We start from the raw sequence: 72,089 nt of genomic DNA, 5'->3' as shown, positions 1-72,089 counted from the left end.
TCAAGTTTATTGCGTCAGACAATGGGTTGAATAGGTTACAGTTAAAACTATTTGGGGTCATAAAGAAACCCTCAGGCTTAGTGAGAAAACACATCCTGCAGAAAGCAGACACTGCTATGAACTGATAAGCGAAATCTTGCAGTCCTACGCGGCAAAGCGGGTTTAGAAGAGGAGCGCGAAGTTGCCGTTTTCTGAGGCACCCTCTTTTCATACACAGGCCCCTGCTCACTCTGCCGGCGCCTGCTGCTTGACGTCGAAAATTCATATCATACTATTGGCCAATAGTCGACATAAATCAAGAGCGGTGTTTGGATCAGATGCGCTTCTTGCCACGGGGTGCCGCCTCATGCCGGCGCCATACTCCTTAGTCTGCTAACGTTTCGCAGTAGCCGCACTCACGCACAGGAATTACAACGGAAGAGAGCGATCGCGTGTCATCGCGCACGCTGGCGGTCATGACGCGCGCTGACGTCACTTCTTACCCCCGTGCCATTCCTTTTTTTATTGCTTCCAGCACGCTCGTTGGGCCGAGAGAAAAGAGAAAGCGCTTAAATCGTGCGATGAATTAACTCCGCTAGTTCTTCACAGATTGGACAAACTTTTGCGGCGTTGATTCGACAGGCAATAAACTCCCAAACTGAAGCCATTCGATGGCCACATGGAAAAGTTGTTCCGGACCACTTCAAATAAACTACTTCTGAGTGAGTCTTGTCCGGTCGCACATGCTCGATCTCACACCGGATTGTCATATTTGGCCAATTCAATAAACTTTACTGTCACATGACCTCGGAAAGACATTACGCCTCATTTCACCGCGGAGTTCACCATAAATTCCGAAAAAAAGGTTAATAAATACATCTAAACTACACCGCCCCTCGGTTATACCCCTGTCACACGGCACATGTAATGTCATTCGCTGCGAATGACATTCAAAACGAATGTCATTGCGATCTTGCGTTCCAGGTCTACACGGCCATATGAAATGACATTCGCAATTGATGTCAACGTTTATTGGCAGGCGGCTGTGATAACAAAAAGTTAGAAATTGTGCTTTTAATTTACATATGTTTTTCTTGCTTCCGGAGTTCGCATCCATGGCGTACAACTATCGCTACGGCTACCGCGGCGTCGCTTCACCAAAACAACAGTGAGCGTTTGTAAACATGGCCACATGGCTGACAGGAGGTGGCGCTAGCGTCAAGTCGGAGTATGGGAAAGAGAGTATAGCTGTACAAATTGCTTCCAACATCGCGTTGTACGTAAAAAAAGTTATCGAAAAGTTAACAACAACCTTTAACAAGAACGCTAACATCGTTTACATATACCTTTAACATGCTTTAAGATATCGATGTCGCAATCTTTTGCCAAGCGCCTGTTGACGAGACTACACATGTCGCGCCTGAATGAGTTCGGTGAACTCATTCAACGGGCGAATGCCATTAGGTGTGAATGTCATTCGTTATGCCCGTGTAGCAGCAACAAAAATGGCATTAACGCCTAATGACATTCGCTGCGAATGACATTACATGTGCCGTGTGACAGGGGTATTACACAGGTTGAGGTTCGCTCCCCCACCTTGGACTCTCGTTGAAAAAGTTACACGTTCATTACCAGTCTACCTAACCCGTTTGTTCTATAAGTGCTATGTAATGTCAATAAAGTGTCGCACTCACACAAATTTATTAAAACTTTCTGCAGGTTCATTTGAAGAATACGACGGCAAAATATACCATAACTATTTGTGTATGTTACAGAGAGTCCTCATAGTTGCAAAATAACTTAATGTAAAATTTATTTCGACAGTAGTAAGTAATGGGATCTGTCTTACAGATGTCAGTGGCGTGTTCAGTGAAAACTCGTGTTGCTTATAACGAGCGGGTGCGTGTTCCGCAGTGGGATCTGGTGTGTGAAAATGCCTGGTGGACGGAAAAGTCGCTGCAAGCTTACACTGTCGGCGCCATTGTGGGCATCATCTTGGCAGCTTCCCTGTCCGACAGGTGAGGCCCGCAGCTGGTGAGCTCACAACCCATTTTGTCAAAGATAGCTCCTTACTGTCAAGAATCGCGTCAAAGGTAAATAGCTGGATTACAAGTAACTACAGAGTGAAGGGGAAAAAGGTTAAGTGGGATGGGGCTCCGTTCATTTTTTTTTTGTTAGTCTTGATGTGAACTAGTACCGAAAACTTGCCTGTTGGGCAATCTTACACGCCATGAATTTTCAGAGAACATGCGTGGGTTAAATACCTGTTTAAATGACTACAGAAAGACAAGCGATTCGTTCGCAATCGCTGATAGAATTTTTTTCCGTGCTTTTACCGTGCTTCTGGCTGATAGAATTAACGCAGAACATCAAATATTATGTCAAAGATGACAATGCCTTCGGAAAACGCGGGCGTATGCAACAGTACCCGCATAATAAAGCAAAGTCTGAAGATATTACTACCGGCAAGCACGACCATACTGATTTCTTGTCACCGTGATCCTGATCATAGGCGTGCGCACGGGGGGAGGGGAGGGGGGGGGCGCTAGAGGGGCGCCTCCCTCCCCCTGTCACGTAAGAGGGAGGGCGCAAAATCTGCCTCGTACATTGATTAGTAGGGGGAGGGGCAATGAACCTTTGCCTCTTCCGCCCCCCCCCCCCCCCCGATGGACAACCCTGCACACTTCTACGTGGCTGATTCCGACATTTCATTCACGAACGAACTTCCATCATATCCGATCTGATCATCTCGTTATGCGGCGACTTAAGCTTTCCGGATATTGATTGGTATAATTCCGTCGCAACAGCCCGCTTGTCCAAGGATTTACTTGAAATAGTTCTCATGTGCAGCCTTAGCCAAGTTGTCACCAGACCTACTCGCGGTACTGGCATTCTCGATTTAGCTCATATTACCAGTATTGAACTAATTCAAGGGTGTCAGCGACCATGACATCTTGCTTTTTAGTAAAACTATTGAGCTCCCTGACCGCCAGCCGTCTACCAAATACACCCTAGATTATAATGAGGCAATGTTTTCCGAAATCTGAATCATGTTCAAGCACGGCTCACACTTACGTGAACTGCAGTGGGTAGGCAAATCTGCCGCATCTGTACCTTTTAGTGAAAGATCGTGTTCCCGCGCACGCTGATTCACGTACCTTCCCGTCTGGCCGACAAACGTCTTGCCGCAGGATAGCGGGAATTCATAAACAACATCGGTGGCACATTTTGTGTACAACTTGGCGTGCTTCTTGCAGCAACCACCTTTCTTGCTCCCATCAAATAGGATACGCTGACATAGCTGAAACAGCTTCCGAGATGCAGAAAAAACTTGAATAAGATTCCGATTCTGGGTACAAGCGGGGACACCACGGCTCGAGAGTTGTTGGAGGCATTTCATATAAAAGCACGAGGTTCCGTGTGTATCAGTGATACTTCATTGTCTCTGTCGCAGGCAGACAGCAAGTTCATAGATCACAGGTTATGATTAGGGTGGTGTGCGCTCGCTGTGTGCCTAGTTTACTGCGCATGTCTGTGCCTATATATTTGATTGCACTATCTCTTGAATATACAGGCGAAAGTTTGCGCTCCCCTGGATCCCTTCCCTCCTTATTTCCTTGCGCAAAAACAACCATACTGCCACGCCCACTTCTTGTCTTGTTTTGATGTATTCAGGTTTGACCGGCAGGGACGGTTATCAACGCTCGACGCTGTCCGCGAAGTAGTGTTCTAGAAGCGTCGCGATTGTAGTAGATCGGTTTGTTAAGATTGCGCCCCGCACGCGAATGTTCCAGCTTTGTCTAGAGATAACACCGCCACCAGCGATATTGCTGGAAAGTTCGATAGCGCCTGTATAAAAGCCGACGCGCTTGATCGCTTGTCAGTTGATCGACGGTCGACGTTCTGTCCGCCGCTATCAGAGTATTGCTGTAGTTTGACTATCAGTTTCTCGGCCACAAGTTCGGCCAAATAAACAGTTTCATCTCGGGCCTGCTGACTGCTGTCTTCGTCGACGTCACGACTACGTCACATCTGGTGGAAGTGCTGCTTCTTCCATGATCCGGATGCCCCCGCGAAGCGCTGACCCAAGCCCAAGCCGCGAGGAGGACGACGGCAAAGAAAACCCGGATCGTCGAGCAAGCCGCAGGCAACAAGGTCTACCGCCAGAGCACGGGCCTCTACCTGAAAAGACCCGGCAAACAAAATCCTGACCTCGACGACAGCGACAATGACAGACGCTGTGCCGCACGCACCGATCCTTCTCCGGACGGCCAAGGAGCCGCCAACCTTCCGCGGATCGTCGTTCGAAGACCCGGAAAGCTGGCTCGAAGCCTACGACCGAGTCGCGATTTTCAATGCCTGGACCAGCGAAGACAAGCTACGGCATGTCTATTTCGCTTTGGAAGACGCCGCTCGGACCTGGTTCGAGAACCAAGAGCGAAGTCTGACAACATGGGACATCTTTCGCACCAGGTTCCTAGTGACATTCACGAGCGTCGTCAGGAAAGAGCGTGCTGAGGCTCTGCTCGAGACCCGCGTGCAGATGCCGAACGAAAACGTGGCGCTCTTCACGGAGGAGATGACAAGGCTGTTCCGTCATGCAGACCCTGTCATGCCCGAGGACAAGAAGGTCCGCTTTCTTATGCGAGGAGTCAAACAGTAGCTCTTCGCCGGGCTGATGCGGAACCCCCCATCGACAGTTCAAGAATTCGTCTCGGAAGCAACGACCATCGAGAAGACGCTCGAGATGCGCACCCGGCAGTACAATCGCCGCGCATTTCAAGACAGCACAGCTGTTCATGGCCTCGGCTCCGACGACTTCCGCGAAACGATCCGAGCAATCGTGCGAAAGGAGCTGCGAAAGCTTGCGCCGTTTGCACAGCCCGAAGTTACGTCGATTGCTGACGTTGTACGCGAGGAAATCACACAGTCACTGGGTGTTCCTCAGCCGGCACCGCCGCAGCTGCAAGCCATGAGCTATGCTGCTGCAGCCCGACGCAACGACCCCCCCTCCTCGCCCACGTCAAGACGCCGCGCCACCCCAGCAGTTCCGCCGCCAGGCACCACCTCCGCCACCACCGACGTCATATCGCCCGCCAGCCGGTCAGCGATCCGCGCCGAGGAAGACCGACGTTTGGCGTGCCCCTGACAACCGCCCGCTCTGCTACCACTGCGGGGAGGCCGGCCACACGTACCGCCGCTGCCAGTACCGACAGATGGGACTACGCGGTTTCGCCATCAACGCGCCGCGCCCGCAGACAGGCGAGCGGCCTCGCGACATCGACGACTACCTCACCGGAACACAGTGGCAAGAAAGACGACCTTCCCGCTCGCCATCGCCCGGCCGCTATATGTCACCGCACCGCCGGCCGTACACTGGCCCAAACCGGGGCCGGTCGCCTAGCCCGTATCCGGAAAACTAAGGGCAGCAACCGATGGATGTGCGGTTGCTGTACGACGAACTACCGAAGATCCTCCGCCGCCGACGACGACGCCGCGACGAAACCTTCAGAATACGACGCGAACCAAACAGACCCCTGACGACGAAATCTCGCGGACTGAAGAAGACCCGACGACGCAACATGGAAGCAGCGGAACACACCGACGCAGCCGTGACCCGACGCCGCGACCCAACCGCAACGCAAGACGACGAACTAGCGACCTCGACGTTCTCGTCGACGGCCACAACGTCACCGCTCTCGTCGATACTGGAGCCGACTATTGCGTCATCAGTGGGCCCTTCGCCACGAAGTTGTAGAAAGACCGCTTGGGAAGGCCCCGAAATCCGCACCGCTGGAGGCCATCTAATGACGCCGTCTGGAGTCTGCACAGCAAGAGTCACAATCAATAATCGCACGTATCCTGCGAGTTTCGTGATCTTGCAACGCTGCTCCAGCGACGTCATACTTGGGATGGACTTCTTAAACCATCACGGCGCCGTCATCGACTTAAGAACAAAATCGATAACCCTATCGTCGGACAAAACGACACCGCCGGATACGAGTCCATGTCAACATGCCCTGAACGTGCTCGAGGATCAAGTTACCATCCCGCCTCGCTCTAGCGTCATAATTTCCGTCAGCACCGAAAAAGCTGAAGACATCGAAGGTGTCATCGAAAGCGATCAGCGTTTGCTGCTAGACCGTGACATTTGCGTCGCAAGGGGCATTGCTCGGTTGCATGAAGGAAAAGGAAGCGTGATGCTAACGAACTTCAGCCAGGAATACAGACACCTGAGCAGGGGCACGACGATTGCATACATCGAAGAAATCTTGGCCGTCAGCGATGCGTTTGCCTTTTCAGATTCTGACGAAGCTACGACGACGATCCCTGAGCCACCCTTCGACGTAAACCCAAGTCTTCCCGCTCGCCAACAGCAACAGCTTCGACGCCTTCTGCAGGAATACAGGGACTGTTTCTCGTCGTCATCGCGGGTCCGACAAACGCCCCTTGCTAAGCACCACATCATAACAGAAGAAAATGCTCGACCACTCTGTCAGAGTCCCTACCGGGTTTCGACGCGGGAACGGGAGGCCGTTAAGAAACAAGTCGATGAAATGCTACGCGACGACATCATCCAGCCGTCCAACAGCCCGTGGGCGTCTCCCGTGGTGTTAGTGAAGAAGAAGGATGGGACCCTACGCTTCTGCGTCGATTATCGTCGCCTGAACAAAATCACAAAGAAGGACGTATACCCTCTCCCACGGATAGACGATACCCTGGATCGACTCCACAACGCGAATTACTTTTCGTCGATGGACCTCAAGACCGGCTACTGGCAAATTGAAGTCGACGAGAGAGACCGAGAAAAGACCGCCTTTATAACACCGGACGGCCTGTTCGAGTTCAAGGTCATGCCCTTCGGTCTTTGCTCGGCACCTGCGACATTCCAACGAGTCATGGATACTGCATTAGCTGGCTTGAAGTGGCAGACTTGCCTTGTTTACTTGGACGACGTCGTTGTGCATTCCTCGAACTTCGACGAACACCTCCAGCGACTTCAATCCGTACTTCAAGCAATCAAGAACTCCGGGCTCACCCTGAAGCCAGAAAAGTACCGCTTCGCGTACGAGGAGCTCTTGTTTTTGGGTCACGTGATCAGCAAGACTCCCAGACCCGCAGAAAACAGCTGCCATCGCCGCTTTCCCGCCACCCACCGACAAGAAGGCCGTGCGCCGATTTCTCGGCTTGCGCGCCTATGACAGACGCTTTGTCAAAGACTTTTCACGGATCGCCGAGCCACTATCGCAGCTCACGAAGACCGACGTCGAATTCAGGTGGCAAACAGCGCAAGTCGAAGCATTTCATGAACTGGAACGACGCCTGCAGACACCTCCGATACTTGCGCATTTCGACGAATACGCCGATGCGAAGATTCACACCGATGCAAGCAGCATAGGACTCGGCGCCGTCCTTGTGCAGCGGGTGGGCGGACTGGAAAGGGTTATCAGTCATGCTAGCCGGTCGCTGTCTAAAGCAGAGGTCAACTATTCCACAACAGAGAAGTAGTGCCTCGCCATCATCTGGGCTACGTCAAAGTTTCGCCCCTACCTCTACGGCAGGCCCTTCGAAGTTGTGAGCGACCATCACGCCTTGTGTTGGCTAGCTAACTTGAAGGACCCTTCAGGTCGCCTTGCAAGGTGGAGCCTAAGACTTCAAGAATTTGACATTACTGTCGTGTACAAGTCCGGAAGGAAACACTCCGACGCCGACTGCCTGTCTCGTGCCCCCGTCGACCCAACAACGCCTGACGACCAGGATGATGACAGCTTCTTGGGAGCCATAAGTACCGAAGATTTCGCCGAACGACAGCGAGCCGACCCGGTACTGAAGGGTCTAGTGGAATACCTGGAGCGCAGGACCATCGTTGTCCCAAAAGTATTCAGGCGAGGATTGGCATCATTTTCGTTGAAAAACAACGTCCTCGTAAAGAAGAACTTCTCTCCGGCCCGAGCCAGCCACCTTATCGTTGTACCTTCGGGACTGCGACCAGAAATTTTGCATGCCCTGCACGACGACCCAACGGCTGGACACCTCGGACTTTCCCGAACGCTCGCACGAGTACAAGAAAAGTACTACTGGCCGCGCCTTGCCGCCGACGTCACTCGCTACGTAAGGACGTGCCGAGACTGTCAGCGACGGAAGACACCGCCCACAAGACCAGCAGGCTTCCTTCAGCCGATCGAGCCTCCTCGGCGACCGTTCCAGCAGATCGGGATGGACCTCCTGGGGCCGTTCCCAACGTCGACTTGCGGAAATAAATGGATCGTCGTGGCTACCGACTACCTCACCCGCTACGCCGAAACAAAAGCCCTGCCCAAAGGCAGTGCCGCTGAGGTAGCCAAGTTCTTCGTTGAGAGCATCGTCCTTCGACACGGCGCCCCAGAGGTTCTCATCACCGACAGAGGTACGGCGTTCACGGCTGACCTAACTCAGGCGATCTTGGAATACAGCCACACAAGCCACCGCCGCACCACCGCGTACCACCCACAGACCAACGGCCTCACCGAGCGTCTAAATAAGACCATCGCCGACATGCTGGCGATGTACGTCGACGTCGAACACAAGACGTGGGACGCCATCCTTTCGTACGTGACCTTCGCGTACAACACGGCCGTACAGGAAACGACGCAGATGACGCCATACAAGTTGGTCTACGGACGGAGCCCGGCAACGACGCTTGACGCCATGCTACCAAACGTGACCGACGAGGAAAACATCGACGTGACCACCTACCTACAGCGCGCCGAAGAAGCACGACAGCTCGCCCGCCTACGGATCAAGAACCAGCAGACGACTGACAGCCGCCGCTACAACCTTCGACGACGCCACATGGAATACCAACCCGATGACCGTGTATGGGTATGGACGCCAATGTGCCGACGAGGACTTAGTGAGAAGCTTCTTCGACGATACTTCGGACCGTACAGGGTACTTCGACGCCTCGGCGCACTCGACTATGAGGTTGTCCCTGACGGCATTACGAACTCTCAGCAGCGCCGTGCGCGACCTGAAGTCGTCCATGTCGTGCCCCTTAAGCCGTTTTTTGCTCGTTAGTGAGCCTGGGGACTCTATTTTTTCCTTTGTTTTTTATTTGTGTATGCACTTGTTTTTTTTTCTCTTCTATGTTCTTTTACAAGCATCGGGACGATGCTTTTTCAGAGGGGGGCAATTCCACGCCCACTTCTTGTCTTGTTTTGATGTATTCGGGTTTGACCGGCAGGGACGGTTATCAACGCTCGACGCTGCCCGCGAAGTAGTGTTCTAGAAGCGTCGCGATTGTAGTAGATCGGTTTGTTAAGATTGCGCCCCGCACGCGAATGTTCCAGCTTTGTCTAGAGATAACACCGCCACCAGCGATATTGCTGGAAAGTTCGATAGCGCCTGTATAAAAGCCGACGCGCTTGATCGCTTGTCAGTTGATCGACGGTCGACGTTCTGTCCGCCGCTATCAGTGTATTGCTGTAGTTTGACTATCAGTTTCTCGGCCACAAGTTCGGCCAAATAAACAGTTTCACCTCGGGCCTGCTGACTGCTGTCTTCGTCGACGTCACGACTACGTGACATCTTTTACTTTATGACTTTTACTTCTACACAAATCTGTTTGCCGTACCAATCCATGAGACTACCGCCCTATTTGTTCAACCTGCATACCTTGTTAACTTCCAGAATATATATTGTATTCTACCATTGTATCTCACACGCCACGGTGGTCTAGTGGTAATGGTGCTTGACTGCTGACGCGCAGGCCGCGGGATCGAATCCCGGCCACGGCGGCCGCATTTTCGATGGAGGCGAAAATGCTCGAGGCCCGTGTACTTAGATTTAGGTGCACGTAAAGAACCCCAGGTGGTCGAAATTTCTGGAGCCCTCCACTAGGGTGTACTAGAAAGGTTGAGTGGCACGACCGCCGCTCAACTTCTGAGGCGCGGCACGCGGAAAGGATAGAGGGCGCTGGGAGCGAGCTGGCCTGGAGGAGCAGGGTAAGTTGCGCTGCGGCGCCGCGCTCATCGGCTGCGTTTCTGCAGAATTGCGTCGGCGACTGGCACTGTTAATGAGAGCCGACACCTGATAAATAAAGGAAAAGTGCTCGCGCACGGCAGCAGAGGTTATTTCTAGCCAAATGCGACCAAACTGTTCTTGCGAGAGCTGCTTGGCTGTAGCGTCTGCTACGGTGTCGTTTCAGTGATTATTCTAAATTGGTTCAACCTCAGTAGTCGCCCACACAAGCTTGCATAAAGATTGGCTGCGTCTTTGAAGTGCAAGCGCAAGTATATTTTGACCCTGCGGAAGGGACGAACTCAAACAAAAGCAGGCATGTTTTCACTCGGTGCACCGATCGCTGGGTTCACCGAGTCCCCCAGATAAAAGCTTAGAAACTTATTACGTTTCCAGTTTCTTCTTTTGGCTAGCTATAGCTACTTTAGTCCAATTCAATTGCAATATGCCGCTTACTGTAATGTACATGGGCCACAGTGAAACGCTCAGTCGCGGCCGAGTCAAAGTTTACGACAGACGTTTCAACTTTCCTTACCCAGCTTTCACTCGACATTCCTTCAAAAGCTAAAGAATAATTTTTTATTTGTTACTTTATCAGACTTATGTGCTAATGTCACCAAAACATAACTACTTGGAATTATTCTACTTTTTAATACAGGCGTACAAGACGTGAACTCATTTAAATGATTGCTATGGTGTATGCAGATAAATGAACAGACATGTGCAACGTGTATAATTCTGAGCATAATGTGACAATCTTTATTTGAAAGCAGCGCTTGTGCAACAGCAAACACACAAATGAATTATCACAATAACATTATTACAAGGTTACAACAGTACTGCAATATTATAACAGTACTAGAGAAGTATATCATACAGAAAGCAGAACAAAAGACTGTGGACTTGAAAACACAGACATTTGCAGGTCTGGAGCTGAATGAAGTAACAAACAAATGATACACCTATGCACTTTCACGTCATTTTAGTTATTGCTTACTGTAATGTCATCAGATCAATAAAAAATGTGGGCAACATGCATGTAATTCTGAGCATAAAATGACCGTTTTTTTTTTAAACAGAACTTGGGAAACAAAAAGCAAAATGAATTGTCACCATTAAAGAGCTAGAAAGCAAATGTCACCAAAAAGGTATATCATACAGCAATAAAAAAAAAGTCACAGTTTCGCCGCAAGGGCGAAGCAATGAATGCGATAGCAAGAAATTAATGCTATACGAAGTGAGGCTCGCCAATGGATACTCGCAGTTTGAACAGCGCTCCTGTTGCAAAGGCGGCCGAAGCAGCGAAGGAAACTAGCGTGCTTCAAGTGTAGAGCTGCGACACTTGATAGTTCGCGCTCATCTTCTGTTTGTTCGTTTAGCGGCGTCCCTGAGCTCGAGTGACATCCGTACGCGCCGTAACATGAGCGCGGACATCACGGTGAAAGCTTGAAACATACCTCTTCCCCTCACCACGAGAAAACCGCGCGAGCAGACAGCGGAAGGGCAAGGTTCTCCCATGCGCAAATATAAGAGGCGAGCGAGCTCGCCGACGACTTTTAATTGCGCCCGTCGGGCCCCTAGCGCCATCTCGTTGGTAATGAAGAAACGCTTATTATCGCCTGCCGTCTCTGAGTCCGTCCAGCGGTAAAGAGTGTGTATATAACGCTCGCCGTTAGCTACGTGGAGGATCTGTGTTTCGTGGCGTAGTGGATAGCGCCACTCGCTGCGGAGCAAGAGGTCCCTGGTTCGATTCCGCGCTTCGGAAGCATTTTTCTGAATTATTTTTCTTTGGGGCTTTTATATATATATATATATATATATATATATATATATATATATATATATATACATACTTATACATATACGGTGCATGACGGCGGCGACGGCGACGGCAAAATCCAGCCGAGACTGTCCATATAATTCCTATCTCAATAAAAAGAAACTTTTGAACACAAGAAACAAACATCTACAGCTTTGAAGCTAAATGAAGCGATAAACAAAATCACACACACCTACGCACCTTCAAGTGCTGCAGCATCTTCCGCCGCTCTTCTTTGGCCTTGTTAATTCCCTTAACAAAGAAGTGCAAACGCGTAACAAGATAAAACTTGACTACGTTTGCCTTCACTTCTGCCTCATGCAGAATACAGCCAAGGCTCTTGTCTTCAGCCCTAATCAGGGCAAGCACATCTAAAATGCTCTCAGTGTGAAGCTTGTTTACACTGAAGCAGTCAGTGAATGCACTTTCCAGGTATGCTACAAAATCAAAAAGCTGTTTTGATGGGTATAGCAAACCACCCTTGTCATAAAAGTTAGTGAACTCAGCACACTCAAGAGTTTTGCCCTCAGCTGAAGGGATAAGAAGAAGGGAACGACAAGTGCTACAGCCAGACTTTCTGACGCATTTTCTGGCCACATACCGTGCCATGTAATACACTAAGCGGGCGTCGCTGGATTTTTTTACAAGGCTCAGATGCTCTGCGGGAAGGCACTGTTGCGCAGCACTCTCAACACTAGCAAGATTCCCTTCGGAAATGTGTTCATCTATTGCTTCAAGCATACTTGTTGCCTGAGCAGTGCGCATGTCTGTTGTGTCAAGAAGTGATGTCAGTACCACTGGCTCAACGCTTGTACCATGTACTGGCTTAGCCAAGCTATAAAAGTTCAAGCAGTTCACAGTAATTAGGAACTGTTCAGGGGTCGGGTGATCATTGCACCCTGATGACTGCCGTACCACACCGAACAAGTTCTCAATAGGGTTTTGGCTGAGCCTCGAAGTCATTAGGTATTGGTAGCCATGTCTTTGGTTACATAATTTAGCAAAGAAAGCACGCTGGAAATCGTAACCCTCAGGCCTGTAGCTGTTGGCTTGCTCAAGAATCCATTGCCTTTGTTGGTGTGCTGCTCCCACTTGGAGATGTAGTCAAGGAAACGGGAAAGCACAGCAGCACCATCCGAGTCGGGCCAAAGGGCTTAAGACTTGAAACGAGAAGTCATGGCTTTAATGAGGCGATTCATTATCCTGCAAATGTAAGGAATTGCTATTAAAATGGATGAAAATGACGCATACAGTCACACTGGGGCTATGGAAAGGCGCACATTCAGAATGCTAAGGTATACCTAAAAAATGACTCCGTTGCATCAATAGCGCCCTTTCCATAACTTGCTTCAAGTTGGCTTTTGTAATGCTGCAAGCCACGTAGATCCGAGTCCCCGAAAAGTTGAAAAGCGAGTGAAACTCGCATTTTCACAAAACCATTAGGATTGAGGTGACTGGTCGTCAACTTTGGCATTGCCTTCAGAGTGACGTTCTCTTTGTCAAGGTTGAATGCTTCGCGGACGAAGTACATGGACACCTGCAACATTAAAAAAAGTCAAAATAAGTTGCTTGACAAAGTGTTACGCCACGACACATAGGCACAGTATGAAAAAGGTTGTACCCGGCCACTTGTTGTGTCAAAGCCGCCTTTCAGGAGGCAATTGCGGAGGCACTTGATTAGGTGAGGGAAGTCTGAGAGGAAATGGAGACTCCTCTTTTTATCGACGGGGTGCTTCACCTTGCAGACAGTTCTGCTTGCAGTTCCCTGAATACCCATCAGTGTCCACATTCTCCTATTCCACGACGCCCCATCACAAGTGATGAAGTCCACGAACAGTCCTGCCTGTTCTGCCAAGATTGTGGCTTCAACCAATATTTCACCTTTTACATTTGCATGCGAAGCAAACACTGCTAAAATTTGAGAGCATTTTCCAGCAAATGGTACGAACATAACTACCATTCCATGGTCACACGGAAGGGTTGCATCTTCGGGCTGTGTAAATGGACCAATGTCCACAAAACCTTGCAGACGCCCACATTTTTGAACGGAGAGATGTTCTGAGAGCTTTAGCTCATCAATTTGAATGCCACCATGACGGCTGAACTCGTCCATTGTGCTTGTTTTCAGCTTCAATGTTTCTAGGACTTTCTTGTTGAAGCCAAACCCACTCCTATATGAGGCAGTGTATTTTCGGAGTGTGGTGTCACCTGGGAGGACAAGGATGTTGTGCATTCGGATGTGTCTGTAAAGCTTCGGACTTTTCATTCTCATCATGATGCATTAGAGCATCCATTCATTTGTGAAATGCATCCCGTTGGTGCTCTTTCTTCTCGATGCAGCAAAACAGTGTCGTACACTGTCTTGTTGCTTTAGTGGCAACTTGGAAATTTTCTCTTTCAGTGCCTCCTCTTCCATAGCAGCATTCTGGACTCTCATGTTTTCAATTTGCGCTTTTAGGCTCACCACCTTTCTAGAGAGGCGCCGGTGTTTTTGTAGAGTCTACCCTAACTTCTGGGTAGCTGTCCTGATCTTCTTGCGACGATGGCACTTTAGCCAGGAGATTCTTGTCAGGAGAGCTTTTCGGAGGCAGCGGCAGGACAGGCAAGGCATACCTGAAAGAGTATGACATTGTAGTGTGTGTTAGTAGTTATATTGTGGCAAGCAAATGATCACTAAAATGTACTAGAACAGTGTCCCTGTGAGGGAAAGACATTGCAACAGCTCAAGCATAAATACCTTTGCCTCTATAATGATGGGCAAAGTTGACAACTGTCATATTTTTATGAGCCCCCTATACACTAACAGACACCAACGATGCATATTCCCACGCAGTTAGTACTTCAGCTGCGTTTTCAAGCTTACCTTCTGTTGTTGTTGTGGCCACGCATTTTTTGTTGTAGATGGTTCCCTCCTTGACGTCTGTCTTAATCAGAAGCGATTTTGTCATATCGTCTGTAAAAATTGCGGACGCGGACATGGCACCACGACACGTAATTAAACATTCGGCACGAAGTAGAGCCTCTTCAGCTTGCTTTATCGTCGTCACAGCTCCCTCAGACACCAGTTTCCCCTTGAGAAAGATCTGGAAGGAGACTTCCTGCGTTGTGCCGAGCTTAAAAAGGACCGCTCTGTCCGAATGCACTGTCCCTGTATGTGTTTCAAGGTTTGTCAGAGCATACACAATACCTTCGCAGTTTTGAAAACGATGCACAGACCAACAGGTTGACGGAGCTTTTAGCTGTCCTAAATTCTCAGCGTCAATCTTTGGCGAGCTGCAGTCGTCGTCATCGTTGTCTTGTAACACTGTTGTTCCGCTCTCTCTCTTTTTCTTCCGTCTTTCACTTTGCAACTGTGCAGACGCTTCCCGTTTGCGAGGTGCGCGTTCAGCCGGCACTTTCTTGGTCAAGTACTTTGGCGCATTTAGCAGTATTGTTGGCACTGCATCACACGTTAGCGCCGGCACTCCGCGTGGTATTCGGACTTCTTCCCCGTTCACAACATGGATGTAGTCACGTAGAATATATCGGGCTTCGAAATGCAGCTCACAAACCGCACATTGGTCGTCCAATGGCTTGTCGCTGCGATGCAAGTTCTTCTCCCACAGCTTCCAGCGGTCTTCGTCCTTTGGGACGCTGAACAAGGACACTTTCCGCGTCACTTTAACGCCCGAATAACCGGTGCGACAACCTAGAGCATAGCAGTGCCGATGACGGTTCTTCGGCATACTGCCAGCGGCACGGCGAACAGAAAAAACAATGAGCAGCGAAGCTTCTTGCTCAGCTACTACCACAGCTACCTTGCATCTGAGCGGGCGCGACTCGGCGCTTCCCAAGCCACCTCGACCGCAGCGCCCTCGCGTCAAGTGTCCGTGTGGAGAGAGTCGTTTGAAAGCATGGGCGCCGGCAGGGGACCGCGGCACTCAACCTTTCTGGTACACTCTACCTCCACTACGGCATTAAATCCCAACAATTATTATTATTAATATTATTAGCCATATCCTAGCCATAAACGGCTTCACTGTAAACAGTTCAAGCCTCGCGTAAGCTCGGAACACAACGCCTGAATAAGGGTTTCAGCCTGTGATAGTCCGTGCGACATACACGATTGTCGTGTAAGTTGGAAGTTTCATGCACAAACAGGGCAGAAATTCGCACTTACAGTAGAGCGCCTGTCGCGGATAATTCGAACGCATTATAATTAGGACGGAAGAAAAGAAACAACCTGTGTAGTTTGTCTGTACGCTTGCCTGACGCCTGTGTGTGTAGCTGGTCTGAAGCTTGCTGTTTGTGGCCTAGTTTACTTGCTCACATGGCACCATCACTGGCTCATTTTGGCTATAATGCTCGCTCGCGTTGGATTTTGCCTAATGTTGAAAACAGTACTGGCGATGAGTATATATAAACGTAACTTTATTTATTTATTTATTTATTTATTTATTTATTTGTCATAGTATCCACAGCGTCTATGATCATTACATTAGGGGTAGGGGTAAAGAATACTATGTTTCAATGCATAACACAGATGATAATACTTCGTAATATCGTAAGTAGAGGTAGTCAAAGCTAATAAGAACGCACCTCTCGAATTTACCGGTCCACAGCCATTTTATTTTTTTTTTATTCTAGAGAGTAGAGTGCATTTACCGCATGCTTGTAACTTATGTAGCTTATATTGCGGAACCGATGTCTTACGAATGATAGCGCGTGCGGGGCGCTGCGTGCCGCTGCCGCAGCCTTGGCCGCAGGACTTCGCTGTTCATCTACCTGCTTGCGTTGAGTGCTGCTGGGTTATCGCTGTCCATGGCGTCTTCGCCGGCCGTCTACACCGTGCTACGTTTCTGTGTCGCGGTTTGCGTCACGCCCATCGCCGTCACTTCGACTATCCTCGGTGAGCGCAGGCAGCCATTGTGCCCTTGTATTCTTCTCGCGCCAAACAGGGACGCATCTCACGGAAGTGCCTACGCTAAGTATCAGAGCAAACATGCCTAACAGCGTGACACGATTTTATTGCAGCGCGAATTTTATTGCGATAGCAATTATATGGACAGTCTCGGCTGGAAAATGTCCGTCCCCGTCGCCGTCATTCACCGTATATGTATAAGTATGTATACATATATTTTTAAAGACGATAGTCTTTCTTGGGAACTTAAACGCAGAAACTTCGGTCTGCCTGTCTTTCTGGCTGGCTGTCACACTATTCAGCCACCCAGCCAAAGTTTAAGCACTTGCTGAGCGCCCAGCCATCTTTATCTGGTAGCTGCGTTCATACTTGTGAACATTGTCGATGAAAAAGGAAATATTACGCATATCTGAGGCACAACATCAATACGTAAGTATAAGGTGGTGTGTTCCTTTTCTAGAAAATACATAAATACGTAATTCTAAAAACCCTAGCGTTTCATGGGCTGCACCGAAAATGCTAGTGTTGCTTAGGCTGCGCTGAAAATGCGATGCTATGAGCCAGATGCGGCGATTCAACATAGAGGAAGAGGACTCATGTAGTACGGCCGGCAGAGACTATTATTGTCTTTGGACGACATTTGCAGCGAAGCACGCAGATACGCGGCCAATTTTTTCTTATCGACATTCAAACGCCCGTTACCGAGTTGTCATAGCGCTTGTATAGTCTTTGTCGCACTTTTTCGACCACTGGCATATATGATGACGCGATAAGTGAAACTTGGTTTAAGACTTTGGCGCTGGTAACGTTGATAAATTGAAATGAAGCATATGTTTGCTGATAATACTGGTTACCATCAGTAATTTCATTGTGTAAGACATCAAAAACCAGTGCTTCATACGCGCCCTTAGGATATGAAAAGCAACTACCTTTTGATCATAGACAGCGCTGTTATATTTTCACGGTTGCGTTAGGACAACGAGTGGCATCATAACGGATACATACCATCGTTACGTTTACATTCGTTTGGGGCTGCTGTATACAGTTCTTCCATATGTAGAGTTCACAGTTCTCTAAATTTGGCACTATTTGTTCCGAACACACCGTGTAAGACATCAAAAACCAGTGCTTCATACGCGCCCTTAGGATATGAAAATCAACTACCTTTTGATCATAGACAGCGCTGTTATATTTTCACGGTTGCGTTAGGACAACGAGTGGCATCATAACGGATACATACCGTCGTTACGTTTACATTCGTTTGGGGCTGCTGTATACAGTTCTTCCATATGTAGAGTTCACAGTGCTCTAAATTTGGCACTATTTGTTCCGAACACACCGTGTAAGACATCAAAAACCAGTGCTTCATACGCGCCCTTAGGATATGAAAATCAACTACCTTTTGATCATAGACAGCGCTGTTATATTTTCACGGTTGCGTTAGGACAACGAGTGGCATCATAACGGATACATACCGTCGTTACGTTTACATTCGTTTGGGGCTGCTGTATACAGTTCTTCCATATGTAGAGTTCACAGTGCTCTAAATTTGGCACTATTTGTTCCGAACACACCGTGTAAGACATCAAAAACCAGTGCTTCATACGCGCCCTTAGGATATGAAAAGCAACTACCTTTTGATCATAGACAGCGCTGTTATATTTTCACGGTTGCGTTAGGACAACGAGTGGCATCATAACGGATACATACCGTCGTTACGTTTACATTCGTTTGGGGCTGCTGTATACAGCTCTTCCATATGTAGAGTTCACAGTGCTCTAAATTTGGCACTATTTGTTCCGAACACACCGTGTAAGACATCAAAAACCAGTGCTTCATACGCGCCCTTAGGATATGAAAATCAACTACCTTTTGATCATAGACAGCGCTGTTATATTTTCACGGTTGCGTTAGGACAACGAGTGGCATCATAACGGATACATACCGTCGTTACGTTTACATTCGTTTGGGGCTGCTGTATACAGTTCTTCCATATGTAGAGTTCACAGTGCTCTAAATTTGGCACTATTTGTTCCGAACACACCGTGTAAGACATCAAAAACCAGTGCTTCATACGCGCCCTTAGGATATGAAAAGCAACTACCTTTTGATCATAGACAGCGCTGTTATATTTTCACGGTTGCGTTAGGACAACGAGTGGCATCATAACGGATACATACCGTCGTTACGTTTACATTCGTTTGGGGCTGCTGTATACAGTTCTTCCATATGTAGAGTTCACAGTGCTCTAAATTTGGCACTATTTGTTCCGAACACACCGGTCATCGGAAACCGTGAGATTCGGATGGCTTACCGCTCTCCTATGTCTGAGCGTAGCACTCCAAATCTTTCGTATTTGTGGTAAAACACACACACACACACGCTTTAAGCGAAAGCGCTAAATGTGTGGTTCAATCAAGGTTGACTTTGGTTCAATGCCGTAATACAGAAAATATGGTCAAGAAAAAAGTGAACGTGCCCGCGGCGCGAGTTCATCGTCCACTTCGTCCTCGTGGCATCGCGTGAGTAAAAAAAATCACAGCATATCCACGGGGTGAATGATGATGAGTGGGGCGAAGCTACGGAGGGAATCATCTGTAAACCGTGAAACTCTTCCGTGCAATGCGCCCAGTACATAATATAAAGAGTGTGAAACATCGTGTATATATTAAACATCAAACTTTTATTGTACTGTTGGTTTACGTGGTCCCTTCATTATCACTTGTGATCGGTGAAATGCAAGGAAGAAGTCCGCTCCCGAGCGAAAGAGCGCCAAGAGCGACCGCATTCCCCGCTCGCCCTGTGCGAATTAAAGGCAAGGGTAGAGGGAAGACAGGACGCGCGTTCCACGACGCGAGGTCGGTAGCATAGTGAGAAAATGTTTATTTTCTGAGAAATCCACACCAACAGTGTTACAGAAAGGCACTGAAACCTACAATGCTCATTTCGACATACAGCACTAACACCTGAACACCTTCACACAGGACAGTTTTCTTTACTGTCTAAACATCACAACCAACGATATTGAGGCATACTGTAGCCGTGACAGAAAGTATTGTCCACAAACCTCACACGTGGCCATGGCACGGCCAGAAATTATGTACATTTCAAAGCACTTCTTGGTCGGGGAAAACCACCGAGAGCCTCACTTTACCGTTTACTACGCTCAAGAACGGGCAGGACCAGTGCCGCAGGAACTCGACTTCGCCATGTATTGACAGTTGGGCCTCCAGAAAGCTTAATATTGTCCTCCTAAGCTGAGCTAACAACGGCCACTGTAGCCACAAACGTCTCCGACGGACGCATGCCCTGCAGCGATTGCGCCAGAGCACATATTCGCCCGCGGCTATAGCTAACCTGCCGAGGGCCCCTCGGGGGCACCGGTCTCTCGTGTAGTAGTTCGCTACACGCAAACTGGGCATACTTCTATGAACCAGTCGCCAGAAGGTCCTTGCGACCACACAGGTCGAGACGGCGTGTGCCGCTGTTTCGGTACTGCCGCAGTTGGGGCACCTCGCTTACTGCACTATCCCCCATCGCTGGAGGCGATCCAGGGTCGGCAAGATACGCCAGGCCCTCTGCCACTGTAGGTCGGCAGCCTCTTTGGGTAATCTACCTGACGTCAGTTCCAGCCAGGGGAACGTTGGTGGCGGGCTATTTAGTGTCGTTCTGGCTGACACCAGTTGTTCGCACAGCCTTGCTGGCGGAACTTCCCGTGGATTTAGGTCGGGGTCCAAAGCCGTGAGTTCCCGTGAAAGCGCAACTAGCGCTCGGTAGTAAGCGGGGGTGATCACCGCACTCGGGTATAGGTTTCCTAATGCCCTGGGGACGAGTGTTCTGCGCAGCGGGCCTAGAAAAAACATGGCCAGTGGCCTTGCGGGTGCCCCTACATCATCCAATATTCCTAGCACTGTCCTAAGTGCGAGCAGCTGCGCCATCGTCCCTATACACGGGAGACCGTAGCCGCCGAGGCACCGCGGTAGGCGTAGCGCGTCTCTCTGGAGGCGCTCCGTGCTTCCGTCCCAAAAAAAGGAGAACACGGCTCGGTGAAGAACCTGCAACACTGGTGGCGGAGGCAACGTTACACGTGCAAGATAGAAGACGCGTGCCAAAAAGATACACTTAATGAGGTATGCCTTTTCAGCAAACGAGAAGTTACACCTCATTGCCTTTTGTGTGGAATCCACTACTTCCTGTACCAAATCGTCCCAGACATCTGATGCGACTCCTTTTTGCTCGAACGTGACCCCAAGAATCTTTATCTTTTTTTCTATCCTTAGATTACAAGGTAGGTTCGTCTGGTGCAGCTCGCCCAGCACCAAGGCACTGCTTTTACTGATGTTTAGTTTCGCTCCCGAGAGCCTACCGTAATCTTCAAAGCGCCTCAGAGCCTGAAACAAACTATCTAGGTCTCTAACAAAAACCGTTACATCATCCGCATACGCAGATACTGTCACCGTCTCTGTTCCCGGAAGGGGGAGTCCGCGTATTTTTGCGTCCGCCGATATCGAGCGTATGAAGGGGTCGATGCATAGGACAAACAGCATGGGGCTCAAGGCGCACCCCTGTCGAACGCCTCTGGTTAGCCGTATCTTCCCCTTTGCCACCCCATTTATCACCAGGGTGCTCGTCATATTACCGTATATGATCCGGAACAGATCGATTACTTTTGGCTGGAATCCGTATACTCCTAATATGGCAAAGAGGTATTCGTGCCGAACTCGGTCGAATGCATGTTCCTGATCGAGGGATACACAAAGGCCCGGTGTCCTTGTGTGGTCCATGTAGGCGAGAAGGTCACGAGTGAGCGTCAGGGCGTTAAAGATGTTTCTACCGACGACCGAGCCCGCTTGTTGGGTGCATATCACATCTGGCCACCAGTGTTTGAGTCGGCTCACCAGGACCGCCGCAAATATCTTATAGTCGGCATTTAGTACGGTTATCGGTCGCCATGACCCGGGTAGTCGGTGATCTTTACCTCCTTTAGGTATTAAAATTAGTTTCCCTTCTTTTAACGACTCCGGCACCCTCTCATTGCATAGGATTTCATTTATCATTCCTACAAGGCCTTTACCGATTTCCGGCCAGAATTCCTTATAAAACTCCGTAGGCAGGCCATCCGGGCCCGCGGCTGAACCCACCTTCATCGACCGTAATACCGAAAATACTTCGGCCGCGGAGACCGTTTTCAAGAGGCTCTCGCTCGCTGCAGCCGGCAATTTTGATACTGTCGCGCACAGTCCTTCAAGCTCATTATTGAGCGCGTCCGAATCTGCGGCCATATCTCCTTCGGTGAACAGGTCTGCGAAGTATTCAGAGAAGCGCCTGTCTATATCGGAGACACATTCAGACACAGACCCGTTCGGCATGCTAACTGACATTACATAACTGCTCGGGCCGTCTGGCGAGCGCCGCGATCGCAAAAGTCGGGTGAGCTCCGGAGCGTCTCGGAAAATGGTGTCCTGTGCGTATAGGTTCGCCTTTTGGGTCGTCTTCAGGAAGAGCCTATCGTACCTCGCTCTCAATAGTTCCAAATACTCTCTTGTAGTTGGGGTCAGCGGGGCTCCGGCGTTAACTATCCTGATCCTTCTCAGGGTTTCATTCAGATCGCGCGCGAGCCTCATTTTCGCATTCCTGCCACTCTCCTTCGCCCAGTGCGGCCACTGCGACTTGAGGGCGTCCCACTCCAGGGAAGGGTTTCTCGCGTTTGTCAGCGTTCTGTTGATCCCCGCGCGTAGGATATCTTTCGCTTCGTCGTCTGCAAGCACCGCGAGGTCAAATTTCCAGAAACGTTTCCCTTCTAGGCGACGATCTGGCAAAGCCATAGATAGGATTACGGGATAATGGTCGGATATGCGACCCGATTCTGGCGGAAACGAGCCTACCGCCACGTCAGCTACCACGGGAATTAGGCCCTCACTCACGTAGAACCTGTCCAATCTGGTTTCGGAGGTTCCTCTTTTCCACGTCGGAACAAATGTTCCGCCTTTCTTAAGGACCCACGCGTCGTGAAGGCCAAAGTCCCGGGCTAAGGTGGCGAGTTCTCGTGCATTGCTTGTGTTCCTACCCTGGCCTGGGCCACGGACGTCTCGCATGCTATCTAAGACACAATTAAAATCCCCGCACAAAACTGTGGCACAATCATCTAAGAGATAGGGTGTCAGGGATCGGAAAAACGCATTTGTATATCTTGTCCTTGTTGGCGCATACACACAAACGAAGCGCATGCGCAGGCTTCCTACTGCGCATTTCAAAACCAACACGCGCCCCTCACTATCAACCGTATTGAAGACAGACGAAAAGGGGGCGGTGTTCGTTATCACAACGCCGACCCCGCAGCTGCGTGTGGAAGCGAGGGAAAAGAAACATGGAAGATTAAACCGCCTCTGAAAGGCGGCTACATCCGACGGCGACACAAAATTCACTTCTTGTAGAAATAAAATATCGATGAACTGTTCTCTAGCGTAATGTATAACTTCCGTCTGCTTATCTGGTTTGCAAAATCCTTGTACATTTAAAGTTAGAACGTTAACCATGGCTCTAGAGAAGGTCAAGCGGAAAAAGAACCAAACCAATACCTTCCCGTCGGCGAACGACGGGCCAAACAACGTCCGTTACAGGTCTTGGGTCTCGGGCCCGGGGAGGTCCCCGGGGCGCGACGTTTCCGTCGCCGGCAGCTTGCGGGGGTTTCCGGGCTCGTCGGCACTTGACGACGACGAGTAGTGTGGCCGTTTCAGGTCCGGTTTGTCGACGTGCATGTTATCTCCTTGTCCGAGGACGTCGGTTAACTGCTACAACGGGTTTCGAAGGCTGGGGTCTCGGCTTTGTTTAACCGCCTGAGATATCGGGCTCAGCGGCTGCTGGTATTGTGGTGTGCTTGCCGGTTCGGTAGTGGTCCGCCTAATAGGGGAATCCACCACGTGCGTGCGGTGTTCTCGCCCGGCGGCCACCTGGCTACCGGTGTGCTTCACGGACGGGGCCTTGCTCGGCGCGGACTCGGCACCTGAAGGGGAAGGTGACTGCGACGCTTTCGCGCTGTGGCATGTTGACGTTCCCGAGCTCTCCGATTCCGTTGATGCCGCTTGACTCAGTCCGGACAGCGACTCCGCATCCGTAGAAGCTGCCGTGCCTCGTTCCGCTGGTAGACTTGAGGACGCGTCGTCGGCCCACGTGCTCCAATCCTTGACGCGTGCTTCTTCAGGAGAGCTGTCCGTCTCTCTGGCTTGTGCCTCGTGTGCTTCGTGTGGCGCCGCCATGTCTTGACCACGCGTTTCATCTTCCGTAGCAACTGTCCTCCCACGTGCCTCTGGTCTCTCCCCCACAGCCGCGGCGTACGACCTTGGCTGTAAGCAGTCTGCCGTAGCGTGATCCCCGGCGCAGCGGCGGCACGGGGCGGAGCAACCGGTCGTGTCGTGGCCAAACGCTTCACACCTCGCACATCACGGCGTGTGGCAGTCCTTTCCAACGTGGCCCTCTTGGGCGCATCGGGAGCAAACTTTTGTCACGCCCCTATAGTCACACATAACTCTATGTCCTTGTACAGACATAAAGTTGGGTACGGGTTTTGACATTTCCAGTCGCACGACCCGTAGACTGTTGCCCACATGTTGGCGTCCTTTAAAAGTTTGCTCGTAGATCTCCAGGACTTTACCATACTGCGCGAACGCCGCGGCCAGGGAGGCGTCGCCGACGAAGAGGGGACACCGAAAGGCCGTGACGGTGACAACTTGAGGGCCGATCTGGGCTACTGGTACTGCAGCACCGTTGAGCACGAAGTTCCCACGTGCCGAAAGCTTCCCTGCCGCCGCAGCCGTGGCTACGGCGATACAAAACTTAGTTCCACCTTGGTGCTGTAAAGACTTGAGTCCTCTTGGTCCGGTTATTTCCTCAATCGCGTCGATGATGTCATCGGCGGATGAGTCGGTGGGCGTGTTAAAACTAAAGCAATGCGCTTTAGGGGGTGGGGCTCGGAATGCCATCCTCGCGCTGCAGGCGACCGGCTAGGCCGATCGCGGGCACCGGGAGACGGCACGACCTAGAACTGCTGCTAGTAACCTTCTGCCACTCGCTTTGATGAGCCAACGGAACGCGATCGTGCAAGTGCTCCGGCTTCGCATCGCCTCATGGTTCCATTTAGCGTCCCAAAACCAAATATATTGCTCAAGGTGTGCCTTGCGTTTTTCGTAGAAATAATTTCTTTATCATGTACATTAAGACGAAAAGTTGAAAGCTCACTAGAGTGTATCGCCCGCAAAGTATGTCTTTTAGTGTGATTTAACTCTCGTACGGCAGGGTCCTCGCGCCGTTGCCGGTCCACCTCGCCCGTTGACGATCGGGCGAGGTGGCTACATACAACTACTACTACTACACTTTAAGAAAAACATCTGGCGTTCTTTCGTTCTGCTTTTACAAAACATCTGGCGTCTTTCGTTGGTTTATTTCATCAATCAACGGCGTTTTGAACAAAATTTTTATTGTTTAATCACGCACAGGAGAAATCTCACCAGGCACTACCTTGGAGGTAAACAATGGCTGCTAATGGGAATGAGAGACAGAAGAAGTCGGCTTTTAGCTAACACTTACACTTCTACTTCTACTAACGTTTCCTACTGGAACATGCCAATGGCTGCTAATGGGGAATGAGAGACAGAAGAATTCGGCTTTTAGTTAACGCGCACGCTGCGAATTTTTTATTGTTCAACAACGCACAGGAGAAATCTCCCACCGGCACCACCTTGGAGGTCAAAGCGTAAGACTTGTTACGGACTACTACGACGATGACGATTACGAGGGACGAACGGGTGCCGCCTTAAGGAGCTTCGCCCCTAAAAAAGATATGAAAAAAATTAGCGCAGCTTGAGCTAAGTCATGCAAGCCTATAGGTCACAGTACAGCTTGTGGCCACCTAACTAGTCATGACTCGGTTAGGCTTTTACCCTCTCACCCCTCTCTATGCCACCCCTTGCTAAACTGTACTATACAGGCTATGCTTGCTCTCTTTTTTTCGTCTCTGATTATTTATATTTATTTCTGTCTATATTTACTTCTTTATCTTTCTCGCTCTTTTGAAAACCTTCTCTCTTTCTTCTATTTCTCTCTCTCTCTCTATTTTTTATTGGTGAGGGGCACAAGCGGGGCTGACAAGAAATGAATAAAACTGTGTCAAAAGAAAGGCTCAGATTAGAAAAGTGACTGCTTCGGAGATGCTACAAGCAGAGCGCACTTCCATACTACAGCCCGAAGTGCTGTTGGTGACAACCAGTAGATATCAGACTTGTGCGAGACGACGGCCATTTCTAGCCATTACCGCGTGTCTAGCGTACCTAGGTCACACGCTCACGCGCGCACATACGCACAGTGCGATGCACACGCATAGGCACATACACACGCGTGTGGAACAGTAACAGAAGCAACGCAAGCCAACGTCATGCTGAAGACACCTTGGATAATTCTCGTTCTTCGAGGTTGCGGGCCACATGCGCCAAAACGATGTTCTGGCCCTAAACGCCGCGCACAAGCACGAACTCCGTCAATCCACTGAAATAAATTTGCGATACCGTTTTTGAGGGTGTTCAGCAGCTAGCTGGTCCACGTCAGCTTGGATGAGTGCGAATTTTCGTATGAGTTGGTGTTACCACAAAAGTCTACGAAAGTCGCAACGCTTGTAGCGCGACCTGCACAGTAGCGCAACCACACACCTGCTGGTGTATACGCGTTACCGACCAGGGGCGTAGCTAGCGGGGGGGTATTTAAGCCCCCCCCCCCCGAAAAATTTTCTATTAGGGGCGAAGCTCCTTAAGGCGGCACCCGTTCGTCCCTCGTAGTCGTCGTCGTCGTAAGAGTAGTAGTAGTCGTAGTCGTAGTCCGTAACAAGTCTTACGCTTTGACCTCCAAGGTGGTGCCGGTGGGAGATTTTTCCTGTGCGTTGTTGAACATTAAAAAATTCGCAGCGTGCGCGTTATCTAAAAGCCGAATTCTTCTGTCTCTCATTCCCCATCAGCAGCCATTGGCATGTTCCAGTAGGAAACGTTAGTAGAACTAGAAGTGTAAGTGTTAGCTAAAAGCCGACTTCTTCTGTCTCTCATTCCCATTAGCAGCCATTGTTTACCTCCAAGGTAGTGCCTGGTGAGATTTCTCCTCTGCGTGATTAAACAATAAAAATTTTGTTCAAAACGCCGTTGATTGATGAAATAAACCAACGAAAGACGCCAGATGTTTTGTAAAAGCAGAACGAAAGAACGCCAGATGTTTCTAAAGCAAAACGAAAAGACGCCAGCTGCTTAACGAAAGACGCTAGATTTTTCTAAAGCAAGGGTTTTCTAAACAATGAAAATTCACAGCGTACATGTAAAATTAAAGTGAGCTGCAAGTCGTCATAACTCATCGAACCTTTAGTATAAACGCGCCCGATCTCACGTCGGTGATGATGTACTGGGCAGAATTCACGGAAGATTCACGGTTTACCGATGAACCTCCGCAGCTTCGCCCACTCATCATCATTCACTCCGTGGATATGCTGTGATTTTTCTTGCTTACGTATATATACACGCACGCATAAAAACGCACGCACGAACATACATAAAGTGCCGTTGAAAACCCCCCACCCCCGAAAAAATTTCTTGCTACGCCCCTGTTACCGACACATTCATTACCATGCAACTTTGTTTTAACATGAAAGTATTTTGTGCCGGGGCCCACCAACACTTTACTGACGTCATTTCCGTTAACGAAATGACATTGGGAAAATGCACACGAACAGATGACAATGAAGAACTATAACAAAACGTTTCGTTGGCGCGGTTGCCTTGGGAGTCGAACCCAACACCTCTCGGTCCACGTTGTTAGGAGCCGAGCGTTCTACCCACTGCGCTACCGACACACATACTCGAGGCCTTACATACACCCCTTATATATCTCACACCTTCTCAGCGAGAGACTCGTCAACTTGAAGTGGAACGCCTTCGCGGGTCCACGGCTCATGCAACGCATTCTGCCTCTCGCGTTCCTGAATCGCTGTGTGGCAGTGTATACATGAGTAGAGGCCATGGCCGGATAGGAGAGGCATAGGTTACCCCATTACTGGGGAGGTACACCTCGCCGTTTCTCTCTTCAAATGATGACGCGTTAAATGAGTGCGTATCGAGTACCAGTGTTTATGTGCTTGTTGATGCCATCTTTATGCGGGATACATTATATGCTGTGTCCAGCTTTATGTTAACTACTTCAGTTAGCAAAAAGGTTTAATCATCATCACGGACGTTAGTCGTCGAGACAGAAATACGCCACCAGGCGTCAACATCGGTGCATCCACGTTAAACGGGGCTATAGCAGCCGAACGCCAATAGTCATTGCGCAAGCTCTCATATATCAATCCACAATAAAGAATCAAGTACGTCTGTGAAGACATGTCTCACTTTCGTGTTATACCTATTCTTAGGATTGAGTAATAAACCATGTCTTAGAGCGCAGCTCTTAGGCGCCCGTTCCTGCGTTCAGCGGCGTCACCGTCTTCGGCGTAACCGATAGTGCGAATGAGGGCGAAAGAGAACGAATGCGGAGCGCAGCGAGCCGCTGTGTTAGCATTTGCATTGCCCCGTGCCTGCTCGCGCTTCTTGTGCCTCTCGCGCCTGAGCACAAGAAAGTGAATTGATCTGCGTGGCTTGGGAGAAGAAAACATGCGTTGGTGGAAGGGATACACTCCGTGTGGAACGCTCTAGCGGACTCTTAGACTTTACATGCAGTTTTCCGGGCACAAGTTCGCCCATAATAAACCCGTTTTAGGTCGAAGCTCTTAGGCGCCCCTTCCTGCGTTGAGCGGCGTCGGCGTTGTCGTAACCGGCAGAGCAAACCAGGACGAGAGCGAGCGAACGCGGCGGGCAGAGGAGGATGAAAGACGAAGAGAGTGAGGAGAGCACGAGGAGGAGGGAAATACAGTGGCGAGACGACAGGTTTCACGGCGGTCACCCGCGGCGCCACAGTAGTGCGAGCCGTCATGCTGTCGCCGATGACGTCATCACAAGGAATGCGGCGAAGGCGTCCACCGACACCATACATGGAAATAAAGCGCTACATGAACGAAGGCCTGTCTGCGGAGGATGTTGTGGAACGCACCCACGCGCTGCCTTCCGCGGTCTTCCGGTTAGCGAGGCAGTTGTGCCTCAATTTATCGCAAACTCGAAACACCTAAACAGCTGCGCTCAGATTTCGCATTAGGCAGCATCTTAATCGTCTGATTTTTTTTTACTGTTTATCTTGGGCAGCGCCCCTTTAACACCGGAATCTGTCTTTTGTCTCTTCTGCCACAAAATGTCGTTTACGAATCTCATTCGGCAGCGTTCAGTTGCGTGGAGCGAAATACGCATGCGTACAAGCCAAATCTTTATATTGAGTCTCGTGCCCAGTTCTCTCACTTTGACAGTATTGCTTTTATCCCTCACGCAGTCTCCGAAGTGGTGACACCGCGCGACCTGGCCGTCTACGTGATGTCCCTTCAGCTGGGCGCCAGCGGTGCGAGCATGGCATTGGGTTGGTTGCACCGGTCCACTGCCGGCTGGAGGCTTGTCACCATCATCGCCATGACACCAGTCTTGCTGCTATTCTTCCAGTTTGGGCAAGTACCGATCAATGGTTTCGCGTGCTCTCGATAAAGCAAAACAGAAATTTATTAACACGATAGCGTTAAAGATCTCTTTCCGCAGAAATTCCGGTGCAGGTGTTGTTGTATGTGAGCGAATGATCAGCGTTGACCGTGAGCGACAATTCGATATACACGCAAACAAACAACGTTTGAGGAGAAATCGAACACATGACTTCTGCGCAGCAAGCAGGTGTTCTACCACGGAGCAACGCCACTACTTGAAACTGCTTTAGAGAAACGCCCTATACGAATGGCATGTAGTGGGAGGAGACTGCTTTACGCATGTAATATTGCGTGGCATGGGCGTACAATCCCACCAGGCGTCAAAACATGCGAATTGCGCAAAGACTGGAGGGTTTAGAGGCCACCCGTTACATGGCATAATCATCATTATCAGCACGTGTTGCCTTGCGGTTTCGTAGTCGGTACTTCAGCAATTCGCAAAAGGCAGCGTTATGGCGTAGTGGGCCCTTCACAACTCTACTTGCACCAGGCATTATGGGATAGTTTGAAACGGCCAGTGTTGCGCGCACAGACATTGATTTCCTTGTGGCACGGCGTCCACCGAGAAGCGAAGCTTGTCTAGCGTTTGAGAAGGCGATGCGAACCAGGCCAGATTACGGTGTCGCGTTGTACTGTTGAAGGCGAAGCTCAAGAGTCCAGCAAGCTTTTTTTATTTTATTTAGAAATACCGCCAATATCATGTGAGATCAAAGCAGGAAAATGGGGTTACAGCGGGTACAACGACAAGAAAATGAGCTCAATTACAACTGTTCACAAAGTAACATTCAATGTCGGCGTAAACAATGACACATAATATCAGCAAAATATTGCAGCAGGTTGCACAACTTTGAGTAATAAAGGATTGTACAGATAAGGTAAATACAGGTTATACAATATACAAGATATCCAAAAACAAACATAACAGTTAAACAGAGCAAACTAATCGATAAATTAGTTACAATTACAAATACTACTAATAACGGAAAGAATATTACTTTTAAGGGCTCGTTTCTTAGTTAGACACAATATTGAATACAACTAACAGACAATGATGTCAAAGAAAGCATAGGGGATGTTATTCTTTGTAATTAGGATTATATGTCAAGAAAGTAAAGCGGACGAAAAGATAACTTGCCGCCGGCAGGAACCAAACCTGCCACCTTCGAATAACGCGTCCGATGCTCTACCACTGGGCTACGGCGGCGGTCATCCTCCCGTACACTTTATGGAGTATGTATGTGCATTGAAACCTAGGAGTGTTAGTCAGCGCCAGTCGTAGCCATGGTGGCGAGTGTGGAACACTCTTTTTCTGCCTGTTGGCGTCACGTCACTTGTCTAGCGAATTAGTGCTAGCAGTTGATGAGTCAAGTTCACTCCAGTCTCTTGTTGCTGTAGGAAAGTAAGAGTTTAAAAACCCTTGCGAGTTAGATTGGTATGTGTATTCGGTGAGTGTTAATGAGTGTTTGTTACGTGTATGTCTTGCTGTGGTTTCCGAAATTATATGTAGTTGTATCAGCGTTGAGATAGTTGTGCTTGTTATTTACTGGATCGCTGGCACATCCTGTACATTTGTTTGTTAACCGCATGATATTCATGATTGCATGACGTCAAGGTTGCCGTCTAAGAATGCATACAAACCGTTGTGCGCATGCGCTACCGTATATGACTCCTTGCTCGCACAGCTGCTCGCGCAATTTGCCTCCCAAATGTTATTCGCACCGTTGGTGTTGCCATTCATTTTAGAAGACAATTCATTCACAATTACCACAGTAAAGTTTCGTACATCACAAATATTTGCGTTATTATTACTTCCCCAATCGCTGCTTTCACTACACAATTTCAGTATTAAGGGCCAGCTTAAAAACACAGACAACAGCTCAATATACAAATTGAAATAACCCCAATAATAAAAAGATTGTCAGTTGTATTTGCGACAATGAATTCTGTTTTTCTCATCAAACGCAGATCTATAATTTCATTTCTTCACTAAATTCTCGAAAAATGACTTTCGGCGCCCCACGCCACAAAAAAAAGTGAACATGCTTATGATCCCCATCACGTGACCTTTTACCGGTGTACGCTGCTACTTCTCTCTACATTAGTGTCTAAATACAGTTTACCTTTTTATCATGACCTTTTATATCACTTAAAATGCGCACATACACCTTCGTTTGTACTGAGCAGAACAGTGGCGCCGCGTTCGCTTGAAGTATGATCCGATGCTCATGAGCGACAGCACGAAAGTTAATAGCTGATGGCCTGCCGACGAGTTGGAGAAGTATGCGGAGCTCCTGGCCAACACACTTGGCTCGCGAGATGGTACTGGGACTTCACGTGACGACGAGTGTTCGGAAAAGTTATTGTACCAGCTTTTTATATCCAGAAACAGTTTAAAAAGTCAAAATGAAGGTGGTTATCTACAGTTGAACTCACTCCTGTGAAAGCAGAACGTTGAGCGTAATGAAAACTTTGCGACGAGGGCTATCGGCATCGCTTCTCATCGTTGCTGGAGGAGGTGCTTTTACTTTTTGAGCAGCTTACTAGATCGAAGAATTCTTGTTGCAAAATATCCACGCGCTTTTGGACTCAAACGCTGCAGGGTTAACCACTACCAAGGGGGAACTTTTCGTTGGGTTCAGAAACATTGGTTGTCAGTCCGTTTAAACGAAAATCAATTTATTATTCTGTCATAATGTAGGCACTATCAGTGATAACCGTCAGATTAAATGGCCAGAACTGCAAGCTTCGATATTTCTGTGAAATTTGAGCTAGAACAGTACAGCAGCAAGTGCAAGCTTCGATACTTCTGTGAAATTTGAGCAAGAACAGTACAGCAGCAAGTTCAAATTGATTTTCGTGTAGCCGGTATGAAACCAGGGGGTTTGAAGCTGCAGTGTTTTCTTTCTGTACCCCCGCCCTTACAGTTCCACGACTGAGTCTCCACGCTGGCTGGTGCGTGCGCATGAGTACAGCCGTGCCCAGCGGATATTGCTCGGTGCTGCCCGCAAGAATGGAATTGAACCCATCCGGGCCTTGAACATGTGGACAAAGGCACGCGGAAGACTGGAGAGTTTGGTAAGCACACCACAGATCTACGCATTGAAAGTCTGGCCACGCTTTGGCGATGCATCCAGTCAGTGCCAAATGTTGATGAATTGAGGAATGCGAGAGCATCAGGGCGGGTGTGAAAACAAAGCAAGCGAGCAGTTTTCACTTTTACTAACTGGTGAAGGCTGAGACAGAGGCTAGTCGAGCTAGTTTTGTGATGTCACTATAGAATCAATCTTGCGTCTTTTACTATATAGAACAGGGGTCTCAAACATGCGGCCTGCGAACCTTTCGCTAGCTTCGCGGCCCGCGCATGACTGTCTTCGTCCCATAGTTGTTTCTTTTATTTTCTTTATAAGTATGTCCATGAGCTACACAGATATGACTGGTCTCAAGCCAACCCACATGGTCACCATGTGTTGAAACATAACCGTGGAACAAAGACTGTTGGACCTCTAAGCCTTCCAACTGCGACGCGGTTAACATCGAGCCAAAAACACGTCTTGCAAGATGAACCGCTTTAATGGAACTAGAAAAAAAAGAAAAGAAGAGGGCGAGCCAGCGCTGCCACGTGAGCACGCGTCAGCTCGTGAGGAGCATCCATAATGATGATGTTTGGTCATCTTTAGACGAATGACGAAGAAAAGGAAGTCACAACAGTCTCCCGCGCCGACAGATGACGTTAGTTGGCTTCCAACGGGTAAAGTAGCTGTACGGGCCGCTTCACAACAGAGCCGTCGGGCAAGCATAAAGAGCAGGTCCTGACAATGCTGTCTCGTCCGCTGATCAGTTCTTCTATGCGGGCCAAACTCCACAGTTGCCTTGGAAGCTGTTTATCCCCGAGTAGAACTACGTTGCCTTTCTTCAAAGAGTCATTTCTTTTGGCTTGGTTGGATGTAAAGTTCCTGAGTTCATTAAGGTACTCTTTATACCAACGAGACCAAAATGCTTGCAAATCATCTTCTCGCTTGCTCCAAAGTTTCTTCAGAGCATCGTTGGTAGACTCGGTGTTGATTTTCAGTTCGTAATGTGGTAGCGTTGTCAGTCTCCTTCCAACGAGAAAATCTGCTGCAGATAGGGGGTACGGTTCATCCACGTCGTTGAACACGTAAGTCAAAGGTCGAGAATTCACCACGGCCTCCACTTCTGTCAGTAGAGTAACTAGCTCTGTCCGACTGACAAGCCGTCGCCCAAGCATCTTCTTCAAGCAGGTTTTTACAGAACGAACGAGTCTCTCGTAGAACCCGCCCCACCAAGGAGCGCTCGGGCAAATGAATTTCCATTGGATCTTCGAGGAGGAAAAGAAGGCGAGTACGTCGGGGTGTCTTATCGTTCGCCAAAGCTTCTGTAGGTCCTTGGACGCTTTGACGAATGTTCGTGCGTTGTCGCTGTAGATAGTGTGACAGAGGCCCCGCCGTGATACGAATCTCCGCAGGGCGCAAAGAAAATTCACTGTGGTCAAGTCTTCAACCAGTTCCAAGTGAACAGCTCTTGTCACCGCGCACGTAAAAAGAGCGATGTAGGAGCGCTCGTGGGGATGCCCTTTGATGTATAGTGGCCCCGCAAAGTCAACTCCACTCACGAGGAACGGAGGGGCTTGAGTAGCACGATCCTGAGGCATACAAGGTGAAGATTGCTCAACAGGTTTACTCTGTAGGCGTTGGCAGATGACACACCGTCTTATCGTTTTCTTAACAGACTGTCGTGCTTGAAGAATCCAAAATCGTTCTCGAACTTGAGTCAGAGTGTCTCAAACTCCCCCGTGGAAGACCTTTGCGTGAGCATGATTGATTATCAGCTTACTGAGGTGTGAGTCTTTTGGTAGGAGGATGGGATGGCGAGAACTGTACGAGTCGTCAGCCCTGGGAGCTTTTCCTTGTATCCGAAGAAGCCCGTTTTCGTCTATGAACAGTCTAAAATGTCCAAGTGGACTTTGTAAAGGGAGCGGTTTCTTGCTCGCGACACAGTCTGCTTCTTTACCAAAGTGAGATCTCTGTTCCTCTCGAAGCAAATAGCACTCCGCTTGCTGAATTTCCTCAGCAGACAGCTCCCCAGACCTATCATTTTCCTTCTTCAACCTTTTGGCATAACGGAAGACCCATGCCGTTACTCTTAAAAGTTTGGTGAGGCTGCTGAATCGTTCAATTTCAATCAGCGATGGCAGCAATGGTCTCGTATTAACAGCATGGGTGCTGACCTTTAGTTCTGTCTCAGCTGCCTCGAGCTTTCCGTTTTCGATGTCAATCCTTCCCCCGTACACGGGCCAGCACGTATCAGACATTGCAAGCCATCTAGGTCCAAACCACCACAACTGCGACTGGCTCAGTTTGAGTGCAGACAAGCCTCGAGTGAGCAAATCGGCGGGGTTTTCTTTTCCAGGACAAAATCGCCATCTGGTATACTCAGTCAAAGTTCTGATTTCTTGCGTCCGGTTCCGCACAACTCCTTCCAGGTAACGGGATCCTTGTTAATCCAGCAAAGTGTAATCTGGGAATCGGACCAAAAAGTTGCTTCACCAATACCAAGGTCGCAATTCTTCTCGATGTAGGCGTACATTCGCGCTGCAAGCAATGCTGCCATCAATTCCAGCCTCGCTAGAGCGACCGTCTTTAACGGCGCAACTCTGGTCTTTGCCATCAGTAGCATAGTCCGGACGGTGCCACTGTAGTCGACCGTACGAAGGTAGGCTGCAGCCCCGTATGCCGACTCGCTTGCATCAGAAAGATGTGGAGTGCTGCCTTTTGGTACGGGCCTTCTCCGCCGGCTGCTAGGAACCTTGGAATACTGAGGTCACTAAGCATGGTTACCTCCTTGCTCCATTTTAGCCAGACAGCAAACAATTTGGGTGGCAATGTCTCATCCCAGTCGAGGTTTTCCTTCCATAGATCTTGTAAGAAGATTTTCGCCCGTACTAAGAAAGGTGAAAGAAACCCCAAAGGATCGTAGATCCTTGCAACAGCCTGAAGCACAAAGCGTTTTGTAATCCGATGCTCCTGTATGAACTGGAGGATATCCTGCGGCTTGAACGAAAAGGTATCCGTCTTCTTGTTCCAATGAAGTCCCAGTACTTTCAGAGGTCCAGAAGGTGAGCAAAGAGATTTTTCCTGTGAAGTGATTCCTTGTTCGAAGGCGGCATATACTAGAGGATCGTTGCTGGCCCACTTGCGAATGTTCATGGAAGCTTGCCTGAAGATCTCAATAATTTCTTTGTGCATCTGGATAGCTTCTTCAGCTGTGTCGGCTCCAATCAGAAGATCGTCCATATATATGGAGCTTTGCAATCGTCGAGCTGTCACAGGATAGAGGGTTTCTACGGACCTGAAGTGGTGTTTCAAAGTAGCAGTCAGTAAGAAAGGACTTGAAGTAGCTCCGAAGGGCACTCTAGTCATTCTCCAAACTTCTATTTCCGGCATTGGGCTGTTCACTTGTGGGGAAGTTTTGAACCACAAAAAGCGGAGCGCATCTCTGTCTGGTTCTCTCAGGCCAATCTGTAGGAACGCCTTCTCGACATCGGCATTCATCGCTACCTTGTAGCGTCGGAAACGAAGCAGTAGGGTCACTACGTCAGGATTTAGATTTGGGCCAGCTTCCAGGTTATCATTCAAGGACTTTGAACCAGATTCGTGAGAGGATGCGTCGAATACGATGCGTACCTTCGTAGTAGATCGGTCCTCTCGTATTACAGCTCGATGTGGCATATAATACAGGGGTCCAAGTGGATGCTCTTCTGTTTCCGGTACTCTTTCAGCAGATCCTTCATCGAGGTACAGTCTAATAGTCTCATCGTATCTTTTCAAGAGCTCGCTGTCCTTGTTAAGTTTCTTCATCAAACTATGCAGACGTTTGGTTGCAACTGCATAGTTCTCTGCCAGGTCAACCCTTTCCTTCCACGGTAGCGCGACTTCGTACCGATTGTCTTTCTTCTTGATGTTGTTCTCGAATTTTTCCAGCACTGAATCGGCGACCTTCGTTTCTTCGTGTTCGGCCTTGATCCCGATACTTTCAAGATCCCAAAATCGAGTCAGAAGTTTCGAGATGTCTTGCTCTGTCACCGTGGCTCGAAGGACTACGACACTGGTACTCTGTATTACTTTGGTTGTAGCAGACAACGGCCCGTGAACAGTCCAGCCCAGTCTTGTCTCGACAGCTTTCAGCTTTTCGTGCACAGGCTTCACGGTACCAGTTACTAGATCCCAATAATAGTCTGAACCAATTAGGACCGCAATCTGTTTGTCTTCAACTCCTTGCAGAGAGAGAGCTTGCGTATCCAATTGCATCTTGTTCATTTCTCTCAAAACGTTTTCTTCTGGTACCGGAATGCATTCACTGCATATTGTGTCCACCACCAGCGCATCGATTGAAATCGGAATTTCCTCTTTCGCAGGGAGAATCGATACTCGCACCCTCTGCATGGTTTTCCGCGCGTTTTCACCACCGAACACGCCTACGGTCAACTTCTCCTCTTCTATTACTTCGCAGCCAAGTCTTTGGGAAGCTTTCGCCGTAATGAAGCTCCGCTGACTTCCGCCATCGAAAAGGACTCGGTAGCGACCAGATGTTTTGGTTCCTGATATGGTGGCCGTCAGAGTCTGCAGCATTACGACTGAGCTTGGCTGCTTGGAGATTAGATTGACCGATGCAGATAGCACCTTCTCCTTGTCGCTTCTGATCTCTTCCGATGCGCAAACGGATGTTGCGTGCCTTCTCGCACACTTTCCACATTTCAGCCGGCTTCTGCAATCTTTCGCCAAATGGCCCTGCTTTATACAACGGAAGCATCTTCCGGCTTTGGTAAGCATCTCCTTTTTGAGCGAGAGGCTGATCTCCTTTGTATCACAAATTTCAGCAGAATGTTTTTCGGAACGGCAAAACAGGCACTTCTGCGGACTACTAGCTGAGCTGTGTAGAGCGGCTGTCGTGGAAACGTCTCGTGGATGGCTGGGCTTTAATCCTCCTTTCTCTGGTGTGCGACGACTTCTGTGTATCTCTTGTTCAGCCACAGCTTCCCGACAAGTCAGTTGAAGGTCGAAGAATTCCAAAAGCTTTTGAAGCTCGTTATCTTCTGCATTCGAAGAAGCTGCAGCTGATGATGATGCCTTGCGCGCCTCGTGAAACCGAAGTACCATGTCAGTCGGGAGAACTCTAAACAGGATTTCTCGCAGCATGGTGCAATAAGTTGCCGAGTTCGTGCCAAGCGCCTTGAGGCTTCGAATATGAACCTGTACTTTGTCGTACAGTTTCCTCAGCTGATGGACGTCTGCTGATGATGACACTGGTTTGAGGTCCAGCAAACCTTGTAGATGATCTTGAACGATGATCTGTTCATCTCCAAAACGCTTCTTTAAAATTTCAATGGCGTCTGCATAGCACTCTTCCGTAGCTTGCAATACCGATATAGCTGAGGCGGCTGCTCCGGTCACCAGACTGCTCAAGTAGTTGAACTTGTCAGCTGTGCTCAGCTCGCTGTTGTCGTGAACTGCTGATGTAAACTGGGTCCAAAATCGCGGCCACTGTCTGCGGTTCCCGTCAAATTTTAGGAGTTCTAGCTGCGGAAGCTTGCTCTTGCCGGAAGGTAACGGGTGAATAACGTTAGTAGGGCCTGGGGTTGAAGGCGACAGACATTCATTCAGTTTGACGCGTAGGTTCGCTGTCAGGGTAACAACCTTGTCACGGTATTTTCCAGCGTCTAACGTCTCGCTGTCTAACAGGTCGTCTGGCGTCTCTTCAAAAATCGCCTCATCAACTTTCTCTATCTGTCCGTAAAAGGAGCTGATTCGATCGAGGAGTACACTTACAGTAGCTTTCGTGACCTCTCGATTCTCTCGCAAGTTGCCTTCCGCCTCGGCCAACAGGACATCGAGTTGAGACCGCAGGCTGTTGCGTCGTCTAAGCTGTCGTTCCATTCTGTCGCACGCAGTCGGGGAATCTCGCTGAGGTCGCAAGCGCCGCGTCTTCTTAGCTGTCGCGGCTCCGTGCGTCGATGATGTCAGCGGTGTCTAAAGGTCCCGGGTTTTCGGCACCATGTGTTGGACCTCTAAGCCTTCCAACTGCGGCGCGGTTAACATCGAGCCAAAAACACGTCTTGCAAGATGAACCGCTTTAATGGAACTAGAAAAAAAAGAAAAGAAGAGGGCGAGCCAGCGCTGCCACGTGAGCACGCGTTAGCTCGTGAGGAGCATCCATAATGATGATGTTTGGTCATCTTTAGACGAATGACGAAGAAAAGGAAGTCACAACAAAGACTGTACATTACAGAACCGGCGTCCGGATTTCAGTCAATCTGCGCACTGGTATCGATGTTTAACAAATCCTGACGCCAATTTATTTTCAGAAATGACCCATATAGGAGATATGGGAAAGTTTACTCTTTTTTTTTTTTTTTTTACAAATGGTAACGTTAGCTGCCATCTTCAAGCGCCCCCTTACTTCAATCTTCTTCACTGCCCCGGCAATTTCGGAACTCAATTTAGTGACCACGCGGCCCACTGGCTGAAGTGAGTTTGAGACCCCTGATATAGAATGTAAGTCGTTTATCAGCAAAAATAAAACTAAAACACGCAAAAAATTGTGAGGTCCCACATTTAAACATATATACGAGAGCTTTTTCCTTTATGTCTGATCGGTTACAAAAAAGAAAAAAAAACGCACAGCATGAATCCGAAGACGCTGCGCGCACATGTGTTGCACGATGTCTTTACAGTATGGTCGCGCTGATGGCGTGTGGTCGCACTTATCATTTCAGAGCACGCATACATCCCTCTGAACAGTAGAGTGCCCCGCTAAGGGGTTATGGCCAGCGTAGAAAATTGGATAAAGTGCAGACGACTGCATTTAATTACGAGGTTATAGGAATGTTGGTATACCACGCTACGCCGAATTTTTCAGTTGGAGCGGTGACTATGGTAAGACGTAGCTGGAAAGTGCACCTAATTATTCAAAGTAAAAGTTTTAATTTTCAATGTGATTTTCATTTGCTACCGATCGGACGCTGAACTAAAAATAGGCCTCGTGCATACTGATCGTTTTTTCTGTGTGTGTGTCTCTTGTTTCTACGAGTGCCCTGTTTTAACTAATCTATACGTTACAACAATTCGATCAGAATTTGTTGGGCAAAAATGCCCACAATATTATAAAGGCGAAGTGATCAATACCTGGTGGCTGTTAGGACGCACTTTGCGCGGCCATGAAAAAAAAAACGACCGCAAAGCGCAGATTGCTACCAGCGCCTACAGCCAAAAGTCAACGTGAGCGGAAGTGTCGGCCTCACGCGCCGATTATGTGTCTGTCATTTATGTTCGTCATATACATTATTTCAATTCCTTACCAATTTTGGCGTATACAATGGTAACGAAAATTTCACGATAGCATCGTAGACGGCAAGCAAGCTAGCTAGATAGCTAGCTAATATAATGGATATTATTCTTGAGGTTTACGTTGAGGCACGCCGTAGTGGTGGGCTCCGTAAATTACGACCTCCTGAAGTTCTTTAACGTGCACCGAAATTTAAGTAGATGGACTTCAAGCATTCTCGCCTCCATCGAAAATACGACCGCTGCGGCCGAGATAGATAGATAGATAGATAGATAGATAGATAGATAGATAGATAGATAGATAGATAGATAGATAGATAGATAGATAGATAGATAGATAGATAGATAGATAGATAGATAGATAGATAGATAGATAGATAGATAGATAGATAGATAGATAGATAGATAGATAGATAGATAGATAGATAGATAGATAGATAGATAGATAGATAGATAGATAGATAGATAGATAGATAGATAGATAGATAGATAGATAGATAGATAGATAGATAGATAGATACTACGTTGGCTGAGGAGAAACGTTTTTCCACTGGCAATTGGTGAAAGAAGGCGCGACGTGTAAAGTTTGCGCAAAGGAAAATGTCGCTGCTCTCATTGAGCAACGTAACCGGGCCGTCGCTCTTTCCTCACTCGCTGCCTTTCTTTGGAGTGTACGACAACGTGCTGCCCAATGTTTTTGAACTTCACACTCCGTATGTTGCAGGACGTGACCTCACCTAAACTGCAAGCGCGCCCGATGTTCTGGCTTCTCTGGGCTACCTGGCGATGGACCACCGTAATCCTGTTAACTACCTGGTAATAATCGTGAACTCTGATTTGAATTCACTAATGAACTCAATATTGCATGATTGATATGCCCAGAGCCTAAAACGCAAACGTTCACTAGAGAACTTAAATTCCTCTGCAGCACCAGTTATACACTAAGGCACACTTTGTATGCTCTAGCTTTGACAAACCTATCAGCCGTCATCCTTTACACAAGACCAGAAACTAATGTGGGAAGTTAAGAATTCGAAGTTCTTGATAAATGGGACATTAAATGAAGTAGTCATTCCCATACTGACGACTAGACATCATTTCGGGTGCCTCGTAACTTCTGCGCATGTGCTTCCGCTACCATCACTTGGTTCTCTGAGAGGTCTAAGTGGTTGCAGCTCGGATATGGGAGCCCCGCAACGTTGGTCTAGTGATTATGGCGCTCGACTGCTGACCAGAAGGTCGCGGGATCGAATCCCGTCTGCGGCGGCTGCATTTTCGATGGAAGCGAAAATGTATGAGGCTCATGTACTTAGATTTAGGTGCACGTTAAAGAACCTCAGGCTGTCGAAATTACCGGAGCCCTCCACTACAGCGTCCCTCATAATCATATCGTGGTTTTGGGACGTTAAACACCCGTTATTAATATTATATTAGGCTATGGCGTAAAACTGGAGAATACAGTGCGCCAACAAAATTATTGGCGAAAAAATATAAACGGTGCGCACGATGTTCAGCTAAGCAAAGTCGTCATCCTAGTTTCGCTGTTACTCTCCCCGTGGAAAGGAAAAATTGACAACCGCCTGTTTGCAGCACAATGCTACGAGGAAATCCACACGGAATTGCCAGAAAGCAAACCTCTGAGCTGAAGACTGATTCATGCACCCGGGACCAATGTTATTCCGGTGTGGTGCCTTTCCTGTGCAACATAGCGCACTTTCCTTTCGTAAAAGGTAGCAGAGGCAGCTGCATTATATCCACAAAAAAAAATATTTGAAGTAGTATGAGCATATTGCCTTTTTAGTAGCAGTAAACGGGTCTGATTTAGAATAGAACCAAACATCGCTACAGACAGGACCAAAAGAGAACGACTGACACGGTGCTGACACTGCGCAATTGAATAGGCAGGATGACACTGTTCTCGCGCTGTATTCGCACAGTAACAAGTAGGATGACCGCACTGTTGCTATCCTGACAGGTTTACGATGGGCTACGTGTACTACGCGGTGGTGCTGTCGTACATTCGCATGACCAACATGATATTCAACTTTGACGTGCGCGGCGCCCTGGGACCCCCGACGCTGGTGCTCGCCTACCTCCTCGCAGAGACACTGGGCCGACGCTCGTCGGTTGCCATGGCCCTCGCCACCACCGGAGCCATGGCTGTGCTCACCAGCTACGTCGCGCGTGAGTAGAACCCCGTATTAAAGAAAAATTTGGCAGATCCCACGCGTTGTGGGAATCGGTTTGATGCCAAGCAGTCAGCGAGTACTTCTATGCTGTTTTGTGGCTTTTATCTTAGCGTTACGAGGCGGATCGACGCGTTTTTGTAAGTGTAGTAGCTGTGTGCACATCGTGGGCTTACCAGGCACGTCGGCAACACTGGCGTTTAAAGGGTAAGTTATGATGCGACGTAACGTCGGCCCTCACGTCAGAGTGCATACGTCAGTATTATGAAAACTAAGTGCTCTTCATGGTGCAGTCATGTGAATATTGCCACACACGCTCCTTTCTTTCTATGTTTTCTGTTACCGGCTCATTGCGCGTGTAGCTCCTGCCTTGCGCAAAGCACGCCATGGTGTCTAGGAAGAGTCCAGATTGTAGTAGATCAGTTTGGTAAGATTGCGCACATGACGCGAATAGTCAAGATTATTCCAAATCTTGCGCGACCACCAGTGATAAGGCTGGAAAGTTCGATGCGTGATTTATAAAAAACGGCGCATCCCAGTGATGTGCAGTTTATCGACGGCCGACGCTCTGTTCGCCGCTATCAGGATACAGTGAATATCCTGTATTCTGTAGTTGTAGCTGTAGTTTGACGTTTCGTTTCCCGGACACAAGTTCGGCCAAATAAAAAATGTCACAGTTTCGCCGCAACGGCGAAGCAATGATTGCGATAGCAATAAATTGTAATGTAACGCGAAGAACGGAGAGCAGCTCGAAATTGCCAGCGCATCGCTCGAGCCCAAAGGACGCACGAAAAGAACGCACACAGGACGAGCGCGATCTAATGCGTCACAGCTTGACACTTGAAGCGCACTGCTCAAACATAAAGCAGGACGCACGAAACGAACGAACAGGTACACACAAGACAAGCGCGAACTAATTGTCACAGTTGTTACTTATTTCTGTTTGAACAGCGCGCTCCTTTCGCAAACGCGGCCGCTGCAGCGAGCGAAGCGAAGCACCCCACCGGCCGTCCCTTCTTTCCTTGAGATAAGCGCACGAAAGCGACGACGCCCTGTAGAGCGAACAGCAACGGCGTTCGCAGGGGCGGGGCGACGATCCTTAAAGCGCGCCACACGCGCGCACGTCGTGCCATCTATGTGGCCACTAAGAAAGCATGCTGAATTACATGGTGTATATAAATAGCTCGCCGTTAGCAGGCTGAGAGACGGTGCTGTCGTGGCCTAACGTCTAACGCGGCGGGCTGCAAAGCGAGAGGTCGCCCGTTCTATTCCGCGCGTCGAAAAGAATTTCTTAATTATTTTTCTTTGTGGCATTTCTATATATATACATACATATACGGTGAATGACGGCGACGGGGACGGATATTTTCCAGCCGAGACTGTCCATATAATTGCTATCGCAATAAAAGTCACAGTTTCACCGCAAGGGCGAAGCAATGAATGCGATAGCAAGAAACTAATGCTATACGAAGTGAGGCTCTGCAATGGATACTCTCAGTTTGAACAGCGCTCCTGTTGCAAAGGCGGCCGAAGCAGCGAAGGAAACTAGCGTGCTTTAAGTGTCGAGCATTGACACTTGATAGTTCGCGCTCATCTTCTGCTTGTTCGTTTAGCGGCGTCCCTTGAGCTCCAGTGACTTTCGTACGCTCCGTAACATGAGCGCGGACATCACGGTGAAAGCTAGAAACATCCCTCTTCCCCTCACCACGAGAAAACCGCGCGAGGAGACAGCGGAAGGGCAAGGTTCTCCTTGCGCAAATATAAGAAGAACCGAGCGAGCGAGCTCGCCGACGACTTTTAAATCCGCCCGTCGCGCTCCTCGCGCCATCTCGCTGGTAATGAAAAAACGCTTATAAGCGGCTGCCGTCTCCGAGTCCTGCCAGTGGTAAAAGGTGTGTATATAACGCTCGCCGTTGGCGACCTGAAGGATCTGCGCTTTCTGGCGTAGTGGTTAGCGCCACGCGCTGCGGAACGAGAGGTCGCGGGTTCAATTCCGCGCTTCGGAAGCATTTTTCTGAATTAGTTTTATTTGGGAATTTGATAATATATACATACTTATACATATACGCTGCATGACGGCGGCGACGGCGACGGCAAAATCGAGCCGAGACTGTCCATATAATTGCTATCGCAATAAAAGTTTCATCCTGGACGCGCCGACTGCTACCTTCGTCGACGTCACGACCCCGTGACAATATCATACGTAACTTCCGTTAATATATTCCCCCGGGTTCGATGAATGCTTTAATATAGCTTGCTGAATCATAGGAATAAAATCTAATGTTTATTAGGCTGCTATAAAAAGCGGATCCAACACTATAGAACCACAGGCGTTAATCGCATATGACGCCTGTATCGTAAGAGCACATGAGTAGTGTTTATTGCTTTCTTGTAAAATTAGATAGCCAGCACCAGAACCACAATTGACGTTGCACCGCCATTACGCCTGCATAGGCTGTTTGTCCAAATCATTTTATGGACCTTGCATGGCTCTGTGGTAGAATACCTGATTGCCACGCAAAATGCTAGGGTTCAAAATTCCCGCTCGTATCCTGATTTTCTTTCTTTACATTAATCCAGTCAACGCTGCCGATGTCGGTGTTTCTTAACGTTCTCGCATTTAAAATACCTATGTCTGTTCTGGCCGTTCCCGGGTAGATGAAACTGTCAATCACCTGTGGCGCATACCCGCACACTGCGGCCCGTGGTAAACGGGTATGTGCGACACGTCTCTGGAGCAAAGGGTTTGACTTCATGCGCGACAGGATTTTCACATTTTTCATGTCATGACCAGATAGTCATATTCGTCATTCCTGCCAATTTTGGTTTACACCAACTTAATGAGGCGATCACGAGAGCACCCAGACGTAGGCGGCTAGATAGATAGATAGATAGATAGATAGATAGATAGATAGATAGATAGATAGATAGATAGATAGATAGATAGATAGATAGATAGATAGATAGATAGATAGATAGATAGATAGATAGATAGATAGATAGATAGATAGATAGATAGATAGATAGATAGATAGATAGATAGATAGATAGATAGATAGATAGATAGATAGATAGATAAAAACGCTCCAAGTGCCAAAGAAATGCTTCGCATTAAAAAGCGAGTTCAAGCCACGAACTGAAAAACTCACAGGCTGTCTTATGCCTTCACAGAAGACGAATGGAAGGCGAAAACGCCTTCGATGTATCGCCAGTCGATTTATTGAACATCCCGGTCCGAAAGCTTTCTGCACCTAACGTGGTTTTCTTAGTGCCTAGGATCGGAGGCACTGCAAACTTTCTGCACTTCAGCTAGTTATGCACTGCCTCCGCGATCGGCCCACCTTTCACCACAGGAAAATGTCATGTGATGATGCCACAAATTTTGATGATCTTTAAGGTTATGATGACATCATATGGTGACTTCATCCCATGATGATCATCTTTTGTACAGCTCGTTCACAATATTTTGCATGCCTGACTTCGCGCAGGTTCACTTCGTTGGTTTGTAATGCGTTAGCATTAGAAGAGCTGAAGTAAAGAAAAAGCTTGCAAATTTATTTTAGGTCCACGGTACCTAACAGCCTATAATCTTGAAAAAAGTCTGCTTGTATTCTGTGGCCTATCTTTTGGCTATCAAAGTAACTTATGGTAACTGAGTCTATTTAAACGTAATGCTAATGCATCTTCCTCCCATTTGCCCCTATATTGCTACTGATTGATTCCCCGCTTCAACGAGCTCATGCAGGCTCTGCTGTAACAGAAACGACTTTTACAGATGAAGCTGTCTGACGAGATGTTAACGCTGCAGACTTTGAAGATCTGATGACTGTCCTGGCTCTGGTGTGTCTCTCTGGGATCAACGTGGCTTCGGCGCAGCTGCCACTGCTCACCGTCGAGCAGTACCCCTCTGCGTTGCGGGCGCCCAGCTTCTGCTCAGCCATGCTTGCTGGCCAGCTCGGCGCGCTCGTCGCACCTTTCGTGCGCAAGCAGGTGAATTACTCTGCAACCTTCTGCGCTGAGGTTTAATAGCAGTGCACCTTAATCGTATGCAGTGCCGGCTCTGCGCCAGATTCTGCGGTAATACCAAAAGGGAAACGGCACTACACCGCTAACTTGCCTTATACCTAATTGGAGCGTTTGGCCAGCCTGAAGAGTTTATTTGTCTGCTGAAAAAACAAAGGACGCGCTCTCCCTTACGCTCTCGTCTAAGACGGCTCGGAAGCGAAACCATGTTCTTTTTCTTCTCGGTCGATGCACCTTCAGCAGCACATTCTTTCAGGCATCTATCTCCACAGACATAAAACAGGTGGTCCCGGCTAGATACTTCCTCTGCCTTGACCACAAGATTTGTGATTTCACGCCAGCGAGTTCTCTTTCACTTCTCTGCAGTCATATAGTAACGCAGTGCGACCTACAGCGTTGTGAACTTGCAGGGGAATGCAAAAATCATATCTCTCAAGTGACTTATTGTTTGAAACAAATACGGTGAACATGAAGCATTTAAAATTGTATCACATCTGTTTCTCATTCGCTAAAATGGAACGAAAATGGGCCTTTTCCATGTCTGAAGAGCACCTCCAGTGGCGATCGCCAAAATTGAAGCTGGGGGCCCTTGGCCTCCGAAATCGTCCGTAACGTGCCGGTAGACTACGGAGTCCTGCGAACAGGCATCTCGAGCCCAGACCCAGATGCATGCCATAGTGACGTTCGGCGCTGCCGTTAGTGAGCATGCGTAGATAAGTTTTTTTCGTCTACCTACTTTTTCACAGCAGTAAGTCATTTCAGGAAATATTGGGCAAACGTCATCGCTATTCTAAATTCCAATTACTTGCCTTTTGCAGGTGTGCGCTAATAGTCCTAACGAGAAATTTCTTTAATAAAAAAAATGTATGGCTGAGCTATGCGCTCTCACTCGAAGCAGAGACAGCAAGCCTGAGCAACTAGGCAGTGTACCTAATAGGTAGGCGCAGTTCTCTTAAAGGGGCCCTGCAACACCTTTCTTAGTTATATTGGAATAGTCTCATTATTGACGTATGACTCTTCACGAGTCATATGCCGCAAAAATTTTTCTCATCCGTCAATTCTAAGTGGTGTTACCAAATTACAGAGGTCACGTTCCGCAGCTCTCTCCCTTAACTCAACGCAGCGAGCGCGCGGAAAGCTGCGCGCGGCGTGAAGGGAGGAAGGGAGGGCGGAGGTGCGAGGAGGCGACGTCAGCGCCGGCGTCATTTTTTTCATTTTTTTCTCTCTGGCGTCTCGGCGCAACCACGACAACCACGTGGTCTGTGGCGCCACATCCGGTCGGCTCGCGCGGTCGTCGTCGAGCGGCGCGGAGCCCATGGCACCGTGCATCGCGCGTGCTTGAAAACTGCGAGTCGGTTTCGTAATGTTGGGTGTGCACCTCGAACTGCCGTAGTGTTTTCATCGCTCTGCCAACCATGGACGCAAACTTGCGTGCGCGTTTGGAACGAATGACAGCTGAGACGGGTTTCGACTCACACTCCGATACACCGCCTCTTCGCACTGCTCGCGCTTGAATCGTATTCAACACGGCAAAGCTGCGTGCACCCTTCTCCCAGTGGCGGTACTTCGATGCTGTTTGCTCTTCGAATGCGGGCGCACAGCGAGTGCGGGCTGACAACAAAGAACTACAGACTAGAAGAAAGGATCGTGGGTCATCGGGCCGGCGCGGACCCATCCCTCGGCTGTCTGCAGCTACCGTGAAAATGCGAATCTGCTTGGTTGCTGTGTCGCGGTTTCTCGGGAACCTGAGACTACGGGGAGGATACGCCGAGGTACGGCTCGACAACATACTGAACAGACAGCGAACGGGACTCTCGCCATACAGCGAACACAGGTATCCTAAACTAGCCGGCGCCAGCACTGTTATCGGAGAAATGCTGCACCGCTGCCTCGGTCGGTCGTGAGAACGTGTCGACGATGCAGTTTCCAGCTGACGAGGCAACACTCGAACAGCTGCCACTCTCAACGGCAATCAGCGACGGTCAAAAGCACAGAAATATTTGCGATTTCGGCACTGCACATGGTGAAGAAAACGCAACCACGCAACTACGAGCAGACGAGCTGTCGGTGAAACCGGAAGTGCTAATATTAATGTTTGTTCGGTGTTTTAACGGTATAACACAATATAAACATACATATTATCTACTTATTGAACTCAAAATTAACAACTAAGGTAATAATGAGGGTGTTATCGTGATTAAAACATCAGCCAATGGTGGAACTGCCGACAATCGCGTCATATATTGCGGACTAATACATCATTTGTCGAGAGAAGAGGGAGCGATTTTCAGCTGACTTTAAGAATTTATTGTAAATTCCAGGCCGCTCGCTTCGCTATAATATTTGGCTCGCGTGTTCTCGGGAGCCTCGACTACCGATTGGCAGCGCTTTTTGACCCTGCTCAAAAAGTGTTGCAGGGCCCCTTTAAAGCTGTATATTTTCTTGGATGAGGCGTATAGACCGAAGAGCAAATTATATGCAGCCGCCTAATGTTTAACTATATGGGAGACCAGCGCTGGATAGGTGGCACGCCGCAAAAGAGCGCCTGGCGGGGAGTCGCGACATAACTCAGCCGCTAGCACGGCCTCCGCGCCGCCGGCTAATCTCGGAGGCCATGCCGCTCGCGCTCAGACGACCGGCCGCACTGTTAGCGGTGAGCGCACGCGCGTGCGCCGTTCCCGCGCTTCATTTTGGCGCGAACAGCTCGCGCCAGTAATACTGCTCTATGGTTTAGAAAAAAAACTTTGTGTGAAGGCCACTTTCTCAGGAAAGCACTGGAAGACGGAGAGAATCCCTGCGAAGCAGACTATGTTTGTGCATACGGCGTCGAAGAGATATGCTGTGTCGTGGTGGCGACTCCGTCGTCACCATTTTCTGTTTGCGTCCAGGGATTTGTGTCAAGCTAGTGCAGGCTCACAAGCCTCCATTGATAAGTACGTGCTGCGTCGATACCAGCTGCCCACTACTGCAGTAAAAAAAAAAAAAGGTAAGAGGAAAGGGGTAGCTGCGTCAACGTTTTTCTGCCGTGGTTTGTATGCCCAGCCCGTGGTATGTATGCACGCGGACGTCGATCAAGCAAACCACCGTGCTAGCATAGCATGTATGGTGTCGCGCTGTTATGCTCGAGGGCGCGGGATAGATTCCCGGCCACGGTGGCCGCATTTCTATGGGGTTCAAATACAAAGCGAACCCGCGTACTGAGATTTATGTGCAGATTAAAGGACCCCAAGCTGTCAGAAATAATCCTGATTCCCACACTACGGCGTGCCTCATAATCATACCCTGTTTGGCACGTAAAATGCCAGCAATTGTCGATGTTGATCAAACACGTTCATTCTAGCAGACACAGGCAAGCGAAAAAACTAACACAGTTCGTTAGGCGAAATAAACGGCGAGTAAAAATCCAAGATGTTTGACCCTTTTCTAGCGAGGCATAAATTGCGATGTCACTTCGCCGCGGCAGCCAATGCATAAAAACGCTTTACCGCATCGGCTGACTCCAGAAAGTTAAGCTTCTAGTAGTCCGCTGCTTTGTTCGTAACAAAAACTCTGTCTGTATCACAACTGAAGTTCAACAGAGGCATCAATCGCGTGCGTATTTCTCATAAAAGTTCAGCGGCTTCGGCGAACGTGCCCCCGTACGCATCTCGTAGTCAGACAGCTTTCCTTCTGCGTAACTGTTTGCAAATAATGTAGACTACCTGCCTATCGTATCATGTTCACTGTAAGCGGTGGCATCAGGAGCTTGGTGGTGGTCAGATGAAAAGATTGTTGCCGCATGCTGCATAATATGTTTTAATTACGACAAAACACCGATTAAATTCTGCTCGTTGGCCCCGGTTTGAACTGGTGGCCCTCACTATCGAATAAATCTAGCAGACGCTTGCGCAATTCGGTTTAGAAACCAGCCTGACGCCACTAGACAGGAGAGCAAGAGCAGAACATACTGTGCTCGCCTGACTGCCAGGATGCAACGCCGCATCCGTTCCTATTCATATGTTTTAGAAGGAAAAACATAGAAGGATACGTCCTCCCTCATTTCTACGTATTGTGGCTCTTGAATGCGCAACAGCACCGCCAGCATCCTTTAGTTTTGTTTCGGCGATACACCATATGACGGAACCAAGTTGCAAACAAGGCGAGGGTAAGCGCATGCCCAGAAAGCTAGCTGAGCTGGGCCCATCGTATGCTTGGAGGTTCCTTCTTATGGACGTAACCCCCATATCAGCGCATTTCAGACGGACCACGTCATTTTTCTTATCTCGTGAGTGGGTGCGTGTGGCGTATCTCAAAATGTTATTTCCTCGATTTTTTTTTCTTTTTTGCTGCAACGTTCATCTTCGGAAAATAAAATACGAGCAAGTCTATTCACTATTCACGATGTCTGTTCGCCGGAAGTTTGCTAATATGGGGTGACGTCCTTAAAGGGACCCTGAAGCGTTTTTCTTTATGTTTTGTCAGCGTTTAGGCTAGAGCATCATCAAATCATTCGCACCACAAATTAAGCGACGCACCGTGTACCAAGGGCGCCACAGACAATCCGCCTCTTTCATTATCGCGTGCTGCCCTCTGCCGTTTTGGTAAGGGTTTGGTAGGGGCCGGGACAACCGGTATTGCCAGAAGCGAAGCCTCGGAGATGGGGAGGCGTTTCGCACTTTTCCGCCAGGGGAGAGCGAATGTGCAAGGGTGTCGTGAAAATGGCGGATTATATCTGTACCCTCCTTGTCACCACTGCCTTGCCTCCTCAACTCAGGGGACACGCCGGAATCGCTGGCGATCGCAGCGCTCTCATGAGCGCACTTGATGTTTTGAGCGTCGCCCAGTCATGGCCTCCGATATTGCGCCCCGACAAGTTGCGCGCAATCTAGGAGGCCCAGTGTGCCCGGCAGCACTCCGTCTGGCAACAAAGACGAAGCTGGCGGAGTGGTTGATATCTGCTCCGACAGGTGCCGTCACACTACCAGCTGAACTTATTTTTCCTTCTAAAAAGACAGGGCGTGCAAACACGGACACAAGAAAGAAGTCAGGACACCACAAACGCCGACTAGCAACTGAAGAGACGCACAACGGCTGAAAATAAAGAAGGCACGAAAACTTATCTGCGCATGCCCATGCAACAGGCGAACCTATCAATCCGGCACGCGTGGCGGTCTACGTAGAAGATAAATCTGCGCATGCTCATGCAACAGGCGAACCTATCAATCCGGCACGCGTGGCGGTCTGCGTGGAAGATAACTGCCTTAACAGTTATCTTCCACGTAGACCGCCACGTGTGCCGGATTGATAGGTTCGCCTGTTGCATGGGCATGCGAAGATAAGTTTTCGTGCCTTCTTTCTTTTCAGCCGAAGGCAGTTATCTTCCACGGAGACCGCCACGCGTGCCGGATTGATAGGTTCGCCTGTTGCATGGGCATGCGCAGATAAGTTTTCGTGCCTTCTTTCTTTTCAGCCGTTGTGCGTCTCTTCAATTGTTAGTCGGCGTTTGTGGTGTCCCGACTTCTTTCTTGTGTCCGTGTTTGCACGCCCTGTCTTTTTAGAATGAATACTTACCAACTAGCTCAGCTCTCTGTTATTCTGAACTTATTTTATTCTCCTGTACGGCGAAAACTTGCAAAAGCATGCGGACAAACAAAAAGAATTCAAGAACGATCACCGATAAGCGTGAACTCGGCAATGTGGTTGTGTATTCAGGGGTGAAGTTACAGCCGCAGACACGTGGATCGTGCCGCGGACCAGATAGCGAGAGCGCGACGCTCATTGAAGCGACGAGCAGAAGGGATTTCGCTTGCCAGATGCCCCACAAGCATTACACGATGGCGCAGCTTTACACGTCATCGATTGCTAGATATGTGGTTCACAACACGGCTAGGGCAATTCATTGTGTCCAAGAAAAGAAACCTCGAGATGAACACTGTCGCTCAGCTCACGTCAACACGGAGCACGTTGTAACACAGGCAGACGACGCTCGCTGCCCACAGGGAGGTTCAGTGACGTGGAATAGGCATATCGAATCAGATCGGTCGCTGGTTGATACGTGTATTGGAAAAATTCTACGTGTAAAAGGCGCGAGAAGCTGAAAACTCTTTCGGCTGAGCCGCTGCGATCACCAGTAATTCCCTTCTTTAAAGCCTTGTAAAAAATTACACAGTTGACGCAGATAGCTTAAATCGATCTTCATATGATTCTTAGGCTTTACCGGCTCAATGCGTTTATACAAAATTGCCAAAACCATTGCACGGTCCCTTTAAGAAGGAATAGCGTAGGAGACGACGGGCCCCGCTGAGCGAGCTTTGTGATCTTGCGCTTAAACTCGCCCTGTTTGCAACTCGGCTCCGTCGTGCGGCGCTGACGCATAGAAAAGACGCCGCTCACGCACGATAGTTAAACATATCGGCGGCTGTACTCGTGCACGCCTGTATTAAGACGTAGTAACTGTTTAATGCAGCTGGAATTGATAATGCAAGCCGAACAAAACTTCATCGTGTGAGAGGAGGATATAGGTTTGGAGTGATCATTTTATAGCCTTCGTCTTTTCACTGGTTGTGTATTGTCAGAACGGCAGCTGCTGACGGCTAGCCTCCATATGGACATGTTGCCTCTAGTGACATTTCACTCTCGACCACTATGTTGATTACCGACTAGATACTTGATCCTTTCCGAGTTTTTAGTTCTGGAAGAAAAAGAATGCTAACCTTAACGAGGCACAAGTAATCCACGCCAGTGTTTTATATCTCTAAACGTTGACCACTTTATTATGTGGCCCTCAGGCAGTCTAAATTTCCGGAGCCCTTCACTAAGGCGTCTCTCATAATCATATCATGGTCTTGTGGCGTCAAACCCCAACAATTATTATGACCTTATTATGTTGCCCGCCTTGAACTTGTCTTGCGAATCTAATTACAAAATTATTATCTACGGTTCCCGTACTTTAATTATGATCTACTGCAGGCCCTCCTCATAGGTCCATATTGGCCTCTCTTCATCATTGGACTCACAAGTTTGACTTGTGGCGTTATGCTGATGGCACTACCGGAGACAAAGTTCGAAGGAATGATGGCTGCCAAAGAGTGGTGAGTAGCAGTACGAAGCTGTTGTATCCAGATAATGTGTATTACCCTGTGCAATGACGATAACATTAATTGTCCAAGGATGACTAATGGCCAATATAATAAAATTGTGACCGGCTTCTTGCTAGCTAATGAGATGCTAAAGGACAGCTAAAAATAGTAGCCTGTAACATTTCCTCACCTTACTAAAGGGCAGCCTTTTTACTGAGTCCTATATAGTATGCTTAAAGCGTGATAAAGTAAACCCATATTTATTTTTTACATTTTGGTCCCATGCTAATGCAACAATACTAACTCTCGTGTGTATATTGTAAAGCATTTTCTACCTTTGTTGCCTTATGGAACAAGATTTTTAGTAATTCGATTAAGCTTCAATATTACCGTACTTCAATATTACTTTACTGAGCAGGATGCAGCCAGCAAGTGCGTACTTATTTTTGGCTTATCATTCCTACGCGAGTCTGTGCTACAAAGCGTTCAAGTTTTTATATCACACTATTTTTGGGAGCTTTAAATACGACCATAAAATATACCCTATTTATGTACATATTTGGCTGATTTCAAGTTGCAGATGCATAGCACTCAAAACGAGAGTGACAGTCGTGGAATCCGAAAGCAGCAAACATTACATAGAAGCCAGCATCTGCTGCGTATTTTATTTCATCGTAAGCGAGAAGAGTACAGCGTCTAGAAAATGTTCTCTAGAGGCGAATTCTAAAAAAACACCGCAGCTCTCGAGTCTTTCCAATTCTTTCCTCCTGATAGACGTGGAAGATCAGAGCGTTGTTGTAGATTCAGTGAAGTAGCGCGCTCTTTCATTGAAAGGACAAAAGGGTCACCGTATAATCATGAGCCAAAGCACTGCTGTAACAGCAGTAAGTAGTACTGCCTTTTATAATGTAATATACGGATATTAGCTGATACATAGCAACCTGACTGTGAGCCTCGACATATATCTGACGTTCTTTTTTTCAAGACGAGCCAAATGCAGAAACCGAAACTCTGCTAAATTTCCCGTGAGTGTAAAGTACGCCTAAGTATCGTTAACTTTTAAAACAGTAGGAATCGAAATTAGGGCAATTCTTGACTGTAACGGGAACTCAAAATGCAGTTTTTAATCAAAAATGAGCCAAATTCTGCATTTCTTTCAATCGAACTGAGCCACATTCATTAAACCAGCGCTGCGTCAACAATCGTGACCGAAACAACCAACATGGTTTAATCCAATCCGTTCCATTTGTGTCCTCGTTGCTTCGCTATCGTGTTTACGTTCGGCACGTTTAGTTTATCCAGGGCGAGTTGGCACTTACTGAAGGACATGATGTTGTAGAGAAAAACTCGAATATAAAAACTAAGAGACCGAATTTACTAGTTATTTTTGCCTCTTAGTGTTTCTTTTCGAGTTTAGCGCTACAGTATCATGTCCTTCTTTCGCTCCAAGGTGGTATATTTGAATTCAAATATATATGAAATGAAGATATTGGGCACCGATCTATTCCTTGAAGAAGTGATACGAAACGGCACGGCGTATAACGGGCTCAGAAGAAGAAGAAGAGCTGGAGCACGTTTCAAGACCTTCAATAGATGCCAAGAACAAGACAACGATGCTGACAGTCCAGAATAGTGCGCCTTTTGCCACGAAGGACTACTCGCTCTTCAAGTCTAGTCATCGCCATTACGCCCATGCGACGAAGGACGGCACCTAGGAAACCCAAGGATGCATGATGTTAATTTTATTGCAGAATATTTCTATACCGAACATTCGAATAGTTTTAGACTTTTTTTACGAGCTAATTGAAGCCCAAATGAAATCTTCCAATCTGTAAGAGCCAAATACAAACTTTATTCCTAAATAGCGACGATAGCGGGCTGTATAGATTTTAGCCGCAATATAGATTTGAAGTATTTAGGGGACAGGAACACACTGGCAAGAAATTGTTGGAGCAGGCCCGACCGTATTAGCAGTAGCAAAAAAGTGCCTTTTTTCAGTTTCAGTTAAAGTGCATTTGGCTCTTTCAGAAAAAAAAAAAACGCCACGTATGCATTGGTATTTTGACTGAAACGATTTCATGAAACGAGGGTGTCGTTGACTTTTGACAGCGAATCATTTCGCCTTCTTTACGTCGGCTACATCCCACCGCAGGCTATGGCACCTACTCCGTTGTAGGAACTTATGAAAGGTTCTTTACGTATACTACTTCTTACGCCCGCGTGCTGCGTGATTTCGAGTCGCTGTCCACTCCAGGGGACACCACACGTATATAAAGACGAGTGACATATGCTTATGTTTCTTAGGCTTAACGAGACGCCTTCCTGCGCCCTGCAGATTATCATCCACGCTTGTAGGGCATAGGTTACCTTCTTTTTCCATACCTTACAGTTTGCGTAGTATTTCATTAAAGGGGTGGCGCCATCAAATTTCGAGGCTATAACAAGCCTGTTGTGGGTTTCCTCTGTATGCAAGGACAGGCCAAACGAAGGGTCGGACACAGCAAATGTTTATAATATATTTCAATTCACTTCTAAAGCGTACATAAATGCCCATTCTCCCGATCGAGACCAATCGCTAGCGCGCCAACACCGACGTAGCTCTATAGGAGGGGCAACGAAAGTTGTAGTGACGTCCCTCCAGATCTCCTGTAGTGACGTGAATGACCACCGGACCTCCACCACCTTTGCAACGTACGTACCGGCCACGGAGGAAGTGAAGTACCGGCAAAGCATCGGTTGCTGCATCACACGCCGAGTTTCGATCGCTTCCTGGCTATGTGCGTCACAGCCTTGTGTGGTCACGTGACCAAGCCCCCTACACTGCTGCGTCACTGCCCAACCTCGGCGCCCAGAAACTGAAACCGAAAGTTGTCCACATAAAACAGCGATATCAATTATTTAGCGAGAATACATGAATCTTGGTGCGTGTATCATGCTTCCTGGAGCTGTAGGAAACGCTTACAGCAAAGAACGCGCAAACCACAAATTTGGTGGCACCACCCCTTTAATTAAGCTCTATTTGGCAAGCGATTACATGCACCTCAATGCAATAGTTGATATAGTTAAGGAGTGCAAATATTTATTCTCACTGTGAACTTCTGAATGGCGTCATTCACAACAATATTATAGCGAAGCTTCCGCTAATATTAGGCATTATGAAATTTTCACCTATACTGAGGCAATACCACAATAACGCACTAGTCTTTTTGTTTGACTTGCGTCTGAAGATGACAGTTGTTGATTTTGAGCGTTTGGTATGTCCATTAAATTAGCCAATATGTAAGCTAGAAAATCATGAGCAGAAATTGCTGAACATGTATAGTTTAAAAGCGTGATCTCCCGTCACTTGTAACGAATTTGATAACGTCGACCCGCATTGCCACGAGTAATCGGCTCATCAAGTTGTACTTCTCTATAAAAAAAATCAAGCATTATTTCGTGCTTAAATGAACCGTCGTAGGCTTCTGTAAAGAGCTCATCGTAAGTACCAAAAATGTTCGAGCCATTCTTAAAATGTTCGCAGGGACGAGGACGACCAAGGTGCTTTCCGTGCAGCTGCGAATGAATAGGTCAGCCACGTGATCGACAGGAGCCTCGGTGAAACACCACGCCTACTTTCGCCATATGATGTCAGTAATATTGTTGATGTGCACCTTGTTGCGCAGGTTGCGCATGCGTTAGAAGTCTGGAATAAATGCATTTTTGAAGTATGTCTCATGGTATTATTCACGCACCGACGAATGCGGTAGTGATGGAAGAACACGTAAGAATGGAAGACATGGTGCTGGTGGTGCTGCTTAGCTACTTATGTTGAGAGGACTTAAAAGGGAGAAGTTAAAAGATATAAGCTAAATAAGAAAGATTCAGTCAGTGTGCACTTGTCGGCGCCGGTACAATTTGTACCAATGGCACCTGTACTTGCACTGGTCCGCTGCTCTAACGCGACGACACCACCGGTGCCACCGCGCTGTGGTACCGTGTCACCATGAAGACGGTGCCACCATATGGATTCTACCGTGTTGTTAGACTGCACAGTCATCGGCATCAGCGCACGTATGTGGTTAGACCATCTTTGTAGGCAGATCGCAATAAAATATCGGTTAGTTCACTAATGTACACGTATTTAGAAATATGCTTCGACCATACAGCATTGCAACTTGCCGACCAAACATGATTTTGAATTCTGTGAACAGGCCTATAAAACGAACACAGGAGGGTATATTGTGTTTCGTGTTCAAAAGTATATGGAAAATAGAAAAGCTGAAGAACACAAAAACTCAAATCAGCGTTATAGTGCATTACGTGTGTGTGTGTGTGTGTGTGTGTGTGTGTGTGTGTGTGTGTGTGTGCGCGCGCGTGTGTGTGTGTGTGTGTGTGTGTGTGCGCGCGTGTGTGTGTGTGTGTGTGTGTGCGTGTGTGTGTGTGTGTGTGTGTGTGTGTGTGTGTGTGTGTGTGTGTGTGTGTGTGTGTGTGTGTGCGTGTGCGTGCGTGCGTGCGTGCGTGCGTGCGTGCGCGCTTTATAGTAGCAGCGCACAAAATAGTGCGAACACGTGTAGAAAATAATGCCAGAGCATATCACGTCCTCCTATATTTTTGTTCATATTTGCTTGTGAGCTGCTGCTATGCACTTGTTACAACTCGCTTGTTTTGGCGCTCTGTAGCAAGAAAACCTCATTAATATCATGCTGTCCATCGCCATGTATGTAGATGCACTTCATTAGAAAGTTACGAATGAAGAGGCGACACAAGGAGCAAGCAAATATACATATATATAGGAGTACATACATTCGAGTATCAGTATATTTCCAATTACTCAGAAAATAGCAATCTTCACCCCTCATTAGTATGGCACTCGTTTTTGTGTTATCCGATATTTGTAGTGACGATGCAGGTATATGGTGATTTGAAATGATTTCTGTGAGGTCAACCCCTTTATACTAAGACTTATACAAATGATAGGCCCATATCAGCGCTTCCTTTCCTCGTGAAAATTTTGGAAAAGGTGATCAAAATCGGGGGAAGGATTTCAGTAAGGTTAACGCACTCTCTTAACATATGTTTTTAGCGCCGATCTTCCCCCTGCTGCAGCAATTACGTGTCTCACTGACCATATTAAACCATTTATTGATAATGACAGGATCGCTGTGTATCTCGTTTCTCTTTCAAAAGCAGTTGACACCATTGGCCATTTATTGTTTTGTAAATTAGAGTACTGTGACATATAACTGGTTCTGCATTGATGCTATTTAACAGATTCCTGCTTAACATGTTTCATGCCGTTTCTGTTATTAAATATGCACCTTGCCCTACTCCTATGAATAGAATCCTCCCAATGAGTTCTATTTCTGTCTCCTATTATATTCGATATGTGTGAACTGCCTGGCACTTTTCTTTTAAGAAACTGACATCCGATCTGTATGGATCCAGTTTTTAACAGTGCTCGCAACGGAATGCTTCCGCTCGGGAGAGGTTACATCTGCGGCGGTTGATTCCAAAAGTGTGCGGATATTTTGTGAGCAGAATTTTTTATCTGATAAGCTACTAAAGAGAAGTAAGAGTGCCTCCTCCAGCAACGCTGAGAACCGACAGCGACGCCGATAACCATCCTCGCAAGCTGTTCATTCCGCTCAACGTTCTGCTTTCATTGTATATATAGTGAGTGCAACCGTGGTTAGCCGCCTTCATTTTGACAGTTTCAGCTATTTTTGGTAATAAAAAATAGCCAGAACTTATTTTCAGAACGCTCGTCATCGCGCGACGCCCCTTTGCCGCCTCGCGAGCTACACTCCTGGTACTTCTCCAACTCTTCGACAGGGGCCACTAGTCCCTCAGCCAACACCTTTCATGCTGCAGTGCCCTTCATGCCCATAGGATGACACGACAAGCGAAGGCGGCGCCACTTCTGTGTTCACTACAAACGAAGTTACAATGGATTATAACCGAAAAAAAAGGCTTCCACATTCCAATACTAATAAAAAGACAATTAACCGTGTTGGTGAGTAGGTCACGTGGTCGATATCTTTTGCATCCTCGTGAAGAAATAAAAATATAAATACACGTCAGAAGAGAAAAACAGGGTTCATTTTACCCAATGTGATAGACAATCTTTCCATTAATGGGGTTATATTAATTCGTGTTGTGCGGAGTTGTCTGTCCATTTAAGTATTCTTAAGGGAAATTGGTAAGTTCATTTCGCACTTACTTCACGCATTATCATATCTCATCACCATGATTCTGCGCCTCTCGTATGTTGTGTTCAAGTTGATTCGACCTCGCCCCAAAGGGGCGCAATTGTAATAGTTTAGCAATTAATGCATATGAAACTACGCTCATACACTTGTAACACAACAAAAAACTGCTAACTATTAACGCGATAGCGTTAAAGAGCTCGTATCGCAGAAATTCCGCCGTCGGCGTCGGCACCGTTGGTTGTGAGCGAAAAATCATCATCTTGTCCGTGACCGAAAAATCGAAAAAGCTGCAAATAAAATAAATAATAAAAATGTTCGGTCCAAGTGAGGATCGAACCCAGGCCGTCTGCGTGGCAAGCAGGTGTTCTACCACACAGCCACGCCTCTGCTTGGAGCTGCACTGAAAGTAACTTTCATGCTTCCCGAAAATACGCGTCCTGTATACAGGTGTCACAGTACGATATTCAATATCGCAGTAATATTGCGTGGTACAAGCGTACATTGTCATCGGGCGTCACACCATGTCATTATCATAACGACTTTGTGGTTTAAAGACAGCCACCCATTACAGAAGGCACATTACTGCGCGTATTCCTTTAAGACCACGTAGTGGGTGCATCGCAACTTCGAAAAAGTTTCTTGCGCATAATTGCCCCTGGTTTAAAGCATGCTACCCATTACATAAGGCACACACCTTAGTGCGCGCATTCTGTTAAACACTCGTAGTGTTCGAAGTGCGCACTAGGGGCAGGATATACCTATCGCGTTCAACTCTTAAAGGCGAAGCTTAAGCGTCCCCCCAATTTTTCCTGCCTCTATCTCAACTTTGAAGTAAATTTAGCAAGTGATCGCACAATAATTATAGGTATTATAGTCAATGCCTATTAGACATATGACCTTTCTCCGAAATTTGTAGAAACATTTTATGTTGAAGCAGGGCAATGGTGAAATCAAGGAAGTCATTTCGCACAAGCATTATTCTTGATGCTGATTATGCCTTTCCGCTGATTCACTAGCAAAGTAACTGCATCACGTTTTGAGCAAATTTATGCTTAGTTCAAATTTGGCTTTTTGCAAGTACTACAAAAGGAGGCAGGGCTGCTCTACAAACGTCATCACATACAATTTTCGTCCAGCTTAGGTAACTGTCTTGTTTCCGAGCAATACTTTCAGATTATGGCGTTTCGTTTTTCAAGGTGTGTCGTCGCATGCTTACGATCGGCTTTTGCAGATTTTTAAATTTTTTGCAAGGCACATAGAAATAAATATTACAGCAGCATTTGACATGTTTCTGGCCACCCTCGCAGCAAATTTGAAAAGCTAACTTGTCACGTAAGATTGCAAAATTTTAAATATTTTGAACAGTTCATAAATGTCGCATATTGCCCCAACCTCTGAGACAAACTGCCTGTCTCACAATGACCTTCAAGCTGCTACAGGAACATTTCAGGCTGTTTTCGTTACTACATTTGAACTTGACTTTTATGATATGTTTGCTATATTAGTTTCTTTTGTTACAGTATTAAAGTAGGTTAAGGTAGGTCACCAACATCGGGAAAAATTTTTACAGTTGCAGTCCAAAAGTTGTAATTATGACTTTGGCTTGTAGGGCTGATATAAATTGAAACTTTAGAATGATGAAACTGCTGAAAATGTAAAAAACAAAATATGTAAATGTTAAAATGTGCCAAAATATGTATGATGCACCAACAGTCATAACTACAAAATGGTTGGTGCGATTGGAACGCAACTAGGCAGGTACGTAGTGAGGATACAATCCTGTGCGTCTAACCTCCATGATCAACACATCTCTAAGCTAAGGCGCGTTATCGTAAAAAGACTGAAAAAGTTTATGTTTGACAGCTTTTGTTTTGCACAAAATTGGCCGAAGTACAAAAAGTTACTGCTCGTTTTCAACAACTCTGCTGTAATGCACACCTCAACCTACAAAGAAATAGTACGCAAAATTTTACGTGAAGATGTTTATCAGATGGAAAGTTATCACTGTTTCCGTGTGTTTATGATGCAAAAAATGATGTTTTGAGTAAAATGGCTTCAAAGATTTGCTTTGAATGTCCATATAATAAAGAAACATTGAACATGTCTGAAATTCTCTAGGTTCATAGCTGGGGACCTCTTCTGAAGCGGCTCATCCTCCTTTTGAGCGAGCTGAAGCACATATTTTTTCTAGCTCGTTTTGAGTCTCCAGCTAACTCTCATCTACGTGCGCCACAGCAACTCCCTGCTTGGTATATTGATTCCATAACTTGCGTTGATGCTTCGTTTTCGTCCTATGCTTTGCGATATTTCATGGAGCACTATAACTTATTCTATGAAGGGGAGATGCTACTCGAAGACACTTTTTCTTTAATATTCACCCTAGAGCAATGAAACTTGAGCTGCTTATAGAACTTTTTATGCTGATTTCAAATATATAATTAGTTTTCTTGCAAGTTGCATACTTTTAGTTCTGCAACATGACAAAGTGAAAAACTTAAGCCTTTTGCCCCCCCCTCTTTTCAGACCTAAACTTCAATAATTTTTTACAATTGATAGTTCATAATGTTTCAAATAAAGTGTGCAATGCAAATAACTAATTAGGAAGTCCATACAAAATATGTACTAGACGTGAAAAATTTTAACGTGGGAAGTTCATATTTCTCTTACCCTAGTAAAAGTTTACATAACTTTTTTTTATTATATAATAAGAATATTGAAACTTAAACAAGATAAATGCATTTAACGTACTTTGGAAAAAAATTTGGGAAAAATTTCATGCAGATCTGAGCACCAGAAGTACCCGAAAAAGGAGGGGCACATTGACAAAAATGGCAAAATTTGCGTTTTAAGAAAAACGAGTTTTAAAGTCAAAATTGCATGTTTATTTATCAAAGATGTCATTGAATGCGACTAAATTTGTACACAAGAAAGAGCAATCCTCCTTGTAGTGGCCACTGGCATTAAAATGCGCCAGTACCATAGGTTTGGCCCTCACAGCTCTTTCGAGCTGACTCCTCGACAAGAGATTTTTTCTTCAGCGCACGCCGACGAGCCCCTGCTTCTCCTGTTAGTTTTTGAGACATTTTTTTCTGGCGTGTGCTGTCCCGTGATGTGCCAAGAGCAACCAGATCATGAGGCGGGAGCACGCCAAGCTCTTCCAGAACACGTTCAAAACTGGAGTGCTGTCGATTAAACCAACATGTTCAGTGCTGTCATATCAGCAATCAACGAAGACTCGTCGTCCTGTGATTTTTCTTCGTCTTCGAAGAGTCCGATCTTTTTCTAGGAGGCACTCACATATTCGAATGCCGCGGCAAACTCGTCGGACGCATCGGCGTCACTGCCACTACGCCTTGCGGCAGCAGACGCTCTTTTCGTGGTTTGAGTGTTCGGCTGATTTACGCCGGCGTCCTCGAAATTTGTGCGCCGCGTGAAACTTCACAGGCCGGTGACCGCGCTTCCTACGGCTTTCTTCGTCCATAACGGATAAGCACTCGAGAAAAGCGTTGTTCAGCTGCGCTGCTCGAAGAGACACGGATCCTGCAAGTAGGCTTCACAGCACACACAGGCGCGCAGCGGCCAATGGCGGCTCCCGATCCGTACCACGTGATTTAAAGCCAGTCGAGGCGCTCGAAAAAGGCGGCAAAAGCGTGCGTCTCTTTATTATTTCTTGCGCTGCAGCAGCGCGGGAAACCGTCGTTATTTGAACAGTGAGGCTCGGCTCTTCGCCTCATGCGGTCAACAATGGCGAGCGGCGGCAAGGTGCTCGAAGATGACACACTTTCGGCCTTTTGACAGCCACCTTGTGCTCTTTAGACGCAATTTTAAAGCGTTTCCAGTTGAGTCTCGGCATTGATTTTTTTTTTTCAGAATAGTAGAGGTACTAATCTTAACAAAACAGGTGAAAACAAAAAATCGAGAATTTTTTAGAAAACTCGCGTTTTTCGACCCGCATCTCCCCTGAAAGGGAAGTACAAAAGCTCGAAGGGGTGTACGAAAAAGCACTGACAGCCGAGCGAAAACGCGCGCAACCTAAACAACAGAGTGCCGAAGCCGTGTCGTGGAAAATTTCAAATAAATCGTAAGCATCATGCCCCACAAGCTTTAGAATGTACTTAGACAACTTAGCATTACGTAATATTTATAAGGAAGAACATTTATGACGACATGGCAGGTGTTGTGGAATCAGAAACCTTCAGTTTCGGTTTCGAATGCGTCTAAGAGGGGTTGGAAAAATGGTCATAACTTTGAAACAGCTCAAGATAACAACCTAATTCTTTTTGCTAAATATTCTTGAATAGACAAGGAGCTTGAAAATGTTGAATAAAAAAATCATTTTAAAATGATTTTTTGAAGGTGGTGACCTACCTTAAAGGGACACTAAAGGTAAATATTAAGTCGACGTTGATTGTTGAAATAACTGTCCAGAAACCTCGTAGTGCTACTTTTGTGCCGAGAAAGTGCTTATTTTGAAATAAAATCACGTTTTGGTGGTCCGCATCGCGTTAGTACACTTCAAATCACCCGCCTGTAAGCGGTGTTTCTCACGTCACTGCTGCCGTGCACGCCGCCGCGCCTTTACTGCGCGGCGGCGTGCACGGGCATCCATCAACATCACATGCATGCGGCATTTTGTCGAACTTTCTTTCAGAGCGACTTTCACGAGCGCGCAAAACATACGCGGCAGTAGGCGATACCGAAACTACCACTGAGACGCGACCGCGTGAGCGAAGCAGAGTGCCGGGCGAAGCGCAGTTCGGCGAAAACGGAACCTTTGAACCTCGCGCGCCGTTCTCCATCGCAACGCCAGAGAGGTTTTTTTTTTTTTTTTTCATGAACCAAACAAAAACGAACAAGCAGCATTTTATTACGTCTCGTGATGCACGGAAGGTTTTTTTTTTTTTATTGCAGCTAGTTTGATAACCAGTGATTAATTGTAGTCGAACTCTCACGTCACCGGGATCATTTCTAAAATGTGCCGCTCGTGGCGCTCATCGTGCGATACATTTAGCTTGATTTCTCGGTAAGTAGGGCACTGCTGTTGATAATATTGGCGTTTTACACGTTGTCATACATTGAGCTTTCACTCGGACATAAATTATTTTCCTTTAGTGTCCCTTTAAAGCACTCTGGTGACTCCGATTTTCCCGTCCAGTGGTATTTCGCGTTCCTCATAATACGCACGAAAAGCAAGTCAGGCTCTTTCCGCACATTTCTTTAAGCTAGTGCTGACACGATATTGAGACAGCGTAAAAGGGACGTTTTTCGTTTTCTTGATGTGCAGTATGAACACTCTCCACACACCGGAGTCAGACACGTATAAAATATTTTACTTTGATTGTAAAGTTTTCGTCGCTGAACATCAGCAAGCCAGCCCCACCACAATGGACATTGTCGCGACGAGTCAACACATTTTTAACACAGTTCCGTTAAGTTTGCGAACTCTGCGTCCTGAATGCAGCCTAAATCGTAGAAATAACTGTCAGGGTTGCTGGACGACAATTCACTCATCGTTGTTTACGTGCACCAGGAGCAGATGACGGATCTGGCACTAGTACGTTGCGAGTTACTGTCTCCCCGTGACGTCACACAGCCATGACACGTCACTGAGAAGCCGCCACCTCGATATCAAAACCGGAAGTGCCTTTTTAATGTAGCGCTAATAAACGTAGCTTCAACGCATTCCCAGGCACCATAATATACTTTTTAGGGTTCTAAACTTTTAGGGTTTGGAGCGACAACGCGAAAATATTTAAAGTTCGTGTCAGTACTTCTTTAGGAGAGGTCCGAAATATATGTTTGAAATTCGTGCCCGCGAGGTGTTTCGGGGCGCCATAACTAGATGGCGCCACAGATCCGCACAACGCTCGTCATACTGGGGTTTGTCCGAATCTCATCTCGTCGCCTTCGCGTGCCGTTGACTCTAACCAAGAGTTCAACTTGACCCTTTCATAACGTGAAAAACGCACCTTTGTTCAATAACCAACGTGCATTGTTCGTCATGATTGCACGATTATGGTGTCATGTCATATATACTGTCAAAGAACAGTTTGTTGTGCTAGTTGGTCAACAATCATTTTAAGTTGAGCACCAGAAATTAACACACACTGGACTCAAACCCATGCAAAAAATTAGTTTTATTCATTCTGTTCTTTTTAAAGACGATTGTGTTACGTTTCAGAGGAACGGACGGACGGAAGGAAAGTTTACTCCGACTCTATATAGAAATGCTGACGCATTGATGCATCAAAGCTCCTTTCTTGAAGAAAGATGGTTGAACGGGAAGCTTTCTCCCAAGTAAATTGAATCAATGTCAAAGTCCAAACTCGACGACCACGCAACGAACTCGAGAAATGCGGAGCGACCCGATGAGATGTATATGTGATTTGATTGCTTGTTTAGGATTGTATTTAACGTTGAAGTTGAATGAAGACATTTGGATAATTTGCACAGCGTTTATTTTAGATCATGTAGCCGTTGTTACCCGCACACACTGACACTTTGAAGGTCCTGTACACTTGCACAGTATTGCTTTGTGATGGGTGTGATAGACGGTCAGAGGCTCTGCCATCCTAACGTGACACAACCTGCTTGTAAACACTACGCCAATGATCTTGCATGGCCTAACGTAGTCTAGCTACGGGCGCGATACCGCTCGCGCCTTCGTTCGCGTATGGCTGTCTCATTTTCTGCCGTGCGCTGCACCTGCGGCCAGCCCATGGTGACGGCCTGGAATGCGTTGCGCGGTGCGCGTAATGCAATAAAGATATGTACACTTCGTCTGGGTAGCACGGTGTTGTAGTTCCCATCGCTCTTATCGCTACAAATGCGAGCGTAAACTCTAGCGTTCTACGATACGTGTGTCGTGCGCCATTCTTCTCTGGCGTACGCAAGTGGCTATAGTGTACGCAAGTTGGAAAACGCAAGTGCGTTTTCGGCGCCCATGGACGAATATCAGTGATATCAGTGAGACATAGAAAGCTGCTCTTTAAAAACGAGATCGGACACAAACAAGGTGGCTAGATAGTATTCTGAAGGCTACACGGAAACGTTTTTTGACGGGCTCAAAGAACTTGTATTACATAGGTCTGAATGGCGGATAAATTCGCATGATGTAGCTAGGGGAATAGGAGGGGGGGGGGTCAAACCCTCTCAATTTGTTAACTTTTGCTTGCTTTGATATACACGCACGCATAAAAATGCACGCATGAACACATGGTTAACCGCCCCTCCCCCCGCCCCGAAAAAATTGATGGTTATACGCCTCTGCATGGTGTCTAATCTTACCTAACCTAACGCGTCCTATATTCAGAGGGCTCCGAGATCAGTGGAGACTGCATCCTACAGGGAGGAATTCCTTCCTTCATGCTGCATCCGCGTCCGCGGGAGCTGCAATGCTGAGAAAGAAAGGCCGGAAACAGGGAATGACGGGCATCTCTGAGCCCCGGCGCATAAGAGCAGGTTTTAAGGTTTTAGCACAGATGGCGCCACCAGCCCACAGCCTGACTCGAAAATTATCGAACGTGGCTTGTATTTCGCAGTCGGAGCGGAAGCTATGTATTACGTCTTATTTAAATTACTTTGAACGTAGAGTCGATCACATCAAACGGCTAGTATGTAGTCGAAGAAGCAGCAGGGACAGAGTGCTTGTGCTTCACTCCAAAAATGCCACGAAACGGCCATGACACAGCTAAATGGGCTAGTTGGTACTTGTTCATTTTGACAGGAAACGGCGCGCACGCTAACACGGACACAAGGAGAAAGACGCAAACAACGCAGGCGCTGACTCCCAACTACGATTTATTGGAAAGGAATGCTTATAGTCACAACTGTCACATGATCTGGCTACTTGTACACATCGTATATTTCGCTTTTTCATGCTTCCCTGGCCGGGAATAGCCAGATCACGTGACAGTTGTGACTTTTATATGTAATGTTTCCTTGCCAGTAAATCGACGTTGCGTGTCAGCGCCTGTGTTGTTTGCGTCTTTCTTTTAGTGTCCGGTTTGTGTGCGCGCCTTATCCTCTCGATATAAACGGCCGTGACATTTTTTTTTTTTTTTCGCAAGCGTCTATATAGTGAACGCGCGTACAATTGTTTGATGGTTGCGCTTATCTTGCGTTTATCTTGGTGCGGTGCTCATGTTCCCTATACATACAATCACCACTAATGAAGTGTTTTGCGTATTTGGTGGAGGGGGGGGGGGGGGCATTTTAAGGCTGTGTACATGCTTAGAGTTGCTGTATGGGGTTCATTTATTAAGCTCTAAAAGTGCCAATGTATCACCGCCTTTGGTGTCAAATTAATGAAAGGTACAGCTACAAAATTGACTTTGGAACTCGGTATAACTTAAGGACATGCTTTGCGCCAGGGGCATGGTGATTTTTATTTAACAAATATAAATATTTAATAAGTAATGATAAAGATCCACAGGAGAAGTCTGGAAATAAAACAAAAGCTGTTTGAGAATGTTTTGAAACACAGTCACGGTGCGCAGACAACGAATAATGTCTGGACGCCCAGTTTTCGGAAAAATTGGAGACGCGGGAATAACGACCAGATGGCTAATAATGTAGCTTTGAAAAATGAAGAATTAAAACACGGAAGCAAGATGAAATCAATGGCAACGATCAATACATGTGCCGCCACTTGACTGCTAAGTGGACGGTAATATAATTTCTTGATTAATTCATTCATTCATTTATTTATTCGATCACTTTTTTTTTCTTCAATATGCCCATGAACAGCTCTAGCTCTTGATAAGGGTGCAGTTTTGTTACACGATGGACAGAAAAGGCCCTTTTTCCACGAAAAAAACTACAACGACTACAAAAAATCCGAGTCAACATGAGTACAGGAATGCAGGTCAAAAATTAGAGAAACAACAACCACGAAAGAAAACATATCAGTTGCCGAAATCAAAGAGCAAGCGCGAGAGCTAGAGATGCCAGAATGATAACGCAAAATATTGTTTTGTGTTACATTGTATGTATTGTAGTGCGAGATGCAACTTGAACACGCAACGAAAATGCCGGGATTACGCAAATAAGGGCTAGGCACGCAGACAGTTACAACTGACAACGTGGCACTAGAAGTGGTTATGAATTATTTATACAAGTATATAGTAACGATATTTTCGCAATATTTCTAAAGGTAATATCCATCGCAACAACAACAACAACAACAACAACAACAACAATAATAATAATAATAATAATAATAATAATAATAATAATAATAATAATAATAATAATAATAATAATAATAATAATAATAATAATAATAATAATAATAATGCTGGTTTACGGTGCACTTCTTGCAGCTTCCCAAGATACACTATCAATTATTCCGAAATGTACTGCTGCCATCGGTGACAGTTTTTGATATTCGGGGGCACGAAATATGGTCGACATGTTTTTGGTAGATGGCAAAATCACATGTCAACAATGACACACAATATAGTGGTATTTGCAATGACAAATTCCAGCCACTTGGCATGGGCAGATTTTAGTGAAAGGCTACATGCGTGCAAACATGGAAAGAATTAGGAACGTCTCCATGACAAGAGAAATGACGATGTTCATTGCATATTTTTGTTTTTTCTGCGCTTACGCTGTGGCCTTTTGTTAGCACATCTTGACAGCGACCACGTAGACATATTTTCTGAAGCTAGATATTCTATATGACGCCTACAATTACTCGCGGAAACTATAAATTTTTCGGCACTGCGACGGGCAGTGCGACGGCATAAAAATACGAAGCATCGACAGTAACGTTTATTAATTGTCTCGCTTAAAATAATCACCAATTTGAAACTATTGCGTCACACGAGAGGCACTCACAATTTGCAAACAGTGTTGTCTAAGGCAAAATCTATACAGCAGGCATTCATGGCGAAAATGCGCCATCCACGAAGCCCGCGCTGGCGATGCACTAGTCGCACGCCGTGAACTTCATTGGCTTGCAGTTGAACGTTCTCGCAAAGTGCGGCATACGACGCACAGCATATTGAATGCTCATCCTTGCTGCGGCCGTAGCGTTGAGGGCGCAGTGGGCCAGTGCGAATCGCTGGAAGAAGAACCGGCTCTGGTCAGCCGAAAAGCTCTGGTCTCGGCCGAAGGCGGCGCCGTAAGCGACCGAGAGTCGAATCTCAGCGCCGTAGTCGAAGCCTTCGTCGTCATCATTTGCGCCCAGCCAGCCGAGGGTCTTGAGGTTGGTTCGTTGGCACTCTTCGACCTGAAGGCGGAAGGAGCAAGTTCGTGAAAGATTTGCGACGGGATTAAACATCGAAGTCTCTGAGAAAGTTAGGAAAATACGGTACGCAAATACGGTACGGTGTTACAGCGCCGCGCTCCTCATTTCTCGCTCGTTGTGCTTGCCAGTCCTAATTCCAGTGAATAGTAATAATAATAATATTATCTGGGGTTGAAGGTACCCAAACCCTAAAGCCAGTGAAGGCACCCCAACACCACGAAAGCTATTTCGAAAATTACTGTGGGGTTCTCAAGCCTCATTGTTGCCTGTCAGCCTACGCATTGTTAACAAGTAACCTGTCGTTCGGGTGATTCACTGTCATTGGAAATGGTAGCGATTTAAGCCCAACGAACGAGAAAGCAGGAGCGCTACGGCAATACCGTACTGTATTTCCGTAACTTCCTAAAATACTATGTAATTTCTTCGTTGATTTACAGTCACTACTATGTCCTCTGTGAGGCAAGAGCGGGGTGGTACAAGGGAGCGCATTTTAGGCACGTCGCTTTTTACACAAATACGCACTACGTAGCGTAGCTAAGGAAGTAGCAGACTGTGTTTCTACCATTAGCTTCGTTAGTAGGTTTGTTCATGTGCACCGCAGAAAATAGGGCAACTAAAAAAAAACCAGGTCTCCTTGTGTTAAGAGTGCAGCGTGCGTGTTTTGTCGCAGCAGACCGGAGATTTCGGAAACTACTCTGAATGCACATTCAATAGAATGGTTATTTTCCCAGCTCTCTGGCTACCTGACAACCTTTCTATCAAGACCAATGGGAGGCGTCCTCCTCTCAGTGGATTCGGGATTCGATATGGATGGATGTACAAACTAGTCAGCAGTTGCGATATGCAAATTACCTTTAGAGCACTGGTTCTTCAAAAAAAAAAAAAAAGAACGCGGGGTGAGGTCGTTATATAAGTGGAGTGACGGAGTTGGCTCCGTCGCAGTCGCCACCTGAAGGGGGCAGCACTTCGTTCATCAATACTCGCTATAGGACGAAACATGTATGCGCCCCAACAAATTTTAGAAAACTATGCACACACAATGATGTTCACCCTGCAATTCCAGGGAATGCGGACACGTTTCAGAGTGGTAAGGTATTAGAGTAGATAAGGGGGGGGGGGCACGGGCGACCGACCGCCTCTTCCCATAATTTTGGCCTCCCCCCCTCTTCCCACCGCCGAAAGAATTCGCTTGTCGTGAGACCCCGCCAAGTAAAGAAATTCCTGGCGGATCCCTGGAGCGGATCGAAGTACTTGTCTATCTGAAGATAAGCAAAGTGTGATTACAGTATTGTTAAAAAAAAGAAAGGCAGGGAAGAAATTGACAGCAGTGGAGTTGAAACAGGCGTGACTAGCATTGCAGTGTAAAAATGGAAGCTGCGATGAAGAAACTATATCACAAATGGTTAACAAGGAGAGCAATAAATTCAAATAAATTGGAACAAACACGCCTGGCGACTATTATCGCTGCCTTGTTTCAAATGGGCATGAGAGTAACGGTAACCATAGCCGTCCTCTGTCTCTGGACTGAAATGTTAGGTACGCGCAGGGTTGCCGTTGGTAAACTACATTGCATCAAATTGGCTATTTCATGAATCCGTGCGGCACTGGCATAGCCTGGAAGGGGGCGCGGGGGGGGGGGGCGGCTTAGGGGTTCAAACTGCTCGCGTCCCCGATAATTTTTTTCAATTTTGCTTGTGCAAATGTGCACACACAGATGTAAACGCATGCACGAACATACATCAAATAGGCTGAACCTCTCCCCCCCCCCCCCCTCCCCAGGAGAAAGTTCCGGCTACGCTACTGCTACGTGGCGACAGAAATTTCAGGGCGGCTCCCTCGCTACTTTCAGGCTAATTTGAGCCTGTGTTACGGTGCATTTACTGGCCGTTTCTCTCACTATTTACAGATAAAACAGCAACTACACACAAAGACTACCTGCCGTTTGCAAGCTTCTCCGTTGGTGTTGTCCCGTGTGTGCGTCAATTGTACCACCGGCAGCGGACTCGGAAGCTTCGAGGCGCACAACGCTCGGCGCGACCAGAAAGACGGAGTGACGAAGATACGCGCATGTCGGAAAATACGCGGCTAGTGCGCTGCTCCCAAAACCTGCAGTGTGTACTCACTCTGCGCACGAGGTACCCGACACAAAACGAACTGGGCTATTCATCTTCAACCAGATCTCGCTACTTGGAAATGAACTGGTATGAATTCCGGCAATTCTACCATTCAATTTCATTCTAGTGCTTCAAGGAGAAACAGCTTCAACGTTTAATGGTCCCACTGTGTTGTGGCCCAAGAGTTTTGAAGCAAGAAATGAGTATCTTCTAGATAAATTGGGTGCAGCAGTACTGAACTTATATAATTTGTTCATTTATTTGCAACTTTCCCGTTGCTTGAGGACCAAGCACGAGGGGAGAATATTGAGTTCCTAATTCCGCCCTAATGTTATTTAAAATCATTGCACTTATTGTTCGATATTAAAATATCTATCCATAATATCGCTTTCTTTTCTTCTTGGCTATGAGTTTGGCGCTTAAGGTAAACGTGATGGCCACTTTTGCTACTTTTAGCTTGACTTTTGGCTCCTTTCCAAATTTAACCAACGCGGCAAGCCTGGATACCCGCCACAACAAAAGGCATCCACCATACAAAATTGCGTAATTGTTCTTAGTACTTGTCAA

At 47.4% G+C, this 72,089-nt stretch overlaps 1 protein-coding gene and 1 pseudogene across 1 annotated transcript; one reads left to right on the top strand and one right to left on the bottom strand.

Annotated features, from left to right (window-relative positions):
• Positions 1–13,352: 13,352 nt before the first annotated feature.
• On the bottom strand, positions 13,353–14,234 carry LOC125758857 (uncharacterized; annotated as a pseudogene).
• A 10,067-nt stretch (positions 14,235–24,301) lies between these two features.
• On the top strand, positions 24,302–56,659 carry LOC119397332 (solute carrier family 22 member 13-like). Its single transcript, XM_049416533.1, has 8 exons — positions 24,302–24,509; positions 29,139–29,307; positions 32,262–32,412; positions 40,420–40,511; positions 41,671–41,879; positions 45,690–45,871; positions 52,853–52,974; positions 56,486–56,659. The coding sequence occupies exons 1-8, from the start codon at positions 24,302–24,304 to the stop codon at positions 56,529–56,531; spliced, it is 1,179 nt and encodes a 392-aa protein (XP_049272490.1). The 3' UTR covers positions 56,532–56,659.
• The last annotated feature ends 15,430 nt before the right edge of the window (positions 56,660–72,089 follow it).

Source organism: Rhipicephalus sanguineus, chromosome 6 (assembly GCF_013339695.2).
Source record: "Rhipicephalus sanguineus isolate Rsan-2018 chromosome 6, BIME_Rsan_1.4, whole genome shotgun sequence".
Classification (NCBI taxonomy): Eukaryota; Metazoa; Arthropoda; class Arachnida; order Ixodida; family Ixodidae; genus Rhipicephalus; species Rhipicephalus sanguineus.
Note: the sequence above shows the minus strand (reverse complement) of the source record. Positions and strands in the feature narration are given on the sequence as shown.

Coding starts and splice junctions, on each gene's coding strand:
- LOC119397332 (XM_049416533.1), top strand. CDS start 24,302: ATGTTGGCGTCCTTTAAAAGTTTGCTCGTAGATCTCCAGGACTTTACC. Junction 29,308..32,261: donor CTGCTATTCTTCCAGTTTGG/GCAAGTACCGAT, acceptor CCGCCCTTACAG/TTCCACGACTGAGTCTCCAC. Junction 45,872..52,852: donor CACCTTTCGTGCGCAAGCAG/GTGAATTACTCT, acceptor GATCTACTGCAG/GCCCTCCTCATAGGTCCATA.